Below are 72,089 nucleotides of genomic sequence, written 5' to 3'. Positions count from 1 at the left end.
TGTTCCCAGGGGGGGCGAAATAAAGTTATACAGAGGGATTGCAAAGTGGCCAGATTGCTTTTATTTGCATCCAAGCACACCAGCATCAGAGTTTGCCAGTGCAGTGCGTCTTTAGTTTTCTCGCCTAATTTTGAACAGTATTGTTGTTCCCAGGGGGGGCGAAATAAAGTTAGACAGAGGGATTGCAAAGTGGCCAGATTGATTTTATTTGCATCCAAGCACACCAGCATCAGAGTTTGCCAGTGCAGTGCGTCTTTAGTTTTCTCGCCTAACTTTGAACAGTATTGTTGTTCCCAGGGGGGGCAAAATAAAGTTAGACAGAGGGATTGCAAAGTGGCCAGATTGATTTTATTTGCATCCAAGCACACCAGCATCAGAGTTTGCCAGTGCAGTGCGTCTTTAGTTTTTTCGCCTAACTTTGAACAGTATTGTTGTTCCCAGGGGGGGCGAAATAAAGTTAGACAGAGGGATTGCAAAGTGGCCAGATTGATTTTATTTGCATCCAAGCACACCAGCATCAGAGTTTGCCAGTGCAGTGTGTCTTTAGTTTTCTCGCCTAACTTTGAACAGTATTGTTGTTCCCAGGGGGGTCGAAATAAAGTTAGACAGAGGGATTGCAAAGTGGCCAGATTGATTTTATTTGCATCCAAGCACACCAGCATCAGAGTTTGCCAGTGCAGTGCGTCTTCAGTTTTCTCGCCTAACTTTGAACAGTATTGTTGTTCCCAGGGGGGGCGAAATAAAGTTAGACAGAGGGATTGCAAAGTGGCCAGATTGATTTTATTTGCATCCAAGCACACCAGCATCAGAGTTTGCCAGTGCAGTGCGTCTTTAGTTTTCTCGCCTAACTTTGAACAGTATTGTTGTTCCCAGGGGGGGCGAAATAAAGTTAGACAGAGGGATTGCAAAGTGGCCAGATTGATTTTATTTGCATCCAAGCACACCAGCATCAGAGTTTGCCAGTGCAGTGCGTCTTTAGTTTTCTTGCCTAACTTTGAACAGTATTGTTGTTCCCAGGGGGGGCGAAATAAAGTTAGACTGAGGGATTGCAAAGTGGCCAGATTGATTGTATTTGCATCCAAGCACACCAGCATCAGAGTTTGCCAGTGCAGTGCGTCTTTAGTTTTCTCGCCTAACTTTGAACAGTATTGTTGTTCCCAGGGGGGGCGAAATAAAGTTAGACAGAGGGATTGCAAAGTGGCCAGATTGCTTTTATTTGCATCCAAGCACACCAGCATCAGAGTTTGCCAGTGCAGTGCGTCTTTAGTTTTCTCGCCTAACTTTGAACAGTATTGTTGTTCCCAGGGGGGGCGAAATAAAGTTAGACAGAGGGATTGCAAAGTGGCCAGATTGATTTTATTTGCATCCAAGCACACCAGCATCAGAGTTTGCCAGTGCAGTGCGTCTTTAGTTTTCTTGCCTAACTTTGAACAGTATTGTTGTTCCCAGGGGGGGGGCGAAATAAAGTTAGACAGAGGGATTGCAAAGTGGCCAGATTGATTTTATTTGCATCCAAGCACACCAGCATCAGAGTTTGCCAGTGCAGTGCGTCTTTAGTTTTCCCGCCTAACTTTGAACAGTATTGTTGTTACCAGGGGGGGCGAAATAAAGTTAGACAGAGGGATTGCAAAGTGGCCAGATTGATTTTATTTGCATCCAAGCACACCAGCATCAGAGTTTGCCAGTGCAGTGCGTCTTTAGTTTTCTCGCCCAGCTTTGAACAGTATTGTTGTTCCCAGGGGGGGCGAAATAAAGTTAGACAGAGGGATTGCAAAGTGGCCAGATTGCTTTTATTTGCATCCAAGCACACCAGCATCAGAGTTTGCCAGTGCAGTGCGTCTTTAGTTTTCTCGCCTAACTTTGAACAGTATTGTTGTTCCCGGGGGGGCGAAATAAAGTTAGACAGAGGGATTGCAAAGTGGCCAGATTGATTTTATTTGCATCCAAGCACACCAGCATCAGAGTTTGCCAGTGCAGTGCGTCTTTAGTTTTCTCGCCTAACTTTGAACAGTATTGTTGTTCCCAGGGGGGGCGAAATAAAGTTAGACAGAGGGATTGCAAAGTGGCCAGATTGATTTTATTTGCATCCAAGCACACCAGCATCAGAGTTTGCCAGTGCAGTGCGTCTTTAGTTTTTTCGCCTAACTTTCAACAGTATTGTTGTTCCCAGGGGGGGCGAAATAAAGTTAGACAGAGGGATTGCAAAGTGGCCAGATTGATTTTATTTGCATCCAAGCACACCAGCATCAGAGTTTGCCAGTGCAGTGCGTCTTTAGTTTTCTCGCCTAACTTTGAACAGTATTGTTGTTCCCAGGGGGGGCGAAATAAAGTTAGACAGAGGGATTGCAAAGTGGCCAGATTGATTTTATTTGCATCCAAGCACACCAGCATCAGAGTTTGCCAGTGCAGTGCGTCTTCAGTTTTCTCGCCTAACTTTGAACAGTATTGTTGTTCCCAGGGGGGGCGAAATAAAGTTAGACAGAGGGATTGCAAAGTGGCCAGATTGATTTTATTTGCATCCAAGCACACCAGCATCAGAGTTTGCCAGTGCAGTGCGTCTTTAGTTTTCTCGCCTAACTTTGAACTGTATTGTTGTTCCCAGGGGGGGCGAAATAAAGTTAGACAGAGGGATTGCAAAGTGGCCAGATTGATTTTATTTGCATCCAAGCACACCAACATCAGAGTTTGCGAGTGCAGTGCGTCTTTAGTTTTCTCGCCTAACTTTGAACAGTATTGTTGTTCCCAGGGGGGGCGAAATAAAGTTAGACAGAGGGATTGCAAAGTGGCCAGATTGATTTTATTTGCATCCAAGCACACCAGCATCAGAGTTTGCCAGTGCAGTGCGTCTTTAGTTTTCTCGCCTAACTTTGAACAGTATTGTTGTTCCCAGGGGGGGCGAAATAAAGTTAGACAGAGGGATTGCAAAGTGGCCAGATTGATTTTATTTGCATCCAAGCACACCAGCATCAGAGTTTGCCAGTGCAGTGCGTCTTTAGTTTTCTCGCCTAACTTTGAACAGCATTGTTGTTTCTAGGGTGGGAGAGGTTACCATTTCTGTAGGTACTGCAATACCTGGTTGATGGGTGAATTGGAAAACACAATGTGCACCATGGTTCTGTGTTTATGGATGTGGTCTACCATACTGCTTATGTTTTGTAAGGATGTAAGCAATGGACAGTGAAACGTTTCCCTTCAGGGCCCTCTAGTCATGTCCATAACTTTTCCGGTGAAACCACTCGCTGATTTCTGAATAGGTAGTGAGAGATCGTTTAGGTAACCATGTTGTTTCTGCTTACATTTCACATGCTTGGCATTCCCTAGGAGTTTTTTTTTTTTGTCTGCGTATTACTCTTATCAAGTGCATAATTTGAATTGAGCCACATCCAAGTGTTTGTAGCGGGCACAATTAGGTTATAGCTGAAGGCAGTGCGAGTTTCTCTCAGTGGGCAAGTATGGCGTTCAGTGGGGATGTGGCACTATGGCCGGAGCTGTTGAATTTGGAAATGGGGAACCGGGTTCAGCATTCATGACCAGTCCACCACACCACTGTACTGTGGGAGCGCATTCCCATGCTACACCGTAGAAGGCCCCACTGGACCTTAGAAGGCTTGATGTCTTAGCACAAGCAGGTGTAATGTAGTGGTTTCAACTTACAAAGAGTACAAAGTACAAGTAGAGGTATAAAAGTGCAATAAATGGCAGACACGCAAAACACAGGAACACACTGGGTAGGCACTTCTACGGGCATGGAGAACAGAATTTCCTATAATGTAAAGACTTACTTCACACAATAGAGAGGGTGTGAATTAAGTTTGGAAGTGTCTTTGCAGGAGGAGAAATTTGAGGTTAGTTTTGAAGGACTGGGAAGAGGGAGGGGGTGGTCCGGAGCTGAGGCTCAGTTCCAGAATCTCGCCGCGTTGCTTGTAAATGATTGGGCCATCAATCTTTCCTTTTTGAAAGTGGGAGGGTCAAGCAATACATTTTGCGCAGTACGTGATGGTCTAGAGCATTATATGCATATGTTACAATAAAGTTTTTTTTCCTCTTTTTTTTCTAGACTAAAGCTTTTCAACGGTGGCTGTTCTGCAGTTTTGTGTAGTTGCATTGTGTTGGTAAGAAATTTTTTGTTGTTGTATTTACACCAAATGAGTAATAATATAATGTCCGAATGAATTTTTTTGTAAGTGATGTCATAATGGCGGCATATTTAGTTAGTGGTTTGAGCATGAAAATCTTTGCGATGTGTTTTGCATAGTCTTATGTGTAATTGTTTTTCTCTTTCTTTTTTAGTGGGATATTGTTGATCCATACTGTGTCTGTACAGAGTTGGTGGTGGTGAGTCGTTTTGCTGCCTCTGGCAAGTGAGTGGTATTGTTTTGGAGTATATTTGAGTTTTTGATAAAGGTGCTTTTTGCTTATTACTTATTTTACAAAGAGTTTGTTGTTGTTGACAAGTTACATTTATTAGTAAGCAATATGGCTAGCCGTAGAATGACTGCTCAACAGGTGGTCGGTATGCTTCTTGAATCTTCCTCTGATCAAGATTATGAGACTGACAGTGCGTCTGAGGGAGAGGAGGGAGGGGAAGATTCTGGCAGTGAGTTTTCACTCAACATGGAATCATCGGATGATGAAGGTACTCTCAGTGCGGATGAAGTGCCTGTCTTAGAGGAGGAAACTGCTGTGCCGATGGTGCAAGAGGCATCTGGATTGCAGTCTGAGGCTGCTAGGCTTCCTACTGGAAGTGCTGGACTTTGGGTTGATCCAAACATGGTGCAGCCGGTGTTGCCTGCCTTTAGTGGTGTTGCAGGGTGTACAGTGAATTGTGAAAACTTTTTGCCTATTCAGTTTTTTCAGTTGTTTATGGATGATGTATTTTTGGGTGAGATTGTTGAGCAGACGAATTTGTATGCTGAACAGTTTTTGAGGATCAACAGCGACAAACTTAGGCCCCAGTCTAGAGCTACCCGGTGGACTCCCACATATCTGGAAGAGATTAAGAAGTTTTTGGGTTTGACTTTATTGATGGGTGTGGTAAGGAAGCCAACCTTGGCTTCATATTGGTCTACTAGCCCCTTGTTGGCAACTGCCATATTTCCTGCAGTTATGACTCGTAATCGGTATTTACTTTTGCTACGTATGCTGCATTTTGTTGATAATTCAATGGCGTTGCCACGAGATCACCCTGACTGTGACCGTCTTTTTAAGATTCGGCCCGTTCTTGATCACTTTGTGGATCGATTTTCTGAGATCTATACTCCAGGGAAAGAAATATCTATTGATGAGTCTTTGGTCTTGTTCAAGGGCCGTTTGGTTTTTAGGCAGTACATCCCTAGCAAGAGGGCACGCTAAGGAATTAAGCTGTATATGTTGTCTGAGAGTAGGACAGGATATGTATTTAATTTTCGTGTGTACACTGGTAGAGATTCTGCCATTGACCCCCCAGGATGTCCGTCCACTTTTGGAGTTGCAGAGAAAATTGTGTGGGATCTTGCTAGGAGACTGTTTAACAGAGGCCACCATTTGTACCTTGATAACTTCTATACTGCTGTGCAATTATTTAAGGAATTGTATAAAGTGGACACTTTTGCATGTGGCACAATCCGCTCTAACCGTAAAGCTTATCCGAAAGAGCTTGTTTGCAAAAAACTTCAGAGGGGGCAGTGCAGTTCCTTGCGTAGTGATGAACTACTAGCTGTGAAATTTGTGGACAGGAGGGATGTGTACATGCTGACTACCATCCATGATGAGAGTACTTCACCTGTGGCTGTTTGGGGTCAGGTTGCTGAAGTGCGCAAACCTGTGTGCATTCTAGACTACAATAAGCACATGGGTGGTGTTGACAGAGTAGATCAGAGGTTGGAACCTTACTCTGCTATTCGTAAGGCTTATGTTTGGTATAAGAAGTTGGCCATCCATTTCTTCGAATTAGCAATGTTCAATGCTTTTATTGTGTTCAAGGAGTGTTCTCCTGCGTCAAAGTTGACATTTATTCAGTTTCAGCACTCTGTGATAGCTAGCCTTGTTGTTGTGGAACAGGCAAGTGTTCCTAGATTTGGAGTGGTGGAGGATGTGGTTCGATTGAAAGATCGCCACTTTCCTGATTTCATCCCTCCCACACCGGCAAAAGATTTTCCCACTAGGAGATGTAGAGTCTGTTGGCGAAGAGATAAGCGGAAGGAGACTCGTATGTACTGCTCCGACTGTCCATCTAAACCTGGGCTGTGTGTCCCTGCTTGTTTTAGAGCGTACCATACCCAAAAGAAGTTTTGGGAGCAATCATGAGTGGTAAAGTTAACTGATTGGTTTGTTTTCTTTGGAAAATGTGATTCTGTTTCAAGGTTGGCTTTAGTGCAATGTGTTAAGTTTCTGATTTTGTGTTTGTAGATTTTTATCTATTTGTGATTTGTTTGTGTTTTTATTTTTGTCTAAAAAAATCCTAAATGTGTTGGCAGTGTGTGTGGACTGGCACTTCTTTGGCGGTGTACGTGGAATGGTGCTTGGCTGGCGGTGTGCGTGGACTGGTGCTTGGCTGTTGGCGTGCGTGGCCTGGTGCTTGGCTGGCGGTGTGTGTGGACTGGTGCTTGGCCGGCGGTGTGCGTGGACTGGTGCTTGGCTGGCGGTGTGCGTGGACTTGTGCTTGGCTGGCGGTGTGCGTGGACTGGTGCTTGGCTGGCGGTGTGCGTGGACTGGTGCTTGGCTGGCGGTGTGCGTGGACTGGTGCTTGGCTGGCGGTGTGCGTGGACTGGTGCTTGGCTGGCGGTGTGCGTGGACTGGTGCTTGGCTGGCGGTGTGCGTGGACTGGTGCTTGGCTGGCGGTGTGTGTGGACTGGTGTTTAGCTAGCGGTGTGCGTGAACTGGTGCTCGGCTAGCGGTGTGCGTGGACTGGCGCTCGGCTGGCTGTGTGAGTAGTGACTTGCTGCTGGTCACTACACACACTGCTAGCTGAGTGCCACTCCACGCAATCCATCTGCTTGTGTAGTTGCTGTGTCAGGAATGTGGGCGTGTGAAAGTGATGGGCCCTTGAATGGCGCTGTGTGCTGGTGGGAGTTTTGTTATGTGATGGGCCCGCGGCTGGCGGTATGAATGGTTTTGTATGTCTCACGCGTATGAAAGGTGTATGAATGGCCTGTAAAGAGGTTGGTGCCTTGTCGTGGCTTTACAGCTCACGAGCTGTGAGTCAATGGTTCAGTTTCTCGCCCTTTCAATTATTAACAGTGCATTTCATTTTTGTGAAATCACTTGCTAATACAATTGTATATTCTGAACCATCACTCACTCTCGTGCCAAATCCAACCAGTATGTGTGTGTGCTTGAGGATTAGATGGCTGTGCAGTAATATTTGCCTTTCTGAAGCAGGGTGTACCTTGTCCCTTTTGTGAATTTTGTAATGTGTTTTTTTTGTGCATGGTGGTGTGAATGGTCTTGTGTGTATCACGTATGAAAGATGTGTGAATGGCCTGTAAAGCGGTTGGTGCCTTGCCGTGGCTTTACAGCTCACGAGCTGCGAGTCATTGGTTCAGTTTTTTCTCCATTGAATTATTGACAGTGCATTTCATTTTTGTGAAATCTCTTGTTAATAAAATTTAATATACTGAACCATCACTCGCCCTCGTGCCAAATCCAACCAGTATGTGTGTGTGTTTGAGGAATAGGTGGCTGTGCAGGATTCTTTGTCTTTTTAGTTTCTCTGCCAAAGTGTATGTTCCATGTAAAAATAACCCACCGACTGTAGATATTGTGGTAAACCCATGGGAGTTCATGGTGATGTCTCTCTTGTGAATTTCAAAAAGGTTTTTTATCCTCAATGTCCTGCAAACCTCAAAATATCGATCACATTGTCCATGCAATATTGTTCCAAAATTCTCACGTTGTAGAAACAATGTCGAAACGTTCTGGTTTTGCAAGGGGGTCAACTGTCTTTTTGGCCCGTGCTCGGCGGCCATCTAGGGAAACCTACCAAACCCACCATTTCTGAAAACTAGACACCCGGCGGCTTCTAGGGAGGTATGGCTTGCGTGGATCCCCCAACGTTTCCTTACCCAGAATCCCCTGCAAACCTCAATTTTTGCTGAAAAAATCACTTTTTTCACACATTTTGGGGTGGGAAAGTAGTGGCATCACCGGGCTCACACAAATTTACCACCACCCAGCGTTCCCCCAGGTCTCCCGGTAAAAATGGTGCCTCACTTGTGTGGGAGGCCCAAGTACCCGCCTCAGGCAAGGGCCCAAAACGCAGTGAGGCGACATCAAAATGGCCTGTCGCAAAACCACCTGGTTTTGCAAGGGGGGTCACTTGGGTTTTTGGCCCGGTGCTCGGCCGCCATCTAGGGAAACCTACCAAACCCACGCATTTCTGAAAACTAGATACCCGGCGGCTTCCAGGGAGGTATGGCTTGCGTGGATCCCCCAACGTTTCCTTACCCAGAATCCCCTGCAAACCTCAATTTTTGCTGAAAAAATCACTTTTTTCACACATTTTGGGGTGGGAAAGTAGTGGCATCACCGGGCTCACACAAATTTACCACCACCCAGCGTTCCTCCAGGTCTCCCGGTAAAAATGGTGCCTCACTTGTGTGGGAGGCCCAAGTACCCGCCGCAGGCAAGGGCCCAAAACGCAGTGAGGCGACATCAAAATGGCCTGTCGCAAAACCGCCTGGTTTTGCAAGGGGGGTCACTTGGGTTTTTGGCCCGGTGCTCGGCGGCCATCTAGGGAAACCTACCAAACCCACGCATTTCTGAAAACTAGACACCCGGCGGCTTCCAGGGAGGTGTGGCTTGCGTGGATCCCCCAACGTTTCCTTACCCAGAATCCCTTGCAAACCTCAATTTTTGCTGAAAAAATCACTTTTTTCACACATTTTGGGGTGGGAAAGTAGTGGCATCACCGGGCTCACACAAATTTACCACCACCCAGCGTTCCCCCAGGTCTCCCGGTAAAAATGGTGCCTCACTTGAGTCGGAGGCCCAAGTACCGCCGCAGGCAAGGGCCCAAAACGCAGTGAGGCGACATCAAAATGGCCTGTCGCAAAACCACCTGGTTTTGCAAGGGGGGTCACTTGGGTTTTTGGCCCGGTGCTCGGCGGCCATCTAGGGAAACCTACCAAACCCACGCATTTCTAAAAACTAGACACCCGGCGGCTTCCAGGGAGGTATGGCTTGCGTGGATCCCCCAACGTTTCCTTACCCAGAATCCCCTGCAAACCTCAATTTTTGCTGAAAAAAATCACTTTTTTCACACATTTTGGGGTGGGAAAGTAGTGGCATCACCGGGCTCACACAAATTTACCACCACCCAGCTTTCCCCCAGGTCTCCCGGTAAAAATGGTGCCTCACTTGTGTGGGAGGCCCAAGTACCCGCCGCAGGCAAGGGCCCAAAACGCAGTGAGGCGACATCAAAATGGCCTGTCGCAAAACCACCTGGTTTTGCAAGGGGGGTCACTTGGGTTTTTGGCCCGGTGCTCGGCGGCCATCTAGGGAAACCTACCAAACCCATGCATTTCTGAAAACTAGACACCCGGCGGCTTCCAGGGAGGTATGGCTTGCATGGATCCCCCAACGTTTCCTTACCCAGAATCCCCTGCAAACCTCAATTTTTGCTGAAAAAATCACTTTTTTCACACATTTTGGGGTGGGAAAGTAGTGGCATCACCGGGCTCACACAAATTTACCACCACCCAGCGTTCCCCCAGGTCTCCCGGTAAAAATGGTGCCTCACTTGTGTGGGAGGCCCAAGTACCCGCGGCAGGCAAGGGCCCAAAACGCAGTGAGGCGACATCAAAATGGCCTGTCGCAAAACCACCTGGTTTTGCAAGGGGGGTCACTTGGGTTTTTGGCCCGGTGCACGGCGGCCATCTAAGGAAACCTACCAAACCCATGCATTTCTGAAAACTAGACACCCGGCGGCTTCCAGGGAGGTATGGCTTGCGTGGATCCCCCAACGTTTCCTTACCCAGAATCCCCTGCAAACCTCAATTTTTGCTGAAAAAATCACTTTTTTCACACATTTTGGGGTGGGAAAGTAGTGGCATCACCGGGCTCACACAAATTTACCACCACCCAGCGTTCCCCCAGGTCTCCCGGTAAAAATGGTGCCTCACTTGTGTGGGAGGCCCAAGTACCCGCCGCAGGCAAGGGCCCAAAACGCAGTGAGGCGACATCAAAATGGCCTGTCGCAAAACCGCCTGGTTTTGCAAGGGGGGTCACTTGGGTTTTTGGCCCGGTGCTCGGCGGCCATCTAGGGAAACCTACCAAACCCACGCATTTCTGAAAACTAGACACCCGGCGGCTTCCAGGGAGGTATGGCTTGCGTGGATCCCCCAACGTTTCCTTACCCAGAATCCCCTGCAAACCTCAATTTTTGCTGAAAAAATCACTTTTTTCACACATTTTGGGGTGGGAAAGTAGTGGCATCACCGGGCTCACACAAATTTACCACCACCCAGCGTTCCCCCAGGTCTCCCGGTAAAAATGGTGCCTCACTTGTGTGGGAGGCCCAAGTACCCGCCGCAGGCAAGGGCCCAAAACGCAGTGAGGCGACATCAAAATGGCCTGTCGCAAAACCACCTGGTTTTGCAAGGGGGGTCACTTGGGTTTTTGGCCCGGTGCTCGGCGGCCATCTAGGGAAACCTACCAAACCCACGCATTTCTGAAAACTAGACACCCGGCGGCTTCCAGGGAGGTATGGCTAGCGTGGATCCCCCAACGTTTCCTTACCCAGAATCCCCTGCAAACCTCAATTTTTGCTGAAAAAATCACTTTTTTCACACATTTTGGGGTGGGAAAGTAGTGGCATCACCGGGCTCACACAAATTTACCACCACCCAGCGTTCCCCCAGGTCTCCCGGTAAAAATGGTGCCTCACTTGTGTGGGAGGCCCAAGTACCCGCCGCAGGCAAGGGCACAAAACGTAGTGATGCGACATCAACATTGCCTATCCCAAATGTTGCATCACTACGTTTTGTGCCCTTGCCTGTCGCGGGTACTTGGGCCTCCCACACAAGTGAGGCACCATTTTTACCGGGAGACCTGGGGGAACGCTGGGTGGTGGTAAATTTGTGTGAGCCCGGTGATGCCACTACTTTCCCACCCCAAAATGTGTGAAAAAAGTGATTTTTTCAGCAAAAATTGAGGTTTGCAGGGGATTCTGGGTAAGGAAACGTTGGGGGATCCACGCAAGCCATACCTCCCTGTAAGCCGCCGGGTGTCTAGTTTTCAGAAATGCATGGGTTTGGTAGGTTTCCCTAGATGGCCGCCGAGCACCGGGCCAAAAACCCAAGTGACCCCCCTTGCAAAACCAGGTGGTTTTGCGACAGGCCATTTTGATGTCGCCTCACTGCGTTTTGGGCCCTTGCCTGCGGCGGGTACTTGGGCCTCCCACACAAGTGAGGCACCATTTTTACCGGGAGACCTGGGGGAAAGCTGGGTGGTGGTAAATTTGTGTGAGCCCGGTGATGCCACTACTCTCCCACCCCAAAATGTGTGAAAAAAGTGATTTTTTCAGCAAAAATTGAGGTTTGCAGGGGATTCTGGGTAAGGAAACGTTTGGGGATCCACGCAAGCCATACCTCCCTGGAAGCCGCCGGGTGTCTAGTTTTCAGAAATGCGTGGGTTTGGTAGGTTTCCCTAGATGGCCGCCGAGCACCGGGCCAAAAACCCAAGTGACCCCCCTTGCAAAACCAGGTGGTTTTGCGACAGGCCATTTTGATGTCGCCTCACTGCGTTTTGGGCCCTTGCCTGCGGCGGGTACTTGGGCCTCCCACACAAGTGAGGCACCATTTTTACCGGGAGACCTGGGGGAACGCTGGGTGGGGGTAAATTTGTGTGAGCCCGGTGATGCCACTACTTTCCCACCCCAAAATGTGTGAAAAAAGTGATTTTTCCAGGAAAAATTGAGGTTTGCAGGGGATTCTGGGTAAGGAAACGTTGGGGGATCCACGCAAGCCATACCTCCCTGGAAGCCGCTGGGTGTCTAGTTTTCAGAAATGCGTGGGTTTGGTAGGTTTCCCTAGATGGCCGCCGAGCACCGGGCCAAAAACCCAAGTGACCCCCCTTGCAAAACCAGGCGGTTTTGCGACAGGCCATTTTGATGTCGCCTCACTGCGTTTTGGGCCCTTGCCTGCGGCGGGTACTTGGGCCTCCCACACAAGTGAGGCACCATTTTTACCGGGAGACCTGGAGGAACGCTGGGTGGTGGTAAATTTGTGTGAGCCCGGTGATGCCACTACTTTCCCACCCCAAAATGTGTGAAAAAAGTGATTTTTTCAGCAAAAATTGAGGTTTGCAGGGGATTCTGGGTAAGGAAACGTTGGGGGATCCACGCAAGCCATACCTCCCTGGAAGCCGCCGGGTGTCTAGTTTTCAGAAAGGCGTGGGTTTGGTAGGTTTCCCTAGATGGCCGCCGAGCACCGGGCCAAAAACCCAAGTGACCCCCCTTGCAAAACCAGGTGGTTTTGCGACAGGCCATTTTGATGTCGCCTCACTGCGTTTTGGGCCCTTGCCTGCGGCGGGTACTTGGGCCTCCCACACAAGTGAGGCACCATTTTTACCGGGAGACCTGGGGGAACGCTGGGTGGTGGTAAATTTGTGTGAGCCCGGTGATGCCACTACTTTCCCACCCCAAAATGTGTGAAAAAAGTGATTTTTCCAGCAAAAATTGAGGTTTGCAGGGGATTCTGGGTAAGGAATCGTTGGGGGATCCACGCAAGCCATACCTCCCTGGAAGCCGCCGGGTGTCTAGTTTTCAGAAATGCGTGGGTTTGGTAGGTTTCCCTAGATGGCCGCCGAGCACCGGGCCAAAAACCCAAGTGACCCCCCTTGCAAAACCAGGTGGTTTTGCGACAGGCCATTTTGATGTCGCCTCACTGCGTTTTGGGCCCTTGCCTGCGGCGGGTACTTGGGCCTCCCACACAAGTGAGGCACCATTTTTACCGGGAGACCTGGGGGAACGCTGGGTGGTGGTAAATTTGTGTGAGCCCGGTGATGCCACTACTTTCCCACCCCAAAATGTGTGAAAAAAGTGATTTTTCCAGCAAAAATTGAGGTTTGCAGGGGATTCTGGGTAAGGAAACGTTGAGGGATCCACGCAAGCCATACCTCCCTGGAAGCCGCCGGGTGTCTAGTTTTCAGAAATGCATGGGTTTGGTAGGTTTCCGTAGATGGCCGCCGAGCACCAGGCCAAAAACCCAAGTGACCCCCCTTGCAAAACCAGGTGGTTTTGCGGCAGGCCATTTTGATGTCGCCTCAGTGCGTTTTGGGCCCTTGCCTGCGGCGGGTACTTGGGCCTCCCACACAAGTGAGGCACCATTTTTACCGGGAGACCTGGGGGAACGCTGGGTGGTGGTAAATTTGTGTGAGCCCGGTGATGCCACTACTTTCCCACCCCAAAATGTGTGAAAAAAGTGATTTTTTCAGCAAAAATTGAGGTTTGCAGGGGATTTTGGGTAAGGAAACGTTGGGGGATCCACGCAAGCCATACCTCCCTGGAAGCCCCCGGGTGTCTAGTTTTCAGAAATGTATGGATTTGGTAGGTTTCCCTAGATGGCCGCCGTGCCCCGGGCCAAAAAGCCAAGAGACCCCCCTTGCAAAACCAGGTGGTTTTGAGATAGGCAATTTTTATGTCACCTCACTATGTTTTGCGCCGTTTCCTGTCGCGGGCACTAGGCCGACCCACACAAGTGAGGTACCGTTTTTCTCGAAAGACTTTGGGAAACGTGGGGTGGGTGGAAATTTGTGGATCCACGCAGATTCCGGAACTTTCCACGACAGAAATGTGTGGAAAATGTGTTTTTTTTGCCAATTTTTTAGGTTTGCAAGGGATTCTGGGTAACAGACCCTGGTGGGAGGCAGTCAAGTCACCCCATCCTGGATTCCCCTGGGTGTCTAGTTTTCAAAAATGTATAGGTTTGCTAGGTTTCCCCAGGTGCCCGCAGAGCTAGGGTTCAAAAACTACAGCTAGTCATTTTTCCAAAAAAGGGTCATTTTTCACTGCGAAATTGAGGTGTGACCAGGTTGCGTTTTGCGCCGTTTCCTGTCGCGGGCAGTAGGCCGATCCACACAAGTGAGGTACCGTTTTTCTCGTAAGACTTTGGGGAACGCGGGGTGGGTGGAAATTGGTGGATCCACGCAGATTCCGGAACTTTCCACGACAGAAATGTGTGGAAAATGTGTTTTTTTTGCCAATTTTTTAGGTTTGCAAGGGATTCTGGGTAACAGACCCTGGTGGGAGGCAGTCAAGTCACCCCATCCTGGATTTCCCTGGGTGTCTAGTTTTCAAAAATGTATAGGCTTGCTAGGTTTCCCCAGGTGCCCGCAGAGCTAGGGTTCAAAAACTACAGCTAGTCATTTTTCCAAAAAAGGGTCATTTTTCACTGCGAAATTGAGGTGTGACCAGGTTGCGTTTTGCGCCGTTTCCTGTCGCGGGCAGTAGGCCGATCCACACAAGTGAGGTACCGTTTTTCTCGTAAGACTTTGGGGAACACGGGGTGGGTGGAAATTTGTGGATCCACGCAGATTCCGGAACTTTCCACGACAAAAATGTGGGGAAAATGTGTTTTTTTTGCCAATTTTTTAGGTTTGCAAGGGATTCTGGGTAACAGACCCTGGTGGGAGGCAGTCAAGTCACCCCATCCTGGATTCCCCTGGGTGTCTAGTTTTCAAAAATGTATAGGTTTGCTAGGTTTCCCCAGGTGCCCGCAGAGCTAGGGTTCAAAAACTACAGCTAGTCATTTTTCCAAAAAAGGGTCATTTTTCACTGCGAAATTGAGGCGTGACCAGGTTGCGTTTTGTGCCGTTTCCTGTCACGGGCAGTAGGCCGATCCACACAAGTGAGGTACCGTTTTTCTCGTAAGACTTTGGGGAACGCGGGGTGGGTGGAAATTGGTGGATCCACGCAGATTCCGGAACTTTCCACGACAGAAATGTGTGGAAAATGTGTTTTTTTTGGCAATTTTTTAGGTTTGCAAGGGATTCTGGGTAACGGACCCTGGTGGGAGGCAGTTAAGTCACCCCATCCTGGATTCCCCTGGGTGTCTAGTTTTCAAAAATGTATAGGTTTGCTAGGTTTCCCCAGGTGCCCGCAGAGCTAGGGTTCAAAAACTACAGCTAGTCATTTTTCCAAAAAAGGGTCATTTTTCACTGCGAAATTGAGGCGTGACCAGGTTGCGTTTTGCGCTGTTTCCTGTCGCAGGCAGTAGGCCGATCCACACAAGTGAGGTACCGTTTTTCTCGTAAGACTTTGGGGAACGCGGGGTGGGTGGAAATTTGTGGATCCACGCAGATTCCGGAACTTTCCACGACAGAAATGTGTGGAAAATGTGGTTTTTTTGCCAATTTTTTAGGTTTGCAAGGGATTCTGGGTAACAGACCCTGGTGGGAGGCAGTCAAGTCACCCCATCCTGGATTCCCCTGGGTGTCTAGTTTTCAAAAATGTATAGGTTTGCTAGGTTTCCCCAGGTGCCCGCAGAGCTAGGGTTCAAAAACTACAGCTAGTAATTTTTCCAAAAAAGGGTCATTTTTCACTGCGAAATTGAGGTGTGACCAGGTTGCGTTTTGCACCGTTTCCTGTCGCGGGCACTAGGCCGATCCACACAAGTGAGGTACTGTTTTTCTCGTAAGACTTTGGGGAACGCGGGGTGGGTGGAAATTTGTGGATCCACGCAGATTCCGGAACTTTCCACGACAAAAATGTGGGGAAAATGTGGTTTTTTTGCCAATTTTTTAGGTTTGCAAGGGATTCTGGGTAACAGACCCTGGTGGGAGGCAGTCAAGTCACCCCATCCTGGATTCCCCTGGGTGTCTAGTTTTCAAAAATGTATAGGTTTGCTAGGTTTCCCCAGGTGCCCGCAGAGCTAGGGTTCAAAAACTACAGCTAGTCATTTTTCCAAAAAAGGGTCATTTTTCACTGCGAAATTGAGGTGTGACCAGGTTGCGTTTTGCGCCGTTTCCTGTCGCGGGCACTAGGCCGATCCACACAAGTGAGGTACCGTTTTTCTCGTAAGACTTTGGGGAACGCGGGGTGGGTGGAAATTTGTGGATCCACGCAGATTCCGGAACTTTCCACGACAAAAATGTGGGGAAAATGTATTTTTTTTGCCAATCTTTTAGGTTTGCAAGGGATTCTGGGTAACAGACCCTGGTGGGAGGCAGTCAAGTCACCCCATCCTGGATTCCCCTGGGTGTCTAGTTTTCAAAAATGTATAGGTTTGCTAGGTTTCCCCAGGTGCCCGCAGAGCTAGGGTTCAAAAACTACAGCTAGTCATTTTTCCAAAAAAGGGTCATTTTTCACTGCGAAATTGAGGTGTGACCAGGTTGCGTTTTGCGCCGTTTCCTGTCGCGGGCACTAGGCCGATCCACACAAGTGAGGTACCGTTTTTCTCGGAAGACTTTGGGGAACGCGGGGTGTGTGGAAATTTGTGGATCCACGCAGATTCCGGAACTTTCCACGACAGAAATGTGGGGAAAATGTGTTTTTTTTGCCAATTTTTTGGGTTTGCAAGGGATTCTGGGTAACAGACCCTGGTGGGAGGCAGTCAAGTCACCCCATCCTGGATTCCCCTGGGTGTCTAGTTTTCAAAAATGTATAGGTTTGCTAGGTTTCCCTAGGTGCCCGCAGAGCTAGGGTTCAAAAACTACAGCTAGTCATTTTTCCAAAAAAGGGTCATTTTTCACTGCAAAATTGAGGTGTGACCAGGTTGCGTTTTGCGCCGTTTCCTGTCGCGGGCACTAGGCCGATCCACACAAGTGAGGTACCGTTTTTCTCGGAAGACTTTGGGGAACGCGGGGTGGGTGGAAATTTGTGGATCCACGCAGATTCCGGAACTTTCCACGACAGAAATGTGTGGAAAATGTGGGTTTTTTCACAATTTTTTAGGTTTGCAAGGGATTCTGGGTAACAGACCCTGGTGGGAGGCAGTCAAGTCACCCCATCCTGGATTCCCCTGGGTGTCTAGTTTTCAAAAATGTATAGGTTTGCTAGGTTTCCCCAGGTACCCGCAGAGCTAGGGTTCAAAAACTACAGCTAGTCATTTTTCCAAAAAAGGGTCATTTTTCACTGCGAAATTGAGGTGTGACCAGGTTGCGTTTTGCGCCGTTTCCTGTCGCGGGCACTATGCCGACCCACACAAGTGAGGTACCGTTTTTCTCGTAAGACTTTGGGGAACGCGGGGTGGGTGGAAATTTGTGGATCCACGCAGATTCCGGAACTTTCCACGACAGAAATGTGGGGAAAATGTGTTTTTTTTGCCAATTTTTTAGGTTTGCAAGGGATTCTGGGTAACAGACCCTGGTGGGAGGCAGTCAAGTCACCGCATCCTGGATTCCCCTGGGTGTCTAGTTTTCAAAAATGTATAGGTTTGCTAGGTTTCCCCAGGTGCCCGCAGAGCTAGGGTTCAAAAACTACAGCTAGTCATTTTTCCAAAAAAGGGTCATTTTTCACTGCGAAATTGAGGTGTGACTAGGCCTGGGCAAAAATTTCGTTCCGTTCGCGGAAATTGCGATAATTTGACATTTTTGCGTTCCGCGGAGAGCGCGAAAATGTCAAAAATTCCGGTTTCCGCAGCTTGGCGATAATTTGTTTCTTGCTCGCGCTGTAAAATGATACATTCTCGCGCGCGCGCGATCGCCTTACCTGAATCCCTGCGTTCGCCGACAAGTTTTCTTGATCCGGTCGCGTTCTCCATGAGATGTTGTATTGTTTTTAGCCATTTGCGCTGTCTCGCGACAGTTCGCGCCCGCAGTGACGTCATGCATCGCGCGATCACGTCTTTCTTCTCGCGATCATGCACCGCGAGAACAACTCAAAACAAGATGGCCGCGCCCGCAAGCAACCACATGGGTAAGTTGGCGACCCGCAACCATGCAGAAAATCTCGCGAACATGCCGGAAAAAAACTTCCGCATCTTTGCGATATTTCTGCTTGTTTGCGATAATTTTAAACATTCTCGCGATAATTTGCGAAGGTTAATTCCGCAAATTCCGCCCACCCCTAGGTGTGACCAGGTTGCGTTTTGCGCCGTTTCCTGTCACGGGCACTAGGCCGATCCACACAAGTGAGGTACCGTTTTTCTCGTAAGACTTTGGGGAACGCGGGGTGGGTGGAAATTTGTGGATCCACGCAGATTCCGGAACTTTCCACGACAGAAATGTGGGGAAAATGTGGTTTTTTTGCCAATTTTTTAGGTTTGCAAGGGATTCTGGGTAACAGACCCTGGTGGGAGGCAGTCAAGTCACCCCATCCTGGATTCCCCTGGGTGTCTAGTTTTCAAAAATGTATAGGTTTGCTAGGTTTCCCCAGGTGCCCGCAGAGCTAGGGTTCAAAAACTACAGCTAGTCATTTTTCCAAAAAAGGGTCATTTTTCACTGCAAAATTGAGGTGTGACCAGGTTGCGTTTTGCGCCGTTTCCTGTCGCGGGCACTAGGCCGATCCACACAAGTGAGGTACCGTTTTTCTCGTAAGACTTTGGGGAACGCGGGGTGGGTGGAAATTTGTGGATCCACGCAGATTCCGGAACTTTCCACAACAGAAATGTGTGGAAAATGTGGTTTTTTTCACAATTTTTTAGGTTTGCAAGGGATTCTGGGTAACAGACCCTGGTGGGAGGCAGTCAAGTCACCCCATCCTGGATTCCCCATGGTGTCTAGTTTTCAAAAATGTATAGGTTTGCTAGGTTTCCCCAGGTGCCCGCAGAGCTAGGGTTCAAAAACTACAGCTAGTCATTTTTCCAAAAAAGGGTCATTTTTCACTGCGAAATTGAGGTGTGACCAGGTTGCGTTTTGCGCCGTTTCCTGTCGCGGGCACTAGGCCGATCCACACAAGTGAGGTACCGTGTTTCTCGTAAGACTTTGGGGAACGCGGGGTGGGTGGAAATTTGTGGATCCACGCAGATTCCGGAACTTTCCACGACAAAAATGTGGAGAAAATGTGTTTTTTTTGCCAATTTTTTAGGTTTGCAAGGGATTCTGGGTAACAGACCCTGGTGGGAGGCAGTCAAGTCACCCCATCCTGGATTCCCCTGGGTGTCTAGTTTTCAAAAATGAATAGGTTTGCTAGGTTTCCCCGGGTGCCCGCAGAGCTAGGGTTCGAAAACTACAGCAAGTCATTTTTCCAAAAAAGGGTCATTTTTCACTGCGAAATTGAGGTGTGACCAGGTTGCGTTTTGCGCCGTTTCCTGTCGCGGGCACTAGGCCGACCCACACAAGTGAGGTACCGTTTTTCTCGAAAGACGTTGGGGAACGCGGGGTGGGTGGAAATTTGTGGATCCACGCAGATTCCGGAACTTTCCACGACAGAAATGTGGAGAAAATGTGTTTTTTTCCCAAATTTTTAGGTTTGCCTGGGTTTCTGGGTAACAGACCCTGGTGGGAGGCAGTCAAGTCACCCCATCCTGGATTCCCCTGGGTGTCTAGTTTTCAAAAATGTATAGGTTTGCTAGGTTTCCCCAGGTGCCCGCAGAGCTAGGGTTCAAAAACTACAGCTAGTCATTTTTCCAAAAAAGGGTCTTTTTTCACTGCGAAATTGAGGTGTGACCAGGTTGCGTTTTGCGCCGTTTCCTGTCGCGGGCACTAGGCCGACCCACACAAGTGAGGTACCGTTTTTCTCATAAGACTTTGGGGAACGCGGGGTGGGTGGAAATTTGTGGATCCACGCAGATTCCGGAACTTTCCACGACAGAAATGTGTGGAAAATGTGTTTTTTTTACAAATTTTTTAGGTTTGCAAGGGATTCTGGGTAACAGACCCTGGTGGGAGGCAGCCAAGTCACCCCATCCTGGATTCCCCTGGGTGTCTAGTTTTCAAAAATGTATAGGTTTGCTAGGTTTCCCCAGGTGCCCGCAGAGCTAGGGTTCAAAAACTACAGCTAGTCATTTTTCCAAAAAAGGGTCATTTTTCACTGCGAAATTGAGGTGTGACCAGGTTGCGTTTTGCGCCGTTTCCTGTTGCGGGCACTAGGCCGATCCACACAAGTGAGGTACCGTTTTTCTCGTAAGACTTTGGGGAACGGGGGGTGGGTGGAAATTTGTGGATCCACGCAGATTCCGGAACTTTCCACGACAGAAATGTGGGGAAAATGTTTTTTTTTCACAATTTTTTAGGTTTGCAAGGGATTCTGGGTAACAGACCCTGGTGGGAGGCAGTCAAGTCACCCCATCCTGGATTCCCCTGGGTGTCTAGTTTTCAAAAATGTATAGGTTTGCTAGGTTTCCCCAGGTGCCCGCAGAGCTAGGGTTCAAAAACTACAGCTAGTCATTTTTCCAAAAAAGGGTCATTTTTCACTGCGAAATTGAGGTGTGACCAGGTTGCGTTTTGCGCCGTTTCCTGTCGCGGGCACTAGGCCGACCCACACAAGTGAGGTACCGTTTTTCTCGAAAGACTTTGGGGAACGCGGGGTGGGTGGAAATTTGTGGATCCACGCAGATTCCGGAACTTTCCACGACAGAAATGTGGAGAAAATGTGTTTTTTTTGCCAATTTTTTAGGTTTGCAAGGGTTTCTGGGTAACAGACCCTGGTGGGAGGCAGTCAAGTCACCCCATCCTGGATTTCCCTGGGTGTCTAGTTTTCAAAAATGTATAGGTTGCCTAGGTTTCCCAAGGTGCCCGCACAGCTAGGGTTCAAAAACTACAGCTAGTCATTTTTCCAAAAAAGGGTCATTTTTCACTGCGAAATTGAGGTGTGACCAGGTTGCGTTTTGCGCCGTTTCCTGTCGCTGGCACTAGGCCGATCCACACAAATGAGGTACCGTTTTTCTCGTAAGACTTTGGGGAACGCGGGGTGGGTGGAAATTTGTGGTTCCATGCAGATTCCGGAACTTTCCACGACAGAAATGTGGGGAAAATGTGTTTTTTTTGCCAATCTTTTAGGTTTGCAAGGGATTCTGGGTAACAGACCCTGGTGGGAGGCAGTCAAGTCACCGCATCCTGGATTCCCCTGGGTGTCTAGTTTTCAAAAATGTATAGGTTTGCTAGGTTTCCCCAGGTGCCCGCAGAGCTAGGGTTCAAAAACTACAGCTAGTCATTTTTCCAAAAAAGGGTCATTTTTCACTGCGAAATTGAGGTGTGACCAGGTTGCGTTTTGCGCCGTTTCCTGTCACGGGCACTAGGCCGATCCACACAAGTGAGGTACCATTTTTCTCGTAAGACTTTGGGGAACGCGGGGTGGGTGGAAATTTGTGGATCCACGCAGATTCCGGAACTTTCCACGACAGAAATGTGGGGAAAATGTGTTTTTTTTGCCAATTTTTTAGGTTTGCAAGGGATTCTGGGTAACAGACCCTGGTGGGAGGCAGTCAAGTCACCCCATCCTGGATTCCCCTGGGTGTCTAGTTTTCAAAAATGTATAGGTTTGCTAGGTTTCCCCAGGTGCCCGCAGAGCTAGGGTTCAAAAACTACAGCTAGTCATTTTTCCAAAAAAGGGTCATTTTTCTCTGCAAAATTGAGGTGTGACCAGGTTGCGTTTTGCGCCGTTTCCTGTCGCGGGCACTAGGCCGATCCACACAAGTGAGGTACCGTTTTTCTCGTAACACTTTGGGGAACGCGGGGTGAGTGGAAATTTGTGGATCCACGCAGATTCCGGAACTTTCCACGACAGAAATGTGTGGAAAATGTGGTTTTTTTCACAATTTTTTAGGTTTGCAAGGGATTCTGGGTAACAGACCCTGGTGGGAGGCAGTCAAGTCACCCCATCCTGGATTCCCCATGGTGTCTAGTTTTCAAAAATGTATAGGTTTGCTAGGTTTCCCCAGGTGCCCGCAGAGCTAGGGTTCAAAAACTACAGCTAGTCATTTTTCCAAAAAAGGGTCATTTCTCACTGCGAAATTGAGGTGTGACCAGGTTGCGTTTTGCGCCGTTTCCTGTCGCGGGCACTAGGCCGATCCACACAAGTGAGGTACCGTTTTTCTCGTAAGACTTTGGGGAACGTGGGGTGGGTGGAAATTTGTGGATCCACGCAGATTCCGGAACTTTCCACGACAAAAATGTTGGGAAAATGTGGTTTTTTTGCCAATTTTTTAGGTTTGCAAGGGATTCTGGGTAACAGACCCTGGTGGGAGGCAGTCAAGTCACCCCATCCTGGATTCCCCTGGGTGTCTAGTTTTCAAAAATGTATAGGTTTGCTAGGTTTCCCCGGGTGCCCGCAGAGCTAGGGTTCGAAAACTACAGCAAGTCATTTTTCCAAAAAAGGGTCATTTTTCACTGCGAAATTGAGGTGTGACCAGGTTGCGTTTTGCGCCGTTTCCTGTCACGGGCACTAGGCCGATCCACACAAGTGAGGTACCGTTTTTCTCGTAAGACTTTGGGGAACGCGGGGTGGGTGGAAATTTGTGGATCCACGCAGATTCCGGAACTTTCCACGACAGAAATGTGGGGAAAATGTGGTTTTTTTGCCAATTTTTTAGGTTTGCAAGGGATTCTGGGTAACAGACCCTGGTGGGAGGCAGTCAAGTCACCCCATCCTGGATTCCCCTGGGTGTCTAGTTTTCAAAAATGTATAGGTTTGCTAGGTTTCCCCAGGTGCCCGCAGAGCTAGGGTTCAAAAACTACAGCTAGTCATTTTTCAAAAAAAGGGTCTTTTTTCACTGCGAAATTGAGGTGTGACCAGGTTGCGTTTTGCGCCGTTTCCTGTCGCGGGCACTAGGCCGACCCACACAAGTGAGGTACCGTTTTTCTCATAAGACTTTGGGGAACGCGGGGTGGGTGGAAATTTGTGGATCCACGCAGATTCCGGAACTTTCCACGACAGAAATGTGTGGAAAATGTGTTTTTTTTACCAATTTTTTAGGTTTGCAAGGGATTCTGGGTAACAGACCCTGGTGGGAGGCAGCCAAGTCACCCCATCCTGGATTCCCCTGGGTGTCTAGTTTTCAAAAATGTATAGGTTTGCTAGGTTTCCCCAGGTGCCCGCAGAGCTAGGGTTCAAAAACTACAGCTAGTCATTTTTCCAAAAAAGGGTCATTTTTCACTGCGAAATTGAGGTGTGACCAGGTTGCGTTTTGCGCCGTTTCCTGTCGCGGGCACTAGGCCGATCCACACAAGTGAGGTACCGTTTTTCTCGTAAGACTTTGGGGAACGGGGGGTGGGTGGAAATTTGTGGATCCACGCAGATTCCGGAGCTTTCCACGACAGAAATGTGGGGAAAATGTTTTTTTTTTCACAATTTTTTAGGTTTGCAAGGGATTCTGGGTAACAGACCCTGGTGGGAGGCAGTCAAGTCACCCCATCCTGGATTCCCCTGGGTGTCTAGTTTTCAAAAATGTATAGGTTTGCTAGGTTTCCCCAGGTGCCCGCAGAGCTAGGGTTCAAAAACTACAGCTAGTCATTTTTCCAAAAAAGGGTCATTTTTCACTGCGAAATTGAGGTGTGACCAGGTTGCGTTTTGCGCCGTTTCCTGTCGCGGGCACTAGGCCGACCCACACAAGTGAGGTACCGTTTTTCTCGAAAGACTTTGGGGAACGCGGGGTGGGTGGAAATTTGTGGATCCACGCAGATTCCGGAACTTTCCACGACAGAAATGTGGAGAAAATGTGTTTTTTTTGCCAATTTTTTAGGTTTGCAAGGGTTTCTGGGTAACAGACCCTGGTGGGAGGCAGTCAAGTCACCCCATCCTGGATTCCCCTGGGTGTCTAGTTTTCAAAAATGTATAGGTTGCCTAGGTTTCCCAAGGTGCCCGCACAGCTAGGGTTCAAAAACTACAGCTAGTCATTTTTCCAAAAAAGGGTCATTTTTCACTGCGAAATTGAGGTGTGACCAGGTTGCGTTTTGCGCCGTTTCCTGTCGCTGGCACTAGGCCGATCCACACAAATGAGGTACCGTTTTTCTCGTAAGACTTTGGGGAACGCGGGGTGGGTGGAAATTTGTGGTTCCATGCAGATTCCGGAACTTTCCACGACAGAAATGTGGGGAAAATGTGTTTTTTTTGCCAATCTTTTAGGTTTGCAAGGGATTCTGGGTAACAGACCCTGGTGGGAGGCAGTCAAGTCACCGCATCCTGGATTCCCCTGGGTGTCTAGTTTTCAAAAATGTATAGGTTTGCTAGGTTTCCCCAGGTGCCCGCAGAGCTAGGGTTCAAAAACTACAGCTAGTAATTTTTCCAAAAAAGGGTCATTTTTCACTGCGAAATTGAGGTGTGACCAGGTTGCGTTTTGCGCCGTTTCCTGTCACGGGCACTAGGCCGATCCACACAAGTGAGGTACCATTTTTCTCGTAAGACTTTGGGGAACGCGGGGTGGGTGGAAATTTTTGGATCCACGCAGATTCCGGAACTTTCCACGACAGAAATGTGGGGAAAATGTGTTTTTTTTGCCAATTTTTTAGGTTTGCAAGGGATTCTGGGTAACAGACCCTGGTGGGAGGCAGTCAAGTCACCCCATCCTGGATTCCCCTGGGTGTCTAGTTTTCAAAAATGTATAGGTTTGCTAGGTTTCCCCAGGTGCCCGCAGAGCTAGGGTTCAAAAACTACAGCTAGTCATTTTTCCAAAAAAGGGTCATTTTTCACTGCAAAATTGAGGTGTGACCAGGTTGCGTTTTGCGCCGTTTCCTGTCGCGGGCACTAGGCCGATCCACACAAGTGAGGTACCGTTTTTCTCGTAACACTTTGGGGAACGCGGGGTGGGTGGAAATTTGTGGATCCACGCAGATTCCGGAACTTTCCACGACAGAAATGTGTGGAAAATGTGGTTTTTTTCACAATTTTTTAGGTTTGCAAGGGATTCTGGGTAACAGACCCTGGTGGGAGGCAGTCAAGTCACCCCATCCTGGATTCCCCATGGTGTCTAGTTTTCAAAAATGTATAGGTTTGCTAGGTTTCCCCAGGTGCCCGCAGAGCTAGGGTTCAAAAACTACAGCTAGTCATTTTTCCAAAAAAGGGTCATTTCTAACTGCGAAATTGAGGTGTGACCAGGTTGCGTTTTGCGCCGTTTCCTGTCGCGGGCACTAGGCCGATCCACACAAGTGAGGTACCGTTTTTCTCGTAAGACTTTGGGGAACGTGGGGTGGGTGGAAATTTGTGGATCCACGCAGATTCCGGAACTTTCCACGACAAAAATGTGGGGAAAATGTGGTTTTTTTGCCAATTTTTTAGGTTTGCAAGGGATTCTGGGTAACAGACCCTGGTGGGAGGCAGTCAAGTCACCCCATCCTGGATTCCCCTGGGTGTCTAGTTTTCAAAAATGTATAGGTTTGCTAGGTTTCCCCGGGTGCCCGCAGAGCTAGGGTTCGAAAACTACAGCAAGTCATTTTTCCAAAAAAGGGTCATTTTTCACTGCGAAATTGAGGTGTGACCAGGTTGCGTTTTGCGCCGTTTCCTGTCACGGGCACTAGGCCGATCCACACAAGTGAGGTACCGTTTTTCTCGTAAGACTTTGGGGAACGCGGGGTGGGTGGAAATTTGTGGATCCACGCAGATTCCGGAACTTTCCACGACAGAAATGTGGGGAAAATGTGTTTTTTTTGCCAATTTTTTAGGTTTGCAAGGGATTCTGGGTAACAGACCCTGGTGGGAGGCAGTCAAGTCACCCCATCCTGGATTCCCCTGGGTGTCTAGTTTTCAAAAATGTATAGGTTTGCTAGGTTTCCCCAGGTGCCCGCAGAGCTAGGGTTCAAAAACTACAGCTAGTCATTTTTCCAAAAAAGGGTCATTTTTCACTGCAAAATTGAGGTGTGACCAGGTTGCGTTTTGCGCCGTTTCCTGTCGTGGGCACTAGGCCGATCCACACAAGTGAGGTACCGTTTTTCTCGTAAGACTTTGGGGAACGCGGGGTGGGTGGAAATTTGTGGATCCACGCAGATTCCGGAACTTTCCACAACAGAAATGTGTGGAAAATGTGGTTTTTTTCACAATTTTTTAGGTTTGCAAGGGATTCTGGGTAACAGACCCTGGTGGGAGGCAGTCAAGTCACCCCATCCTGGATTCCCCATGGTGTCTAGTTTTCAAAAATGTATAGGTTTGCTAGGTTTCCCCAGGTGCCCGCAGAGCTAGGGTTCAAAAACTACAGCTAGTCATTTTTCCAAAAAAGGGTCTTTTTTCACTGCGAAATTGAGGTGTGACCAGGTTGCGTTTTGCGCCGTTTCCTGTCGCGGGCACTAGGCCGATCCACACAAGTGAGGTACCGTGTTTCTCGTAAGACTTTGGGGAACGCGGGGTGGGTGGAAATTTGTGGATCCACGCAGATTCCGGAACTTTCCACGACAAAAATGTGGAGAAAATGTGGTTTTTTTGCCAATTTTTTAGGTTTGCAAGGGATTCTGGGTAACAGACCCTGGTGGGAGGCAGTCAAGTCACCCCATCCTGGATTCCCCTGGGTGTCTAGTTTTCAAAAATGTATAGGTTTGCTAGGTTTCCCCGGGTGCCCGCAGAGCTAGGGTTCGAAAACTACAGCAAGTCATTTTTCCAAAAAAGGGTCATTTTTCACTGCGAAATTGAGGTGTGACCAGGTTGCGTTTTGCGCCGTTTCCTGTCGCGGGCACTAGGCCGACCCACACAAGTGAGGTACCGTTTTTCTCGAAAGACTTTGGGGAACGCGGGGTGGGTGGAAATTTGTGGATCCACGCAGATTCCGGAACTTTCCACGACAGAAATGTGGAGAAAATGTGTTTTTTTTGCCAATTTTTTAGGTTTGCCTGGGTTTCTGGGTAACAGACCCTGGTGGGAGGCAGTCAAGTCACCCCATCCTGGATTCCCCTGGGTGTCTAGTTTTCAAAAATGTATAGGTTTGCTAGGTTTCCCCAGGTGCCCGCAGAGCTAGGGTTCAAAAACTACAGCTAGTCATTTTTCCAAAAAAGGGTCTTTTTTCACTGCGAAATTGAGGTGTGACCAGGTTGCGTTTTGCGCCGTTTCCTGTCGCGGGCACTAGGCCGACCCACACAAGTGAGGTACCGTTTTTCTCATAAGACTTTGGGGAACGCGGGGTGGGTGGAAATTTGTGGATCCACGCAGATTCCGGAACTTTCCACGAAAGAAATGTGTGGAAAATGTGTTTTTTTTACCAATTTTTTAGGTTTGCAAGGGATTCTGGGTAACAGACCCTGGTGGGAGGCAGCCAAGTCACCCCATCCTGGATTCCCCTGGGTGTCTAGTTTTCAAAAATGTATAGGTTTGCTAGGTTTCCCCAGGTGCCCGCAGAGCTAGGGTTCAAAAACTACAGCTAGTCATTTTTCCAAAAAAGGGTCATTTTTCACTGCGAAATTGAGGTGTGACCAGGTTGCGTTTTGCGCCGTTTCCTGTCGCGGGCACTAGGCCGATCCACACAAGTGAGGTACCGTTTTTCTCGTAAGACTTTGAGGAACGGGGGGTGGGTGGAAATTTGTGGATCCACGCAGATTCCGGAACTTTCCACGACAGAAATGTGGGGAAAATGTTTTTTTTTTCACAATTTTTTAGGTTTGCAAGGGATTCTGGGTAACAGACCCTGGTGGGAGGCAGTCAAGTCACCCCATCCTGGATTCCCCTGGGTGTCTAGTTTTCAAAAATGTATAGGTTTGCTAGGTTTCCCAAGGTGCCCGCAGAGCTAGGGTTCAAAAACTACAGCTAGTCATTTTTCCAAAAAAGGGTCATTTTTCACTGCGAAATTGAGGTGTGACCAGGTTGCGTTTTGCGCCGTTTCCTGTCGCGGGCACTAGGCCGACCCACACAAGTGAGGTACCGTTTTTCTCGAAAGACTTTGGGGAACGCGGGGTGGGTGGAAATTTGTGGATCCACGCAGATTCCGGAACTTTCCACGACAGAAATGTGGAGAAAATGTGTTTTTTTTGCCAATTTTTTAGGTTTGCAAGGGTTTCTGGGTAACAGACCCTGGTGGGAGGCAGTCAAGTCACCCCATCCTGGATTCCCCTGGGTGTCTAGTTTTCAAAAATGTATAGGTTGCCTAGGTTTCCCAAGGTGCCCGCACAGCTAGGGTTCAAAAACTACAGCTAGTCATTTTTCCAAAAAAGGGTCATTTTTCACTGCGAAATTGAGGTGTGACCAGGTTGCGTTTTGCGCCGTTTCCTGTCGCGGGCACTAGGCCGATCCACACAAATGAGGTACCGTTTTTCTCGTAAGACTTTGGGGAACGCGGGGTGGGTGGAAATTTGTGGTTCCATGCAGATTCCGGAACTTTCCACGACAGAAATGTGGAGAAAATGTGGTTTTTTTGCCAATTTTTTAGGTTTGCCTGGGTTTCTGGGTAACAGACCCTGGTGGGAGGCAGTCAAGTCACCCCATCCTGGATTCCCCTGGGTGTCTAGTTTTCAAAAATGTATAGGTTTGCTAGGTTTCCCCAGGTGCCCGCAGAGCTAGGGTTCAAAAACTACAGCTAGTCATTTTTCCAAAAAAGGGTCTTTTTTCACTGCGAAATTGAGGTGTGACCAGGTTGCGTTTTGCGCCGTTTCCTGTCGCGGGCACTAGGCTGACCCACACAAGTGAGGTACCGTTTTTCTCATAAGACTTTGGGGAACGCGGGGTGGGTGGAAATTTGTGGATCCACGCAGATTCCGGAACTTTCCACGAAAGAAATGTGTGGAAAATGTGTTTTTTTTACCAATTTTTTAGGTTTGCAAGGGATTCTGGGTAACAGACCCTGGTGGGAGGCAGCCAAGTCACCCCATCCTGGATTCCCCTGGGTGTCTAGTTTTCAAAAATGTATAGGTTTGCTAGGTTTCCCCAGGTGCCCGCAGAGCTAGGGTTCAAAAACTACAGCTAGTCATTTTTCCAAAAAAGGGTCATTTTTCACTGCGAAATTGAGGTGTGACCAGGTTGCGTTTTGCGCCGTTTCCTGTCGCGGGCACTAGGCCGATCCACACAAGTGAGGTACCGTTTTTCTCGTAAGACTTTGGGGAACGGGGGGTGGGTGGAAATTTGTGGATCCACGCAGATTCCGGAACTTTCCACGACAGAAATGTGGGGAAAATGTTTTTTTTTTCACAATTTTTTAGGTTTGCAAGGGATTCTGGGTAACAGACCCTGGTGGGAGGCAGTCAAGTCACCCCATCCTGGATTCCCCTGGGTGTCTAGTTTTCAAAAATGTATAGGTTTGCTAGGTTTCCCAAGGTGCCCGCAGAGCTAGGGTTCAAAAACTACAGCTAGTCATTTTTCCAAAAAAGGGTCATTTTTCACTGCGAAATTGAGGTGTGACCAGGTTGCGTTTTGCGCCGTTTCCTGTCGCGGGCACTAGGCCGACCCACACAAGTGAGGTACCGTTTTTCTCGAAAGACTTTGGGGAACGCGGGGTGGGTGGAAATTTGTGGATCCACGCAGATTCCGGAACTTTCCACGACAGAAATGTGGAGAAAATGTGTTTTTTTTGCCAATTTTTTAGGTTTGCAAGGGTTTCTGGGTAACAGACCCTGGTGGGAGGCAGTCAAGTCACCCCATCCTGGATTCCCCTGGGTGTCTAGTTTTCAAAAATGTATAGGTTGCCTAGGTTTCCCAAGGTGCCCGCACAGCTAGGGTTCAAAAACTACAGCTAGTCATTTTTCCAAAAAAGGGTCATTTTTCACTGCGAAATTGAGGTGTGACCAGGTTGCGTTTTGCGCCGTTTCCTGTCGCGGGCACTAGGCCGATCCACACAAATGAGGTACCGTTTTTCTCGTAAGACTTTGGGGAACGCGGGGTGGGTGGAAATTTGTGGTTCCATGCAGATTCCGGAACTTTCCACGACAGAAATGTGGGGAAAATGTGTTTTTTTTGCCAATCTTTTAGGTTTGCAAGGGATTCTGGGTAACAGACCCTGGTGGGAGGCAGTCAAGTCACCGCATCCTGGATTCCCCTGGGTGTCTAGTTTTCAAAAATGTATAGGTTTGCTAGGTTTCCCCAGGTGCCCGCAGAGCTAGGGTTCAAAAACTACAGCTAGTCATTTTTCCAAAAAAGGGTCATTTTTCACTGCGAAATTGAGGTGTGACCAGGTTGCGTTTTGCGCCGTTTCCTGTCACGGGCACTAGGCCGATCCACACAAGTGAGGTACCATTTTTCTCGTAAGACTTTGGGGAACGCGGGGTGGGTGGAAATTTGTGGATCCACGCAGATTCCGGAACTTTCCACGACAGAAATGTGGGGAAAATGTGTTTTTTTTGCCAATTTTTTAGGTTTGCAAGGGATTCTGGGTAACAGACCCTGGTGGGAGGCAGTCAAGTCAACCCATCCTGGATTCCCCTGGGTGTCTAGTTTTCAAAAATGTATAGGTTTGCTAGGTTTCCCCAGGTGCCCGCAGAGCTAGGGTTCAAAAACTACAGCTAGTCATTTTTCCAAAAAAGGGTCATTTTTCACTGCAAAATTGAGGTGTGACCAGGTTGCGTTTTGCGCCGTTTCCTGTCGCGGGCACTAGGCCGATCCACACAAGTGAGGTACCGTTTTTCTCGTAACACTTTGGGGAACGCGGGGTGGGTGGAAATTTGTGGATCCACGCAGATTCCGGAACTTTCCACGACAGAAATGTGTGGAAAATGTGGTTTTTTTCACAATTTTTTAGGTTTGCAAGGGATTCTGGGTAACAGACCCTGGTGGGAGGCAGTCAAGTCACCCCATCCTGGATTCCCCATGGTGTCTAGTTTTCAAAAATGTATAGGTTTGCTAGGTTTCCCCAGGTGCCCGCAGAGCTAGGGTTCAAAAACTACAGCTAGTCATTTTTCCAAAAAAGGGTCATTTCTCACTGCGAAATTGAGGTGTGACCAGGTTGCGTTTTGCGCCGTTTCCTGTCGCGGGCACTAGGCCGATCCACACAAGTGAGGTACCGTTTTTCTCGTAAGACTTTGGGGAACGTGGGGTGGGTGGAAATTTGTGGATCCACGCAGATTCCGGAACTTTCCACGACAAAAATGTGGGGAAAATGTGGTTTTTTTGCCAATTTTTTAGGTTTGCAAGGGATTCTGGGTAACAGACCCTGGTGGGAGGCAGTCAAGTCACCGCATCCTGGATTCCCCTGGGTGTCTAGTTTTCAAAAATGTATAGGTTGCCTAGGTTTCCCAAGGTGCCCGCACAGCTAGGGTTCAAAAACTACAGCTAGTCATTTTTCCAAAAAAGGGTCATTTTTCACTGCGAAATTGAGGTGTGACCAGGTTGCGTTTTGCGCCGTTTCCTGTCGCGGGCACTAGGCCGATCCACACAAATGAGGTACCGTTTTTCTCGTAAGACTTTGGGGAACGCGGGGTGGGTGGAAATTTGTGGTTCCATGCAGATTCCGGAACTTTCCACGACAGAAATGTGGGGAAAATGTGTTTTTTTTGCCAATCTTTTAGGTTTGCAAGGGATTCTGGGTAACAGACCCTGGTGGGAGGCAGTCAAGTCACCGCATCCTGGATTCCCCTGGGTGTCTAGTTTTCAAAAATGTATAGGTTTGCTAGGTTTCCCCAGGTGCCCGCAGAGCTAGGGTTCAAAAACTACAGCTAGTCATTTTTCCAAAAAAGGGTCATTTTTCACTGCGAAATTGAGGTGTGACCAGGTTGCGTTTTGCGCCGTTTCCTGTCACGGGCACTAGGCCGATCCACACAAGTGAGGTACCATTTTTCTCGTAAGACTTTGGGGAACGCGGGGTGGGTGGAAATTTGTGGATCCACGCAGATTCCGGAACTTTCCACGACAGAAATGTGGGGAAAATGTGTTTTTTTTGCCAATTTTTTAGGTTTGCAAGGGATTCTGGGTAACAGACCCTGGTGGGAGGCAGTCAAGTCACCCCATCCTGGATTCCCCTGGGTGTCTAGTTTTCAAAAATGTATAGGTTTGCTACGTTTCCCCAGGTGCCCGCAGAGCTAGGGTTCAAAAACTACAGCTAGTCATTTTTCCAAAAAAGGGTCATTTTTCACTGCAAAATTGAGGTGTGACCAGGTTGCGTTTTGCGCCGTTTCCTGTCGCGGGCACTAGGCCGATCCACACAAGTGAGGTACCGTTTTTCTCGTAAGACTTTGGGGAACGCGGGGTGGGTGGAAATTTGTGGATCCACGCAGATTCCGGAACTTTCCACAACAGAAATGTGTGGAAAATGTGGTTTTTTTCACAATTTTTTAGGTTTGCAAGGGATTCTGGGTAACAGACCCTGGTGGGAGGCAGTCAAGTCACCCCATCCTGGATTCCCCATGGTGTCTAGTTTTCAAAAATGTATAGGTTTGCTAGGTTTCCCCAGGTGCCCGCAGAGCTAGGGTTCAAAAACTACAGCTAGTCATTTTTCCAAAAAAGGGTCATTTTTCACTGCGAAATTGAGGTGTGACCAGGTTGCGTTTTGCGCCGTTTCCTGTCGCGGGCACTAGGCCGATCCACACAAGTGAGGTACCTTGTTTCTCGTAAGACTTTGGGGAACGCGGGGTGGGTGGAAATTTGTGGATCCACGCAGATTCCGGAACTTTCCACGACAAAAATGTGGAGAAAATGTGGTTTTTTTGCCAATTTTTTAGGTTTGCAAGGGATTCTGGGTAACAGACCCTGGTGGGAGGCAGTCAAGTCACCCCATCCTGGATTCCCCTGGGGGTCTAGTTTTCAAAAATGTATAGGTTTGCTAGGTTTCCCCGGGTGCCCGCAGAGCTAGGGTTCGAAAACTACAGCAAGTCATTTTTCCAAAAAAGGGTCATTTTTCACTGCGAAATTGAGGTGTGACCAGATTGCGTTTTGCGCCGTTTCCTGTCGCGGGCACTAGGCCGACCCACACAAGTGAGGTACCGTTTTTCTCGAAAGACTTTGGGGAACGCGGGGTGGGTGGAAATTTGTGGATCCACGCAGATTCCGGAACTTTCCACGACAGAAATGTGGAGAAAATGTGTTTTTTTTGCCAAATTTTTAGGTTTGCCTGGGTTTCTGGGTAACAGACCCTGGTGGGAGGCAGTCAAGTCACCCCATCCTGGATTCCCCTGGGTGTCTAGTTTTCAAAAATGTATAGGTTTGCTAGGTTTCCCCAGGTGCCCGCAGAGCTAGGGTTCAAAAACTACAGCTAGTCATTTTTCCAAAAAAGGGTCTTTTTTCACTGCGAAATTGAGGTGTGACCAGGTTGCGTTTTGCGCCGTTTCCTGTCGCGGGCACTAGGCCGACCCACACAAGTGAGGTACCGTTTTTCTCATAAGACTTTGGGGAACGCGGGGTGGGTGGAAATTTGTGGATCCACGCAGATTCCGGAACTTTCCACGACAGAAATGTGTGGAAAATTTGTTTTTTTTACCAATTTTTTAGGTTTGCAAGGGATTCTGGGTAACAGACCCTGGTGGGAGGCAGCCAAGTCACCCCATCCTGGATTCCCCTGGGTGTCTAGTTTTCAAAAATGTATAGGTTTGCTAGGTTTCCCCAGGTGCCCGCAGAGCTAGGGTTCAAAAACTACAGCTAGTCATTTTTCCAAAAAAGGGTCATTTTTCACTGCGAAATTGAGGTGTGACCAGGTTGCGTTTTGCGCCGTTTCCTGTCGCGGGCACTAGGCCGATCCACACAAGTGAGGTACCGTTTTTCTCGTAAGACTTTGGGGAACGGGGGGTGGGTGGAAATTTGTGGATCCACGCAGATTCCGGAACTTTCCACGACAGAAATGTGGGGAAAATGTTTTTTTTTTCACAATTTTTTAGGTTTGCAAGGGATTCTGGGTAACAGACCCTGGTGGGAGGCAGTCAAGTCACCCCATCCTGGATTCCCCTGGGTGTCTAGTTTTCAAAAATGTATAGGTTTGCTAGGTTTCCCCAGGTGCCCGCAGAGCTAGGGTTCAAAAACTACAGCTAGTCATTTTTCCAAAAAAGGGTCATTTTTCACTGCGAAATTGAGGTGTGACCAGGTTGCGTTTTGCGCCGTTTCCTGTCGCGGGCACTAGGCCGACCCACACAAGTGAGGTACCGTTTTTCTCGAAAGACTTTGGGGAACGCGGGGTGGGTGGAAATTTGTGGATCCACGCAGATTCCGGAACTTTCCACGACAGAAATGTGGAGAAAATGTGTTTTTTTTGCCAATTTTTTAGGTTTGCAAGGGTTTCTGGGTAACAGACCCTGGTGGGAGGCAGTCAAGTCACCCCATCCTGGATTCCCCTGGGTGTCTAGTTTTCAAAAATGTATAGGTTGCCTAGGTTTCCCAAGGTGCCCGCACAGCTAGGGTTCAAAAACTACAGCTAGTCATTTTTCCAAAAAAGGGTCATTTTTCACTGCGAAATTGAGGTGTGACCAGGTTGCGTTTTGCGCCGTTTCCTGTCGCTGGCACTAGGCCGATCCACACAAATGAGGTACCGTTTTTCTCGTAAGACTTTGGGGAACGCGGGGTGGGTGGAAATTTGTGGTTCCATGCAGATTCCGGAACTTTCCACGACAGAAATGTGGGGAAAATGTGTTTTTTTTGCCAATCTTTTAGGTTTGCAAGGGATTCTGGGTAACAGACCCTGGTGGGAGGCAGTCAAGTCACCGCATCCTGGATTCCCCTGGGTATCTAGTTTTCAAAAATGTATAGGTTTGCTAGGTTTCCCCAGGTGCCCGCAGAGCTAGGGTTCAAAAACTACAGCTAGTCATTTTTCCAAAAAAGGGTCATTTTTCACTGCGAAATTGAGGTGTGACCAGGTTGCGTTTTGCGCCGTTTCCTGTCACGGGCACTAGGCCGATCCACACAAGTGAGGTACCATTTTTCTCGTAAGACTTTGGGGAACGCGGGGTGGGTGGAAATTTGTGGATCCACGCAGATTCCGGAACTTTCCACGACAGAAATGTGGGGAAAATGTGTTTTTTTTGCCAATTTTTTAGGTTTGCAAGGGATTCTGGGTAACAGACCCTGGTGGGAGGCAGTCAAGTCACCCCATCCTGGATTCCCCTGGGTGTCTAGTTTTCAAAAATGTATAGGTTTGCTAGGTTTCCCCAGGTGCCCGCAGAGCTAGGGTTCAAAAACTACAGCTAGTCATTTTTCCAAAAAAGGGTCATTTTTCACTGCAAAATTGAGGTGTGACCAGGTTGCGTTTTGCGCCGTTTCCTGTCGCGGGCACTAGGCCGATCCACACAAGTGAGGTACCGTTTTTCTCGTAAGACTTTGGGGAACGCGGGGTGGGTGGAAATTTGTGGATCCACGCAGATTCCGGAACTTTCCACGACAAAAATGTGGGGAAAATGTGTTTTTTTTGCCAATTTTTTAGGTTTGCAAGGGATTCTGGGTAACAGACCCTGGTGGGAGGCAGTCAAGTCACCCCATCCTGGATTCCCCTGGGTGTCTAGTTTTCAAAAATGTATAGGTTTGCTAGGTTTCCCCGGGTGCCCGCAGAGCTAGGGTTCAAAAACTACAGCTAGTCATTTTTCCAAAAAAGGGTCTTTTTTCACTGCGAAATTGAGGTGTGACCAGGTTGCGTTTTGCGCCGTTTCCTGTCGCGGGCACTAGGCCGACCCACACAAGTGAGGTACCGTTTTTCTCATAAGACTTTGGGGAACGCGGGGTGGGTGGAAATTTGTGGATCCACGCAGATTCCGGAACTTTCCACGACAGAAATGTGTGGAAAATGTGTTTTTTTTACCAATTTTTTAGGTTTGCAAGGGATTCTGGGTAACAGACCCTGGTGGGAGGCAGCCAAGTCACCCCATCCTGGATTCCCCTGGGTGTCTAGTTTTCAAAAATGTATAGGTTTGCTAGGTTTCCCCAGGTGCCCGCAGAGCTAGGGTTCAAAAACTACAGCTAGTCATTTTTCCAAAAAAGGGTCATTTTTCACTGCGAAATTGAGGTGTGACCAGGTTGCGTTTTGCGCCGTTTCCTGTCGCGGGCACTAGGCCGATCCACACAAGTGAGGTACCGTTTTTCTCGTAAGACTTTGGGGAACGGGGGGTGGGTGGAAATTTGTGGATCCACGCAGATTCCGGAACTTTCCACGACAGAAATGTGGGGAAAATGTTTTTTTTTTCACAATTTTTTAGGTTTGCAAGGGATTCTGGGTAACAGACCCTGGTGGGAGGCAGTCAAGTCACCCCATCCTGGATTCCCCTGGGTGTCTAGTGTTCAAAAATGTATAGGTTTGCTAGGTTTCCCCAGGTGCCCGCAGAGCTAGGGTTCAAAAACTACAGCTAGTCATTTTTCCAAAAAAGGGTCATTTTTCACTGCGAAATTGAGGTGTGACCAGGTTGCGTTTTGCGCCGTTTCCTGTCGCGGGCACTAGGCCGACCCACACAAGTGAGGTACCGTTTTTCTCGAAAGACTTTGGGGAACGCGGGGTGGGTGGAAATTTGTGGATCCACGCAGATTCCGGAACTTTCCACGACAGAAATGTGGAGAAAATGTGTTTTTTTTGCCAATTTTTTAGGTTTGCAAGGGTTTCAGGGTAACAGACCCTGGTGGGAGGCAGTCAAGTCACCCCATCCTGGATTCCCCTGGGTGTCTAGTTTTCAAAAATGTATAGGTTGCCTAGGTTTCCCAAGGTGCCCGCACAGCTAGGGTTCAAAAACTACAGCTAGTCATTTTTCCAAAAAAGGGTCATTTTTCACTGCGAAATTGAGGTGTGACCAGGTTGCGTTTTGCGCCGTTTCCTGTCGCTGGCACTAGGCCGATCCACACAAATGAGGTACCGTTTTTCTCGTAAGACTTTGGGGAACGCGGGGTGGGTGGAAATTTGTGGTTCCATGCAGATTCCGGAACTTTCCACGACAGAAATGTGGGGAAAATGTGTTTTTTTTGCCAATCTTTTAGGTTTGCAAGGGATTCTGGGTAACAGACCCTGGTGGGAGGCAGTCAAGTCACCGCATCCTGGATTCCCCATGGTGTCTAGTTTTCAAAAATGTATAGGTTTGCTAGGTTTCCCCAGGTGCCCGCAGAGCTAGGGTTCAAAAACTACAGCTAGTCATTTTTCCAAAAAAGGGTCATTTCTCACTGCGAAATTGAGGTGTGACCAGGTTGCGTTTTGCGCCGTTTCCTGTCGCGGGCACTAGGCCGATCCACACAAGTGAGGTACCGTTTTTCTCGTAAGACTTTGGGGAACGTGGGGTGGGTGGAAATTTGTGGATCCACGCAGATTCCGGAACTTTCCACGACAAAAATGTGGGGAAAATGTGTTTTTTTTGCCAATTTTTTAGGTTTGCAAGGGATTCTGGGTAACAGACCCTGGTGGGAGGCAGTCAAGTCACCCCATCCTGGATTCCCCTGGGTGTCTAGTTTCCAAAAATGTATAGGTTTGCTAGGTTTCCCCGGGTGCCCGCAGAGCTAGGGTTCGAAAACTACAGCAAGTCATTTTTCCAAAAAAGGGTCATTTTTCACTGCGAAATTGAGGTGTGACCAGGTTGCGTTTTGCGCCGTTTCCTGTCGCAGGCACTAGGCCGACCCACACAAGTGAGGTACCGTTTTTCTCGAAAGACTTTGGGGAACGCGGGGTGGGTGGAAATTTGTGGATCTACGCAGATTCCGGAACTTTCCACGACAGAAATGTGGAGAAAATGTGTTTTTTTTGCCAATTTTTTAGGTTTGCATGGGTTTCTGGGTAACAGACCCTGGTGGGAGGCAGTCAAGTCACCCCATCCTGGATTCCCCTGGGTGTCTAGTTTTCAAAAATGTATAGGTTTGCTAGGTTTCCCCAGGTGCCCGCAGAGCTAGGGTTCAAAAACTACAGCTAGTCATTTTTCCAAAAAAGGGTCTTTTTTCACTGCGTAATTGAGGTGTGACCAGGTTGCGTTTTGCGCCGTTTCCTGTCGCGGGCACTAGGCCGACCCACACAAGTGAGGTACCGTTTTTCTCATAAGACTTTGGGGAACGCGGGGTGGGTGGAAATTTGTGGATCCACGCAGATTCCGGAACTTTCCACGACAGAAATGTGTGGAAAATGTGTTTTTTTTACCAATTTTTTAGGTTTGCAAGGGATTCTGGGTAACAGACCCTGGTGGGAGGCAGTCAAGTCACCCCATCCTGGATTCCCCTGGGTGTCTAGTTTTCAAAAATGTATAGGTTTGCTAGGTTTCCCCAGGTGCCCGCAGAGCTAGGGTTCAAAAACTACAGCTAGTCATTTTTCCAAAAAAGGGTCATTTTTCACTGCGAAATTGAGGTGTGACCAGGTTGCGTTTTGCGCCGTTTCCTGTCGCGGGCACTAGGCCGATCCACACAAGTGAGGTACCGTTTTTCTTGTAAGACTTTGGGGAACGCGGGGTGGGTGGAAATTTGTGGATCCACGCAGATTCCGGAACTTTCCACGACAGAAATGTGGAGAAAATGTGTTTTTTTTGCCAATTTTTTAGGTTTGCAAGGGTTTCTGGGTAACAGACCCTGGTGGGAGGCAGTCAAGTCACCCCATCCTGGATTCCCCTGGGTGTCTAGTTTTCAAAAATGTATAGGTTGCCTAGGTTTCCCAAGGTGCCCGCACAGCTAGGGTTCAAAAACTACAGCTAGTCATTTTTCCAAAAAAGGGTCATTTTTCACTGCGAAATTGAGGTGTGACCAGGTTGCGTTTTGCGCCGTTTCCTGTCGTGGGCACTAGGCCGATCCACACAAGTGAGGTACCGTTTTTCTTGTAAGACTTTGGGGAACGCGGGGTGGGTGGAAATTTGTGGTTCCACGCACATTCCGGAACTTTCCACGACAGAAATGTGTGGAAAATGTGGGTTTTTTGCCAATTTTTTAGGTTTGCAAGGGATTCTGGGTAACAGACCCTGGTGGGAGGCAGTCAAGTCACCCCATCCTGGATTCCCCTGGTTGTCTACTTTTCAAAAATGTATAGGTTTGCTAGGTTTCCCAAGGTGCCCGCAGAGCTAGGGTTCAAAAACTAGAGCTAGGCACTTTGCAAAAAAAGGGTAATTTTGCATTGTGAAAATGTGGTGTGACCACGTTGAGTTTTGCGCCGTTTCCTGTCGTGGGCACTATGCCTACCCACACAAGTTGGGTACCATTTTTATCGGGAGACTTAGGGTAATTCAGATTTGTAAAGGAACTGTTATTATCTATTGACTTTCCATGCATTTCTGCTTTCCAAATGAAAGATATTGTGTAAAAAAGAAGTCATTCTAAAAAATGACTGATAATTCTCATGCTAGTATGAGTATTCCCAATTTCAGAAATGTGCAAATATCTACTGTTTCTAAACTCTATATTTTGTTCCCAAATCAGAAATACATAGGTGTCTTTCATACCGATTTTTCCATGTACACTTTTTTACAGAATAATTACTATATACCCGGTACATAATAAAAAACCATTGCAAGTTACTACTCAGTTTTTGGCTCTGGGTTCGTCGGGTTCTTGGTGAACCTACAAGTCCTATATATCCCCACAACCAGTAATGTCCAGCGGATGCAACGGTAAATTGCTTTCAAAGAGCTGTCATAATTAGAAGAAGTTACAGGTGAAAACGTTGACACAAAAGGCTGTTTTTTTCAACTGAATTTCAATTTATCCTACATTTAACTGTTTGTTTCTATAAAAAAACCTTGATGGATCTACACAAATGACCCATTGCTGAATTCAGAATGTTGTCTTCTTTTCGAAAATGTATAGCTTTCCAGGATCCACTATTGCTTTTGTACCCATTTCAGCCACTAACTGGAAGGAGGTCAAAAGCACAAAAAATTGCAAAAATAGGCTATGTCCCAGAAAAATGCCAAAACTGTGTAAAAAATGTTGGATTTCTATCAAAAGTCAAGTATCCCCGAAAAGCTGGGAAAATGGTGATTTCAACCCCACAAACCCTTTTTTGATAACATTTGCAGGGAAAAACCCAGATGCTTTCATTTGCAGCCCGTTTTTCCAATTTTTCCAAAAAAAACCAAAATTTTGCTGTATTTTGGCTCTTTTCTGTGACCCCTCCAGGGGAATCCACAAACCCTGGGTACCTTTAGAATTCCCATGATGTTGGAAGAAAAGGACGCAAATTTGGCGTGGCTACCTAATGCGGTCAAAAAGTTACAGGGGCCTAAGCGCGCACTACCCCAAATAGCCAAAAAAAGGCCTGGCACAGGAGGGGGAAAAGGCCTGGCAGCGAAGGGGTTAAAAAATCTGAAAAGTGGATTCATAATGTGTCAGTCTGTAAAAGTGATTATCACTTGCCAAAAAAAAGAGTAGTAAGTGTGCTTTCAAATTGGCAAAGAAATTTCGTTTTGTGACTAATGTGAAAACATGACTCTGTGTGCAAAGAGAAATTACAGGCAGAGATTTATTGCGTATTGCTCTGGTGATTTCACAGTTGCATTAGAAGGAAAGGGGGAGCCATTTTTTGGTGCAGAAGCAGACTCTTAGCACACACCCAGCTGCTTACCATGTGGAATCATGCACAGTATTCACAAGCGAGTGGGGTTTGAGGTTTCAGTCAGTAATGCAAATACATTCAGCATCACTAAGGCTGGTTGCCCTTGCTGGAGTGTAGGCAGTCACCCAGGTTACAAATGGTGCTGGTCTGAAAAAGCAGTTTGGACATGTGCTTTTTAAAAAATCTGAAAAGTGGATTCATAATGTGTCAGTCTGTAAAAGTGTTTATCACTTGCCAAAAAAAAGAGCAGTAAGTGTGCTTTCAAATTGGCAAAGAAATTTCGTTTTGTGACTAATGTGAAAACATGACTCTGTGTGCAAATAGGAATTAGAGGCAGAGATTTATTGCGTATTGCTCTGGTGATTTCACAGTTGCATTAGATGGAAAGGGGGAGCCATTTTTTGGTGCAGAAGCAGACTCTTAGCACACACCCAGCTGCTTACCATGTGGAATCATGCACAGTATTCACAAGCGAGTGGGGTTTGAGGTTTCAGTCAGTAATGCAAATACATTCAGCATCACTAAGGCTGGTTGCCCTTGCTGGAGTGTAGGCAGTCACCCAGGTTACAAATGGTGCTGGTCTGAAAAAGCAGTTTGGACATGTGCTTTTTAAAAAATCTGAAAAGTGGATTCATAATGTGTCAGTCTGTAAAAGTGATTATCACTTGCCAAAAAAAAGAGTAGTAAGTGTGCTTTCAAATTGGCAAAGAAATTTCGTTTTGTGACTAATGTGAAAACATGACTCTGTGTGCAAAGAGAAATTACAGGCAGAGATTTATTGCGTATTGCTCTGGTGATTTCACAGTTGCATTAGAAGGAAAGGGGGAGCCATTTTTTGGTGCAGAAGCAGACTCTTAGCACACACCCAGCTGCTTACCATGTGGAATCATGCACAGTATTCACAAGCGAGTGGGGTTTGAGGTTTCAGTCAGTAATGCAAATACATTCAGCATCACTAAGGCTGGTTGCCCTTGCTGGAGTGTAGGCAGTCACCCAGGTTACAAATGGTGCTGGTCTGAAAAAGCAGTTTGGACATGTGCTTTTTAAAAAATCTGAAAAGTGGATTCATAATGTGTCTGTCTGTAAAAGTGATTATCACTTGCCAAAAAAAAGAGTAGTAAGTGTGCTTTCAAATTGGCAAAGAAATTTCGTTTTGTGACTAATGTGAAAACAAATGTAGTAATATATTTAAATAAAATAAAGGAATTTGTTTTTTAGTTTTTTTCAGGTATTGCTGAAGAGCAGTGAACAAAATTTAAGATGCCTACAAAATCCAGAGTAAAAAAAGACCACAAAAAAAACCTATATTTGAAGACAACTGGAGGACCTAAGTTAGTTGAAGATGCTCATGTTGGGAAAAAGAAAAAATCTTCTGGTAAGCAGACAAAAAAATTTCTAAAGAACATATTCAAAAAAAGGAAAAATGTACAAAATGTCTGTACTGGAAAGAATGATTTCAATCGAAAAGGACAGGAAAAAATTGAGAATTTAGTTAATGCAAATATACCTTCTGCAACTAAAAAGATTAACTTAAACAGAAAAACAGCGTTTAAAGAGATACGTAGAAAAATGTTTCAGAGAAGAGTTATGTCCAATTTGATAAAGGATGTGAAGAAATATAAGCAAAAGGCTAAGTTTTATAAGAGAAAAAAAGAAATTGAAGCCATTGCAGCAAAGGCATTAGAATTAAAAAGGAAACTATTCATTTTAATTTTGAATAGGATGCGTACATTAGACAAAATGGTTAATGTACTGAAATCACATAGCAAAAGGAAAAGAGTAGTGAACAGAACAAACTTTTCTAAAGTGTTTTTAGGAAAATGGATGCATAGTTCAAGTAGTGAACCTTTTTTTTAATGAAGAGAGTTATTTTCAAAGTAATAGTTTGCTGCATGCAGTTGACACCAGAGGTCGTGCTTATGAAGTGAAAAATGGTTGCATAATGGAGAAGGAGATAATGGTTCCAAGAGATGAGGTACAAGTGATGGCGGATGAGGCTATGGGGAGACGTCCTAAAGCCCCAGTGTACACTTGGAATTGTAGTAGTATTTGCACTGTGCGTCAGGAATCTATTGATAAATTTCGCGAGTTTCTAAGAGAATATAGTAAAAAAAGTGTAAAACAGAAGATTAAGGTGCTTCAAAGTCTGGATCCATGCAGAGTGAGAGAGAATACTGGTTTGCAGGGTCATTCTCTGGCTTGTCTATCTAGAAAAGTGTGTAATAGTGTTTTCCATCATTTTAGGATGCTGGCTGTTCATCATACCATAGTGAAATGAGAAAGTTTGTGAGACGGTTGTATTTTGCTAAAAGTCCAGCAATAAAGTTAGATGAATTGAATAGGGCTCTGTTCCGTGGAACGGTATCAGATGTAGAGAAGGTTGTTGATGAAATTCAGTTTTGTTACTTTGGTCCTGAACAAAACAGTGCAGAGAAGGACACAGTAAATGAGGAAGAAGTGGAAGAGAATGTAGAACCCTCTGTAAGTAAGACATTTAATGATCTTATAACAAAATTTGCAATAATCTCTAATGAAAGACCAAATATTACTTGTATTTGTTGCCGCAGAACTCATTATAGAAAACAAACTAGGAATGTTGATCTCTACAGAAAGAGTGAAAATGAAGATAATTATAAGTGGAAGGATTTTGCCACATATATATTTCTTGAAAATTGTTTTGAATTGGGTGAAGATCAGCGTATTTGTAAATACTGTCACAACAAGTTAGAGGAAAATAGAATGCCGACCAGAGCTGTACATAATAATTTAGAATTGGATGCTATTCCTGCTGAACTTTCTGAATTAAATACATATGAGTCTATACTCATTCAATGTGTTCATCCATTCCAGACCATAGTACGTATGGAGCCCAAAACTGGTAAATTACCTCCTTCAGATTTACTGAGAGGTTTAAAAGGTAGAGTGGTGTATTTGCCCTTGGATTTGAAAAAAAATATGGAAACTATTGATGCGGATACTTTGGAAACTGAACCATTAATTATTCTGGTTAATGGTGTACCTACAAAGAATAAGAAGATTTGGCAGGAGCTGGTAGATGTACGGAAAGTACAAAGAGCAAATTTGTATTTGAAAAGGAATAACAAATGGTATGAATCAATTTATATAGAAGAAGAAGAAGAAGAAGATTTACAAGAAGACACAGAAACACCAACTGGACAAATTGAAAAAGTGGACAAGTCAAAGGAAGAAGAAATTTATGAACATTTTAGCATACATCCTCTTCATTCAAAAGAAGTTATGGGAGACAATATTGATCTATTTCAGATGAAGAAAGCAAAAGGAACTCCCGTGAGTGTATGGGAGGAGAGCTTGGAAGCTCGATGTTTTCCCCAGCTGTTTCCTAAAGGAAAAGGAGGACGATACGATGAACGTCCGGAACAGATTCCAGCTTCTGAGTATCGGACTACAAGACTATATGCTGAAGATCCCAGATTTCGACAAAGTATTCCTTATTTGTTCCATCTTTTATTTGAAAGCGACTTGTCTGCATTGTCTTATGCAGTAAATCACATTTTAAAAAGTGGAGTACATTTGCAAAATGTGTCTGCTAAGGATTTTATGGAGAAAGTGCAGCACCGAGATGATCATTTGGAAACACAACTGATCAATCTGATGGCATGTCAGCGTGGGACAAATGAATATTGGTACCGACGCCATGGTGAATTAAAATGCATGTTACGGAATTTAGGAACACCAACATGGTTCGTTACCCTAAGCTGTGCCGAGTACGCTTGGGATGATTTACTGGATTTTCTACGAGAGGCAAATTCAAACATTAAAAACATCGAATACAAGACAGCAGGAGAACTGTGCTCATTGGATCCGGTTAATGTTTGCAGATATTTCAATCATAGATTTGAGGCTATGATGTCCTTCATCTGCAATAAAAAAAATCCACCTCTAGGAGAAGTAGTGGATTTCTTTTGGAGAAAAGAGTACCAGGCAAGAGGTGCTTCATATGCTGTTGTGGATCAAGAATGCCCCAAAGTTTGGAACAGATACTGATGAAGCAGTGTTATCTTACATTGAAGAATATGCAACATGTGCTATACCAAAAAGCACAGAAGAGAAAAAGTTAAAGGAGCAAGTTTTACGTTTCCAAAGTCATCGGTGTGGAAAATACTGTCGACGGAAATACAAGAGCAAAGATAAATACTACACTAAATGTCGATTTGGATTTCCTAGACCTGTTCTTTCAAATGAAAGAGTTAACAGTTTTATGTCATCTGTGAGACATACTATCACAAGAAAATCACCTAGGAATACCTACAACCTTAAAAGAAAAGAAGAATCAAAAAATATAAATGACTACAACCCAGTCATTTTATCCATGTGGAATGCTAACATGGATATACAGTATGTAGCTGACAATTGCATTGCTGTTGCTCGATATGTAACGTCTTACATTACGAAATCAGAAAAAACAGAATTGAAGGAAATGTGGGAAGAGATTTCTCACGAGAAAACTGTCAGTAAGAAGCTGTACAGTTTCAGTTTGAAGATGTTATCGCATCGAGAAATTGGATCCTACGAATGTTCAGATAGGTTATCTTCTGCAAGTCTCTACTCGAAATCAAGAAGAATAATTTGGGCAAGTTTAGGCCTTGCAGCAATGAGAAATCGGGTACTGAAATCTGTTGGAGAAATTGAATATTTGGCCGAGAATGACACAGAAAGTACAGATATTTTTAAATCAAACATGTTGGACACATATTATCCCAAGAGAAGTCTTCATCTAGAGAACATGTGTCTCTATGAAGTGCTGCAGAACTACATTTATTCACGGAAAGCCGCAGAAGACATCAACAATGGAAAATATAAAGTCATTGGTGAGGAAGGATGTTTGGTGAAGCAAACAAAAGGAAGTTTGATAAATCACCGGAAGCTGAGTTGCGACACTACTGACAAAAAGGAATTTTACTACATGGCTCTTTTACAGCTGTTTAAACCATGGCGTACAGAGGATGAACTACTGGGAGAATTTCAAAGCTATGAAGATTCTTTTAATGCTTGCAAAGACACCATACAATACAATACATTCACAACTTATCTGCAAATGTTAAATGAAGAAATTGAACAGGAAACTACAATTGCAGCAGAAATAGCTAGAGACAGTTCTCAGGACAGCCAAAGTTCAGGAACACTCAGTCAAGATCCCCTAGGACAACCAATCGTTGAAAATGAAGCATCAATAGCCATGAATGAAGTGGAAACGGCTATGAATCAAGCTCAAGAAGAATTTATAGACTTACAAAATTTGGAAAGACAACTGAACGAAGAGCAGCAACAAATTTATGAAGAGATCAGAAACAAAATTGATCACGGATTTCTACATGAAAAAAAAGAGTGCTCATGCACATCATTTCATCCAATCAGGATGTATGTAAGCGGACAAGCTGGAACTGGAAAAAGTTTCCTAATAAAAGTCATCAGAAGCTACCTACAGCAAAAAACGGATTCTACTTTGTCTTGTGTGGTTACTGCTCCAACTGGGTTAGCAGCATATAACATAAAAGGAATCACTTTACATCGTTTGCTAATGTTACCAGTGGAGCATGAGAACAAAATACAATACAACAAGCTAACTGGAGAAGCATGCTTGGAAGTTTCAAGAGTATTGAAGAAGATGCAAGTTCTCATTATTGATGAGGTGAGCATGGTATCAAACTTAATGCTTGCCTTTGTGCATTTAAGAATGCAGCAAATTCTGAAGACAGACTATGACGTGTTATTTGGAGGAAAACACGTCATAGTTTTTGGAGATCTTTTGCAACTTACTCCAGTTAAAGGACAACCAGTGTTTAATACTGTGACACATGAAGACACGAAGAAGTCATTGGGAAGCATCGGTAATACAAATATTTGGTCCTTCTTTGAGTACAAGGAACTTACTACTAATATGAGGCAAGCAAACGATGAAGAATATGGAAGTATTCTGAAAGATATCAGAATTGGACTACTCACTGAAGCTGGCAAAAAAGCATTACAGAGTCGGCTGCTACATAATTTATTTCCAAAGGAAGAAATAGTTGCAGAGAAGATATACAAGAACATTGCAGAAAACAAAAGTGTCATCTGCTTAATGCCAACTCTACGTGAATGCTCAATATTCAATGAGGAGCTTTTGAAATTGGAAAAGGAAGATATCAGGAAATTGGAAGCAGTGGACAAAATTGAGGATGGAAGAATTACTGTCACATTAACAGGCACACTGAAAAATAAATTGGATTCACTAGAGAAGAACATTTCCAAAACAGCTGGATTAGAAAAAAATCTATATGTTTGCATGAACTGTAGAGTATTTTTAAGGAGAAATTTGGATGTTGAAAAAGGTTTAGTTAATGGAGCTATGGGAAGAGTTGTGGGTTTTATTATTTATCAGAAAAAAGATGGAATTGAATGTTTAAAAATAAAATTTGATCAGATAGAAGAAGTTAAAGACATTTGTCGTTGTTCAGTTCGTTTCATGCTTGTGAAAGACTTATATGTACATAGGAAGCAGTTTCCGTTTTCGCTAGCATATGCTGTAACTATTCACAAGTCTCAAGGATTGACTGTAGATTGTGCATTTGTGAACATTGGTTCAACTGTGTTCAAAGAAGGTATGGCATATGTTGCTTTGTCACGAGTGAAAACATTATCAGGTTTATTCATGATAGACTTTGATGATTCAAAAGTTAGTGCTGATACAAATTGTGTAAAGGAGTATAATAGATTAAGAAGAAGCTATGCTCCTCATTTAGGTCAGTATCCTGTGTTGGAGAAACGTGTAGTTTCTCGTAAAAGGAGAAATGAGAATATCTGTAATGAAGATGTAGAGAGGAGGAAAAAAAAGAGGAGTGATGTAATTGCAAGCAAAAAGAATAAGGAAAATGAAGAACAGGTTGTAGGATGTCATTTTGAAAATAGCTCTGGTGTCAACTGCTACGCTAATGTAGTGCTGAATGTTGCATTTTATCTGGAAAGTTTGCAAGAGCAGATAATAGTAAATCAGGGAAAAAGATTCTGTTCTGTGCTGAGTCTCCTTTTTGAAAAGCTGAGTAATGATAAAACTCAAATAGAAAGTGCTACTGAAATTAGAAAACTTTTAGATGTATGTTCAGGACGAACACAGTTTTCTCAAAATGTACAGCAAGACGCACAGGAATTCTTGATGTATTTTCTTCAGGTACTGGAAGAAGAAGGGGTTCCCATTGAAAATGTATTTGGTCTCTCTTATAAATGGGAACATAGTTGTGAAAACTGTTATAATATATGTGGCTCTAATGTTGATAATGAAAGGTTTATTTATTTAACATTGCCAGAGAGAAAAACAGTCACTTTTGCTAAATTAGTTAAAGATGCTAATCATAGCATGCAATGCGGTGAGTGTAAATCTGACATGTTTTCAACGTTAATTTTAAAGGAATACGGACAGTATGTAATTTTAATGATGCAACGATGTAGAGCTGATGGTTCAAAATTGGATACTTTAATAAAGAAGTTTACAGGACAGCAATTATCAATTTCAGGAAAAACTTTTGTAACAGTTGCAATAATTTTCCATGATGGACCTACTGTAACTTCTGGTCATTACACAGTTTATCTTAAATGTGAAAAAGGCTGGACACTGTGTAATGATTCCCAATTGATTTTTAAGCAACGTTTGCCTTTTGATTTAGCAAATTCCTATCTAATCTTCCTGAAACCTAAATTTTAGAGAGATTTGGCAACATCTGGACAAAACAATTTTACCATTTTATTGGATTACCATTTGGAATTTACAAATAAAAAGATTTAACAAATTATTATTTGGCCTAATGGAAAGGTAACCAATTGTAATGTGGAATTTTTCCATTTTTTAAGGAAACTTTGGATAACCAAAAATTTAGAAAAAATCGGTAACATCTGCACAATTTAAATTTTGGAATGTTATTGGATTGCCATTGGAAATTTTTTCAAAAAAGATTTTTAAAATTACTATTTGGCCATGCGGAAAGGTAAACAATTCTATTGTGGACTTATTTAATTATTAATAAATCTTTCGGAAACCAAAATGTTACAGAGAATCGGTGAGATCTGTACAATTTAAACTTTAGATTTGTATTGGATTACCATTGGAAATTTAACCAAAAAAGAATTTTAAAATTACTATTTGGCCTAAAGGAAATGGAACCCGATGTATTGTGGAGTTATTTGAGATATATTATTGTGATTATACTTCTGAAACAAAAATATCAGACGGTATTTTAAAGAAATAAGTATTGATATTAGATTATATTTTTTAAGAATATTATGCATTTCTATAAAGTTATGTTTATGCAAAAAGAGATTGTGGGCTTTTTTAAAACAATCTTTGAGATTGTTAATTTTTTTTTTGCCTGCTGTTAAATGATGAATGCAATTGCTTTCACAATTTATAGTGAAATGCAATATATTCTGAAAACAGCAAAAAAAAGGCAAAAATATTTTTTGAAAAATATGTAAATATGTGTACTGTATTATAACATGTTTTATTAAATATTAATACTTTTTTCTTTTTTTTCAGATTGAGATAGAAAATTTTCGAAAACTAGAACCATTTTTAAAGCAATTAAAAAAAAATTTAAATGAATAAATATTTTTTTGAGTGGGTATGGTAAGTCAATAATATCATGGTCCCTTTTTTCCACTTCTCTACAATCACATTTTCAGTTTTTAATTGTAGTCTCTCAAGGACCTTGTAATGTGATAATTGATTTTTAGTGTTTTTAAAAAAAAAAAAAAAAATTACGCGTACCGTACGCGTACGGTAAAAAAAAAACAAAAAAAAAGTTTTTAAAAACATATATAAAAAATAGATGAAAGGTAAGGTTGGCTCTTAAAAGAGCCGTTGTGTTCATGCAGGGACAGAGGAAAGAAAGATTGGGAATATTAGATGGTACGACAAGTGTGCTGATCTATTTTACTGTTCACTAGGGAAATACTGGTCTCCCTATAACTAATTAGATCATGACAAGTGGCGCACCGTACTTCAACCCTCGCAAACCGAGGGTTAATTTCCAGAGGACCAGAAAAAGGAGATGCTCCCCCCACAGATGAAGGGCTCACCTGACCTGCAGAAGAAGGACTCGGCACTGCAGATGATGGTCCAGGCTGAGCTGCTGTGGATGTGCTTGGTTGATTTACTGAAGGGTTACCTTCAGTAAGTCGAGCATGTGTCCTTCTGTGTACATCCTTAAGGTGTCTCATCATGGTGTGATTCCCAAAGGAATACTTCCTGTCAGGATTCCCTCTTGAAAGTACACGCTTACACAGCTTACAAGTCACTAAGGGTGCATTTACCTTTTGCTGGCCTTCTGGAAAAGAAAAATACTCCCATACGTAAGAGGTCTTTTGTTTCCTCGCTCTCTGCCTCAAGGTAGTGCTGCTAGCCTCACTCTCAGAAGAGCTCTGCTGTTCTGCCATCGTATCACAAAGACAACCCAGCTCCTTCTCCTAAGGGATCACAAGCAGAAATGAGGGGAATGGGTGTGGTGTAGGAGAGTTCTAGAACTGAAAGTAGTTTCAACCAATCAAAAGTTGTGTTTCATGATCACATGACCCACCGTACGCTTACGGTGCGCTTACGGCAAAAGTACGCATGCACGTAAAAAAGACACGCGCTCGCGCGCATGCGCATAACAGTCACTCCCCAACACTTCCGCGTAACGTGCGCGTGTAGCGTACATGCGTACGCGCCCCACGCGCAGTACGCGCGGCAACGCAAATTGCGTAACTATACGCAAACAGCGTAGATAAATTACGGACATTGCGTAAACCGTACGCTTACCGTAAGCTTACCGTACGCGCACTAAAAAAAAATAAAAAAAAAAGGAAAAAATGTATTGCTAATAAATTTTACCTGTTTATTTTTAAAAAAATGTAAAATAAAAACATATTGTAGAATTTTTAAAATTTAACCATAGTCTTTAAAAAAGGATAGAAAATTAAAATAAAAATATGTAAAAAAAAAAAAGAAAAAAAAAAATTAGCATTTAAAAAACCTTGCAAATTCACTGAAAAAACCATGGGTTTCACACACGTTATAGTTAGGAATTAGCATTTAAAAAACCTTTGAAATTCACTGAAAAAACCATGGGTTTCACACACGTTATAGTTAGGAATTAGCATTTAAAAAACCTTAGAAATTCAATGAAAAAACCAAAGGTTTCACACATGTTATAGTTAGCTGGACATTTCACTCGTAAAAAACCATTGAAATTCCCCCGTTATAGTTAGTTCAGCTAACTATAACTCGCGCGCCCGCAATGCACTACTGATGACGTCACATATTACATCACTCATGACATGGTCAGTGACATCACTCATGACATCATTGATGACATCTCAAATGACATCACTGATGACATCATCCTTGTGATAGAGTGGTAGACCTCCTCTCACCCTAATATAACCTTTGATACACACATTTAAAAATAGAGACTTAAATTTTCAAAAAAATGGACATACCAATAACAGTTACAACAACCTATTCAGTAATTCTAAGATCCACATACACATCCACTCATCCACCAACAATCCTATACAGTCACTCATACGTGCACTCACACATCATATGTACTCATACACCTAAACATCCTGTAACACAATGCCACTCATTCATAGAGTTACTCACACATAGTCACTCATGCTAATAAAGAATCAAACATCCATTTACCTGCATATACAGTTATACACACACCACCACACTTACTTTTACAGAAACTTACACATACTTAGTCTTTTAAATAATCACTTATAGAAACACATACTTATTCATACAGGCACTCTTCCAATCTCTCACTCGCACATATACTTACTTATATACACCAATAGTCATATATACTAGTTTAAAACATATGTAGTTACTCATAAAGACACTATTGAGACAGTCATTCACTCACTAACACACCCATACACACACTCATCCACCCATACGGTCCTACACACATGCTGTCTTCAACACATACAAACAGTGAGTCACTCATTCATGCACCTATGCACTACATAATAACCCCCACCGAACCATGAAGACACTCAGACACTCATACTGATACTCAAAAAACCAACTAATAACCTATATAGACACTCATGTAGCTACTCACCAACCCATGAAGCCACTTATATACAAAGTGAGAGACTGATACAGGTATTTACACATTTAAACATTACTCACTTAGCCATGTATTCATAAAGATACACTTAATCAGTCAGTTACACAATCAATTTTTCAAAAACAAATCATCAATTTAGACACTTATATACTCATTTATTCTTCCATCGACCTTGAGATATACATATATTAAACATATTTAATTTTCAGAAAAACACACATTCACTGGATGATGTCATCAGTGATGTCATTTGAGATGTCATCAGTGATGTCATGAGTAGGCCTGGGCAAAAATTTCGTTCCGTTCGCGGAAATTGCGATAATTTGACATTTTTGCGTTCCGCGGAGAGCGCGAAAATGTCAAAAATTCCGGTTTCCGCAGCTTGGCGATAATTTGTTTCTTGCTCGCGCTGTAAAATGATACATTCTCGCGCGCGCGCGATCGCCTTACCTGAATCCCTGCGTTCGCCGACAAGTTTTCTTGATCCGGTCGCGTTCTCCATGAGATGTTGTATTGTTTTTAGCCATTTGCGCTGTCTCGCGACAGTTCGCGCCCGCAGTGACGTCATGCGTCGCGCGATCACGTCTTTCTTCTCGCGATCATGCACCGCGAGAACAACTCAAAACAAGATGGCCGCGCCCGCAAGCAGCCACATGGGTAAGTTGGCGACCCGCAACCATGCAGAAAATCGCGCGAACATGCCGGAAAAAAACTTCCGCATCTTCGCGATATTTCTGCTTGTTTGCGATAATTTTAAACATTCTCGCGATAATTTGCGAAGGTTAATTCCGCAAATTCCGCCCACCCCTAGTCATGAGTGATGTCACGGACCATGTCATGAGTGATGTAATATGTGACGTCATCAGTAGTGCATTGCGGGCGCGCGAGTTATAGTTAGCTGAACTAACTATAACGGGGGAATTTCAATGGTTTTTTACGAGTGAAATGTCCAGCTAACTATAACATGTGTGAAACCTTTGGTTTTTTCATTGAATTTCTAAGGTTTTTTAAATGCTAATTCCTAACTATAACGTGTGTGAAACCCATGGTTTTTTCAGTGAATTTATATATATATATATATATACATATCCAACATCAAAGTTACCCCATTTAGAAGAGCCAACTTGCAGGTAGGTGAAATCTCCATTTATTGTGCAGTTAATCAGCTCAGTGACGGGAAACAAAGTCCAAAAACATTGGTGAGCCTGATGCGTTTCATGCTTCTCGAGCATTTCTTCAGAGGCTTTTGTGAACATTTCGTGGAGCATTGGTTGATTAAATCTCGAACACCTGCCCCAGTGGGCGTTGGCTCTCCCAGAGCCTGTTGGTGTTTGTAGTTTTGTTCGTTTTGCTTCAGTGAGCTGCTCCTTCAGAAATGTGAGTGTTCCAAAAAAAATAAAACCACTGTGGGTCTGGAAATCGTTCCTTTAACTCTGGGCTGCATATTTGAAACCTGCACCACGACCTTCCTGCCCTTAACACTGCTTAACAGATGACTGTAGCTCGGTCCACTTCTTTGTGGCAGGGCTCTTCCCCGACCGAGATCGGCCGTAAAATAAATCCAACATCAAAGTTACCCCATTTAGAAGAGCCAACTTGCAGGTAGGTGAAATTTCCGTTTATTGTGCAGTTAATCAGCTCAGTGACGGGAAACAAAGTCCAAAAACATTGGTGAGCCTAACGCGTTTCATGCTTCTCGAGCATTTCTTCAGAGGCTTTTGTGAACATTTCGTGGAGCATTGGTTGATTAAAAATCGAACACCTGCCCCAGTGGGCGTTGGCTCTCCCAGAGCCTGTTGGTGTTTGTAGTTTTGTTCGTTTTGCTTCAGTGAGCTGCTCCTTCAGAAATGTGAGTGTTCCAAAAAAAATAAAACCACTGTGGGTCTGGAAATCGTTCCTTTAACTCTGGGCTGCATATTTGAAACCTGCACCACGACCTTCCTGCCCTTAACACTGCTGAACAGATGACTACAGCTCGGTCCACTTCTTTGTGGCAGGGCTCTTCCCCGACCGGGATCGGTCGTAAAATAAATCCAACATCAAAGTTACCCCATTAAGAAGAGCCAACTATATATAGTCACTGAAAAAACATAGGTTTCAGACATGTTATAGTTAGGAATTAGCATGGGCGTTAGACGTAGCTGGACATTTTGCTTGTACAAAACCATTGAAATTCCCCCGTTATAGTTAGTTCAGCTAACTATAACTCTCTCGCCACAATGCACTGCTGATGACGTCACATGTTACATCACTCATGACATGGTCAGTGACATCACTCATGACATCACTGATGACATCTCAAATGACATTACTGATGACATCACTGATGACATCATCCAGTGAATGTGTGTCTTTCTGAAAATTAAATATTTTTTATATATGTAGATCTCAAGGTCGATGGAAGAATAAATGGGTATTTAAGTGGCTAAATGGATGAATTTTTTTTTGTAAAATTGATTGTATAACGGACTGATTAAGTGTATCTTAGTGAATACATGGGTTACTGAGTAACGTTTAAATATGTAAATATCTGTATCAGTCTCTCACTTTGTGTATAAGTGACTGCATGGGTTGGTGAAGAGCTACATGAGTGTCTATATGAATTATTACTTGGTTTTTCGAGTATCAGTATGACTGTCTGAGTGTCTGTATGGTTCAGTGGAGGGTATTACTTAGTGCATAGATGCAGGAATGAGTACGTCACTGTTTGTATGTGTTGAAGACAATATTTGTGCAGGACTGTATGTGTGTATGAGTGTGTGTATGGGTGTGTTAGTGAGTGAAATACTGTCTCAATATTGTCTTTATAGGTAACTACATATGTTTTAAATGAGTATATGTGAGTATTGCTGTATATAAGTGAGTATATGTGAGAGATTGGAAGAGTTCCTGTATGAATAAGTATGTGTTTCTTTTGGTGATTTTTTAAAAGAGTAAGTATGTGTAACTTTCTTTAGAAGTAAGTGTGCTGGTGTGTGTATAACTGTATATGCAAGTAAATGGATGTTTGATTCTTTATTAGCATGAGTCACTATGTGTGTGAGTAACTCTATGGATGAGTGGCGGTGTGTAACAGGGTGTATAGGTATGTGAGCACATATGATGAGTGAGTACATGTATGAGTGACTATATAGGACTGTTGGTGTATGAGTGGATGTGTATGTAGATCTTAGAATTACTGAATAGGTTGTTTTAACTGGTATTGGTATGACCATTGTTTAGAAAATGTTAGTTTCTATTTTTGAGTGTGTGTATCAAAGGTTATATTAGGGGGAGAGGAGGTCTGCCACTCTATCACAATGATGATGTCATCAGTGATGTCATCAGTGATGTCATTTGAGATGTCATCAGTGATTTCATGAGTGATGTCACTGACCATGTCATGAGTGATGTAATATGTGACGTCATCAACAGTGCATTGCGGGCGCGCAAGTTATAGTTATTTGAACTAACTATAACGGGGGAATTTCAATGGTTTGTACAACTGAAATGTCCAGCTAACTCTAATGCCCCTGAAACCTCTGTTTTTTTCAGTGAATTTCTAAGGTTTTTTAAATGCTAATTCCTAACTATAACATGTCTGAAACCTATGTTTTTTTCAGTGAATTTCAATGGTTTCTTAAAAGCTAATTCCTAACTATTACATGTTTGAAAGCTATGGTTTTTTCAGTGTATTTCAAAGGTTTTGTAAATGACAATTTTTAAATGTATTAATTGTTATATTTATTTTTTTGATACTGATTTACTACATTTTTTTAAACTATTTATTTTTAGATATTTTATTTTTTAAATTACATTATACATTACAGTACAAAAATATACTTTCTCAGAATGAATTACGTTAGTTTAAACACTTTGCAAATAGGCAATAGACTTTTAAGTACAGTAGTTACAGTTGTTACAATGGGCAACACAATTTGAAACCCAATGCAACATTGAGCTCAATGGGAATTTCTATTTAAATGCAATTAGTTACTTTATGGATTACTTTTCTAACCACAGGACTAGATCCTAGAAACAGTCCTGTGACATCTCCTGTAAATAGTTGAGTAAAAGCGTTTTGGTTACACTAGTGATTTTTAAGGAATATTATTGTATTTTAAATGTTGACACTTAAAAACTTTACTGGTGAAAACTAGGCCTGGGCTAAAATTTCGTTCCGTTCGCGGAAATTGCAATAATTTGACATTTTCGCGTTCCGCGGAGAGCACGAAAATGTCAAAATTTCCGCTTTCCGCAGCTTGGCGATAATTTGTTTCTTGCTCGCGCTGTAAAATAATACATTCTCGCGCGCGCGCGATCGCCTTACCTGAATCCCTGCGTTCGCCGACAAGTTTTCTTGATCCGGTCGCGTTCTCCATGAGATGTTGTATTGTTTTTAGCCATTTGCGCTGTCTCGCGACAGTTCGCGCCCGCAGTGACGTCATGCGTCGCGCGATCACGTCTTTTTTCTCGCGATCATGCACCGCAAGACAACTCAAAACAAGATGGCCGCGCCTGCGAGCCACCAGATGGGTAAGTTGGCGACCCGCAACTATGCAGAAAATCTCGCGAACATGCGGGAAAAAAACATTCGCATCTTCACGATATTTTCGCTTGTTTGCGATAATTTTAAACAGTTTCGCGATAATTTGCGAAAGTGGATTTCGCAAATTCCGCCCACCCCTAGTGAAAACCAGACAATGGATTCCTATGGAAAGAAATACAAGTTACTGGTAAGTACGGTTAGAATTACTTTTCAGGGTCAGTGCTGGGCTAAAAGATGCAGCACTGGGTTCTCTCCTGATAACAGGTGAGTACATTGGAATTTTTTGTTCGGATGATTTTAGTTGAATTTTTTAAAGTTCCAAAACTCCACACTTAGACGAATTTCCAAGTGAAACCAGTCAATGTTAGCCCACGGAAGGAAAATCAAGTTACTGGTAAGTACGGTTCGAATTACTTTTCAGGATCAGTACTGGGCTCAAAGATGCAGCACTGAGGTCTCTCCTGATAACAGGTGAGTAAATTGGAATTCGTAGTTTGGCTGATTTTACTTCGGTCCAGTATATATAGAGCCACTATCGTACACCATCCCCTCCCTTCACCACTGTGCAAACACACCCTGTGGCGCGTTTTAAGTTGGGGAAATTATTCCCCTTCAACCCTGAGGGTCTCTAGAGTCCAACTAGCCCACTAGGTACATCCAGTAAGCGCCACAGAGCTGCGTTGCAGAGAGGTGTCAAAAGGGGCGTGGCATCTGAACACCTGTCTGCAACGCAGCTCCCTGGCGCATACTGGAGATACCTGTTGGGCTATTTGGCCCTCAGGGACCCTCAGTATTGAAAGAGAATTAATTCCCCAGCTTAAAACGCACCACAGGGCGTGTTTGCACAGTGGTGAAGGAAGGGGGCATGGCCTGAGGTGTCATGTCTGTAAACACGCCCTGTCGCACATTTTAAGTTAGAGAATTAATTCCTCTTCAATCCTGTGGGTCCCTGGGGGCCAACTAGCCCACCAGGTACCTCCAGTATGCGCCAGCGGTCTTGTTGCAGAGAGGTGTTCAGAGGCCACGCCCCTTTTTACAACACTCTGCAACGCAGCTCCGTGGCGCTTACTGGAGGTATCTGGTGGGCTAGTTGGCCCCCAGGGACCCTCAGGATTGACAAGGAATTAATTCCCCAACTTAAACCATGCCACAGGATGTGTTTTTGCACACATGTGAACTCAGGCCCTGCCCACTCCCTTCACCACTGTGCAAACGCGCCCTGTGGCGCGTTTTAAGTTGGGGGATGAACTCCCCTTGAATACTGAGGGTCCCTGGGGTGCAACTAGCCCACCAGCTACCTCCAGTAAGCACCATGGAGCTGCATTGCAGAGAGGTGCAAAAAGGAGCCCACCCACATTAAACTATTAAGCCCCGGGGGTGGCGGTCCCTGGGGTTGCGTGGGGGCAGTGTGCCCCCGCAATTATTCATACTTTGCCCATGGGGTGGCGGTCCCTGGGGCAGTGTGGGGGGATTGGGCCACCCCACACTTTATTTTCATCATGCCCAGGGGATTTGGCCCCCTGGGGGCTAATTAGCATTGAAGCCAGTGCTTCGTTTTTTTTGGGATTGGCAGAATCCGCCGACACAGCGCGGATTTTGCTGATTTTTAAAAAAAAAATATATTTTTGGAGCCTTGGGGGTCCTTGTGGGACCCCCTGAGCAGGCCTAGGGGGTCAGGGTGTTTCTACCCTGCCCCTTTTCACATTTTGTGTGTTTTTTTATTAGGTTTATTGTGCCACAGGTCTACAGAGGCACAATATGGCTGCCAACACTTCCTGATTTGGACTATTGGCTGCCAATTAGAATACAGCTTGTGCACGGCATATAGATATATATGTGATTTTGATTTTGATTTTCTCAGGAACTACTGAACGGATTTATACCATTTAAGCAAAATGCATGACTCTGAACCAAGGTCTAACTTTCTGCCAAATATGGTGTAATTCCGTTCAGCAGTTCGGCTGTAACTGCGACTAACTGTCCATATGGAAATTGCATGGAGAAAGCAGGTTTTGGGACCCCCTTTTTTCTCGGCCCCCGCTAGACGAATCACCCCGAGACTTTCAGGATAGGAGAGGACCGGATTGGGCCACGAGTTTTGAAAATTTCGCAAAGATTAGTCAACCGGCGCCAAAGTTATTCCAAATAGCATGTTGCGGATTTCCTATTGATAATAGGTCCTAACTATAACTACCTACTGGCGACCGTCAGTAGGTAATATATATATCTATATATAGTTTTTTTTATCACATGCTATGTTCTTGGTGACGACATGACCTCCATCGTGGATCCCCCATGTACTGTCCCGGGGACATCACGAATATTATGGCAACATCGTAAATATTGGTGTAAATATAATAATAGATACCTATATTTGTTAGGCCTGGGCGGTAAATTTTGTTGCGCTCGCGAGCGCAAAAATGTCAAAACTTTCGCCATCTGCCATGAAACGGAAGTATTTTTCTTGTTTGCGCTTTAAAAATGCATTCTCGCGCGCGCGGTCGCGACTTACCTGGTCCCTGCGTTCGCCGACGAGTTTTCCTATCTGTTTGCTTGCACCACGAGATGTTGGATTGTTAGTAGCCGGTCGCACTATCCCATGAGAGGTTGCGATCGCGAACACGTCATTGCGATCGCGAACACGTAATTCGACCTGTTAATTTGTTATGTTATGTTCAAGTCAAGAAAGCTTTATTCGATTTTCAGATCAAAATCATAAAAGCATACATTAAAAAATACAGTAAAAGTTATGTGCAGATAAAAACAGTTAAAAAACAATTAAAAACAATCAAAGACAATCAAAACAGTCACCCCAGTTGAAGATATTATAAATATAATTATCATGAATGATCATAAAGTGCATTTTAGGGTGATTGCATTGAATTCCGAAACTTGATGGCCAGTTTTAGGAAGCTAGTTACTGCAGAGATGATAATTTCGTTTTCTAGCTGTAATAACCTAATCATAGCTGGTCTACAAGTGCGTGTACCCCAAGCCTTTAAAATTGGTTTCAGGAAAACCCCCCTAGGCAACTGGTAAAATTTGCAGAATAGAACACAGTGGATGTTTGATTGAGCAGAGATATCATCACAGGGACATGGTGAAATTTCATTTGACCAAATATTACAGACAGGGAAAGTAATCATACGAAAAAAATTACCAAATCTGAGACGGGTCAGTAACATTCGAGCATAACAATTTGGCTGGATCGACAGGTACCCTTGAAGCCCTTCATATACAGTTATTTGTTGGAAATCAGTGACTGTTTTTTTAATTTTTTCCAGATTCCATCTGTTATTTGTTAGATGGTTGAGAGCCAGCTCTCTTAACGACTTTCTGGACACCATTTCCATACTTGATGGCCTCGCAAAAAACTCGGGGTGTCCAAGGTCCGTTAACATGTTTTTTACGTAGGTGAGCCATTTGATATTGCTTATTCCATAAAGTTTAAGACAATCTGTAATTAAATCTCTGTTTAGTGAGGTCTCAGGGGTAACACAAATTTTATGCCACAATAATATAGGCGCAATTTTAATAACGTCTGAAATGTACAATAGACCCAGCTCAATATGTATGAAATAAGTTGCTGTTGATTTGGGAACTCCTAATAAATAGCGTAGAAACTGATTTTCATTTTTTTGTATCAGTTGTGGGTTTTCAATGCCCCAGAGGCCAGCTCCATAAGTGGCAGTGGAGATACATTTTGCTTTATAAATTGCAATCAACTCTTTCACAGGTCTTCCGCCTAATTTGGCCGCAAAATTTTTCAGGGCGCCTATTGCTCGAATGATGGCTAAATGTCTGGCATTAATAGCTGCATGCCAATTTCCCTTCCTATCGAAATTTATTCCAAGGTAGGAGAATTGATCTGTGGTCTCGATCCTCTTGTCATCTAAAAAGATTGGACAAGGCGCTTTCTTTGTTCCGGGACCGCAGGCCATCGTGTATGTTTTTGTGATATTAATTTTTAGCCCTCTTTCTCTCATGTAATTTGCAAATTTCTTGACAGCCCTCTGGAGGCCAATCCTGGTTCGGGACATGATAGCAGCATCATCAGCATAAAGGAATAGTGGTGCCGAGGTTCCCAAGATCGTTGAGTAGTCATACTGTGACTCCTTTAGATGTTGACCGATGGAATTTATGTATAGGGTGAAGAGAAGGGGCGCTAAGATGCACCCCTGTCGCACCCCTCTCTTGATAGGGAATTTATCAGAGCACTCGCCCTTGTTACCAAAACGTACCCTGGCACCTGCATCCCTATACAATGCTTTTATAAATTGGAGAATGTTAAAATCTATGCCCATTTCAGATAATGTGGACCATAGTATCTCATGGTTCACACAATCAAAAGCGGAGCTCAGGTCCACGAAAGTAACAAAAAGATTTCCCTTTTTTGCCTGAGTGTATTTTGATAAAACTAAGGCCAAATTTAGGCTCTGTTCTATGGTGCCTTTGCCTGAACTAAATCCATACTGTAAATTTGATACTACATTATTTTCTTCTGCCCAAAGTTGTATCCTGCTTAAAATTGCCAGGGCAGCTACCTTCATTAATGCGTCTAAAAGTGATATTGGCCGGTAGCAGATGGGGTCATTTCTGTCTCCTTTTTTAAAAATTGGGACGACTATAGCTTCGGACCAGGACGGTAAAAACCCATGTCGGTTAGAGTGGTTTAAAACATTTGTTAGCAGGGGAGCCCAAAGATCAATCTCAGCTTTGTAGACGTCTATCGGGACTCCGTCCGGGCCCGGTGCTTTGCCTGAAGGGCTGTCTTTGATTGCGTTGGTGACCTCCTGGCAAGTAAAAATTATACCTAGCGGAAATATGTTCAATAAAGTTGTAGATTGTTGAGTACCTATCCCATCAATCGTGGGATTACCATGATCAAGATTTTTGACTTTATCATATAAATGTTTAAAATGGTTTACCCAGGTTTCCCCGTTAATAGCTGTGTCTACGATGTCTGTCTGTTTGTTCTGTAAGTAAGGGGCGTTTGCCGCTTTCCAAAAAGCTATATTGTCCTTGGATTTGGAAGCTGCGAGAAGGGCCGACCAGGCCTCTTTCCTTAATGCTTGGTTCCTCGTTTTTACAGCCGAGTAGTACAATTTTCTGGCTTTACGAATCTCGACAGGGGATTTTGTTGTTGCGTGCAATGCCCTTTTGAGAGCTTTGAGTGCTTTAGTGCAACTTTTATCAAACCAACCATAGCTATTATTAGTATTAGGTCGGTACTCTCTAGTTAACAGTTTTTTAAGTTCAAATTGTATTTTTAGGAAGGAGGTCATAATTTCTGATGACTCCTCTGTTTCTGTCAGACAGGCAAGTGTGTCCGCTTGAGAAATTCCCATTAAGTTGTGTAGGAAATCTACAGGGTTTACCCTGTCCCATTTTATAGTATAACCATTTTTTGTAGCTAGGTTAATAGTAGGTTGATACGTAAACTTGTCTACAGAGGTCTGATGAGTCCCTTTAATTTTTAAATTAAAAGAAATTGGGTAGTGATCGCTGAAAATGACATCATGTGTTTCCCATGCGAGTACTAACCCTGCGTTTGTTGAGGATATAAGGGTAAAATCAATTATTGAGCTGCATCCCCGCCCATGAAAAGTTGGCTGGAAAGGAATATTTGGAATGCATAACTCGTTAATATAAGACAAGTTAAAATGAAAAAGAATGTTGTTAAGAATATTTCCCAATTTCAAATGGATGAAGTGGGTTGGATTATCGTCCTTGTATTCGCCAAGGCCGCAAATGCCCTTGGAACCGTGTGGGCAAACAGTACAATTAAAATCACCCAACCAGATCAGAGCCATCTCGTCTTCTTTCTGAGTCTTAATAATGTTAACACTATGCATAAGTTTATCGATCTCGCTTTCTAAACTATTTGTTGGAATGTTGTTTTAAAAGTTTATAAGGGTCAGAGATTTTACATGACCCCAACTAATTGTTAAAATCTGATAATGCTCAGTAAATAAATGTCTTATGACTTTTATGCCCTGCGTGATGGAAACATATATGGACAAACCTCCTTTGTTTCTCCCCTGTGGGCTTATTAATGCGGGTGCATGAAAGGTCTGGTATCCAGGTATATGCAATTCGTCTGCAGCCCACGTTTCCTTGAGACAGATGATGCTATAGCTGGTGGCTATATCTAGCCAGGGTTGATGCGACACTTTGTTTAAAAGGCCTGCAACGTTCCATGATATAATACTTTGGGCAGCCAATGTCCTCCTAGGCGGGGGGTCATTTATAGTTCTGTCTCTAAGTGTAAGAATTGGGGGGGAAGGAGAGATGGAGTTGAATAGACAGTCAGATTGGGAGGTAGAGTCCGTGTATGATTTATCGGGATCGATGTGATCGTGGTCGTTGGCTATCACTTGGATTAAAATTCCCTCATCACAGTATTTGTGGGCATCCCTACCTGAACATACAGTTCTAGAATGAGCGTTGGGTACCACGGTAGTAGTTCTGTGGGAGTAAACTTCCGGATTGTTTTTCATCTGTCAATCCAGGTCATCTAGGTCTGTTAATACCTCAAAGTGATTGGTTAGAGGAACAGACCATAATGGGTACTGAAGAGTATTGTGTGTGTGCTGCTGTTGGTAGGGATGAGGCCTGTCTAAATGGGGTGGAAAAGAAAGGGAATCCATCCAACGACTGATTGTTCTAGAATGTTGAATCGGTGGGACATGTCTAATATTTCTAGGTATCTCGCAGGTGGATCTGTTGTTACAAGGCGTAAAGAGAGATTGGGGTAGAAGTAACTCAAGTCGCGGGTTGATATTCCTGCCCCTCCTCTCTCAAGGTACCAATCTGCTATGTGAGTAACTACCCTTCGATCTTTAAAATTTATAATTAGAATGTCACCCTCTATGTCTTTGGGTCTGCACCCTAGCCAGGCCAGTCTTCTCACAAATAGAATCTCACCATTAATATTAGGGGGCAAAGGTCTATTCTTGCTTAGCCAGTAGATTGCTTTATTTTTGAGTTCTATGAACCCCTCCTTCTTTCCCGGTGTCAGTTCTGGTACTCCTGTAAGTATAATAACATATGGTGCCGCCTCAGGTGGCAGGTCGATATGATGATCCATTCCTTTCATAGGCCTATTCGAGGAAGGTGCCCTGATGGTATTAGTATTTTTGCGTCCTAATGTGTTGGAGGGGGCTGATTTACTCCCCGCGCCTGTTGAAATAGGTGCGCTTACGGCATTAACCGGGAGCTGTAAGTTAACTTTAGATGGCGATAAAACATCCCCTATAGTAGTAGTATTAGAGGATTTCTGGCCTCCAGTAGTTTGAGAAGTGGCCAAATCCTTCAGTAGCTTACTGTTCGATGAGGATACGACTGCTAGGAAATCTAATTGTTCACTTAATCTCTTAATTCTCTCAGAGAGAGGCAATAATAGAGATTTAACAAGATGTTCTAGTCTCTCTATTAGTCCGTGAGTCGAATGAGGCGCAAGTGGAATTGGGTATTTTTGTCTTGTAGAGGACTTAAGTGTAGTCTAGGTGTTTTAGTGCGACTGCCTTTAATGCCCTCTCCACCCCGCTTTCTCTTTAATGTAGCCCCTGGTCTTGAAGTTTTATGTAGATTACTATTTTTCTTTCCTTAGTTTGGGTTTAGATGACATGATTGGTGGGACCCCTTCCAAGATAGAGTCTAGAGAAGGGTCCAAGTTGGGAATGGTGATGTCAGATCCCCTTGAGAGATCCTCTGTCAGCGACTGATCTTGTAGGAGTAGGGGAAAGCCCGGGTCACTGATAGAAGTATTTTCCGTGGGTTGTAATGTAGGAGAAAGCACTGTTTGAATAGAGCCCAAGGATGATCGTTTATTAGAATGTAGGCCCGAAGACAGGCGGTGTTCAGTGTCAGCTATCTCATGGTCTAACTTCGAAACAGCTTTGGCCAGAAAGTGATCTAACGTCCCTTTACGGTGACCTCCCGCCAATGGATTCTTGCCTTTAGTTGGGCGTGTGGACGACGTTTCAGACATTTTGGCCACACAGCTAGTGGGGAGACAGTAGTATGGTGTTACTATGGGGTATTCAGAATCGTTAATATGTCTGGATCACGTAAATGAGAGTCTTACTTTTAGTCTTGATGATGTAGACCAAGTGATGTGGCCCGGCCTCGTCTGGCCCCGGACGGCCACAGACGGCCCGCCCTTTGCCCGGGCTTAGCCCGCGCGCGGTCCCGCGATGCGGGGGACGGAGTCAGTTTTGTAGCGCCTTCGGGCGCGAAAATGCGGCGCTTCCGGGGTGCAAAGGATCCTGGGTAGTGTAGTCCCAACGCTCTCCCCCCACACAGCAGTCGCGTTGTCCGGCGACGGCGGGAGGGAGAATCAGAGGCCAACAGGAGAGGCTGCCCCAAGAACCACAGGGGCACAGCAGGTAAGCACAAAGACGCTGGCGATTGTGTCCAAATCGTGCCAACGATGTTATGTTAATAGGGCTTATAAACCGACTGTTACCGTTAGGTGTCCTGGCGCTGAGAAACATTGCCTACTGGTCAAAAAAGGTTGAATTTTGTAAATTAACTAAGTTCTGTTAGGAAAAAAAACAGGTTTTTAGGCCCCTCCTAAATTCTAGGAGCCCAGTTGCTGCTCTAAGCTGCAGAGGGAGGCCGTTCCAGAGCTTTGCAGCACAGTAGAAAAAGCTCCTGCCCCCCAACTGGCTGTTTTAGCGCGTGGGACTTTTACCAACATTGCCTTGGTTGAGCGAAGGACCCTAGGAGGGGTATACCATTGAAGGTATTTACTCATAAAGGCCGGCCCACATCCCTCCAGGGTTTTGAAGACCAGGCAGAGAGCCTTGAATTCTATCCGCTGTCTCATTGGTAACCAATGAAGGTCCTGAAGTCCCTTTCTTACGGAGAAAAACTTGGTGAATACCCAGAAGGACTCTAGCAGCAGCATTTTGTACTATCTGCAGTCGATTAAGCTGCCTTTTATGAATGTTGAGGTATAAGGCATTACAATAATCTAAACAAGACATAACAAGTGCTGTTACTACTGTCCTAAGGCTGTCATCCGAGAGGAAGCGCTTAATTTTCCTCATGATCCTGAGTATATAAAAACAGGATGATACCACCTTACTTATCTGATCAGCAAAGGACAGTCTGGAGTCTATCATTACTCCCAGATTTTTTGCCTTCCCAGTAGAAACTGGGGGTGCGCTCAAAGATTGTGGCCACCAATTGGATGACCAAAGATTTGAGGGATTACCAAAAATAATCACCTCAGTCTTTCCTGCGTTCAGCTTGAGACAATTTGCTGACATCCAGCCGGCCATGGACTGCATACAGTTGTAGCAGTCCCGACCGGCCTCAGCCTCTTTGCCTTTTTGAATGGATAACACTATTTGAGTGTCATCGGCATAAGAGGTCAGTTGGAAGCCAAAAGATCGAATGAGGGCTGCCAAAGGAGAGACATATATATTGAATAGCGTGGGGCTGAGCGCTGAGCCCTGAGGGACCCCACAGGGCAGAGAAAAAGGCTTTGAGCAATCAGCACCAATGTCTACTGTTTGAGTTTGATTTAAAAGAAAGGATCTTAAAAGGGCAAGGGCCTTGTCTGTGACCCCCTTTCCGCTTAAACGGTCCAACAACACCTCATGGTGGACCATGTCGAAGGCCGCCGAAAGGTCCAGCATGATCAAAATTGCCGCACCGCCCTGATCCAGTACTTCTCTTATTTCCTCCGTTGACTTGATCAGCGCAAGCGTACTATGTTCTGTACGGAAGCCAAACTGAGTAGAGTCAAGGAGTCCATTGTTATTAATAAAAGCACTCAACTGGCTATTAATTTCTCTTTCAATCAACTTGGCTGGTAAAGGAAGTCGAGAGATGGGCCTATAATTATTCGGCTCTTTAGGATCAGGGTTGGCTTTCTTAAGAAGGGGGAGGATTGATGCTTTTTTCCAGATTTTGGGAAACAAGGCACACTTAAAAATACTGTTAAAAACAGGGGCAAGAGCAGCTCCGATAGTATTAGATGCTAGTTTAGCTATTTGTGCAGGACAGGGATCTAGAGGAGAACCTGATTTAATTACTTGCAAATGCTTAACAGTATCTTGGGCACTCATAGTCTCAAAACAGTTCAACGAAGGCACTATCTTAGTGTCCGTTGGACAGTTCCAAACATCCATCTTTATACCATCTCCCAGTGAATTGTTAAAGGAAGAAAAGATTGTGCCCACTTTATCTTGAGAGACAGAGGCAAGAATTTCACAAAATTCCGAATTGCCGTGAGGTTTTACCAAAGTAGGTGTTGTGAGTTTTAAGACTGTATTAAATAATTCTTTTATGGAGGATTTTGCTTTACTAATCTGTTCCCCGTAGAATATCTCTTTAGTTTCGATAAGCAGTTTTTTGTAACTGTGGAGGCTATCTCTGTACGCCCTTTTGGTGGATATGGTATAGTCCTTCCTCCATATACTTTCTAATCGTTTGCATTCTATTTTTTTGTGTTTTAAGCTCTCATCGTACCAAGGGGCCAAGGGTGTCATTCTCCTAGGGGTGCAGACTTTAACTGGAGCTGCACTTTTACAGGCCGAATCTAGCCATTCGGTATATGCCATCGCGGCCTTGTCAACCGAGAGGGGCCAGACATTCACGGTGGACCTCCGGTAGTCTTCGAATTTCTCACTATTAATATTTTTCCAGGCCCTGATATCAATCCTGGGTGAAGGTTCAATTGTTGGCTTGGAGAGCCTAGTATGAGAAATCTCGAAAAAAACAGCCGCATGGTCCGACCAAGGAATTGGTAGTACATTACTGAACTTAATATTAGGGTTGTTAGAAAAGAGTCCGTCCAGGGTATGACCAGCCTTGTGGGTGGGGTCTGAGACTAGTTGAGTAAGTTCCCCCCACCAAATATTTCCTGAAGCTTAACATTGTCAGCATCCATGTCATCCTCCAGATAAAAATTAAAATCTCCTAAAATAGTAAAAGAGTTTGCGCTTAGTCCTTCTTCGAGGAACATTCCTGCTAAATCTAAAAACACGCCTCTTGCTCCGGGGGGGGGGGGCGATATAAAAGAATAGCATAAAAAGTGTCATAAGGAGAGATACAGACATTCACTGCCAGAGCTTCACACGTCGAATTTGGTATTGAGCAAAAAGAGGGCTCTAGAGAGTTGTGATAAATTATCGCCAGCCCTCCCCCTTTCCTACCCAGTCTATCTTGAGTATGGCATAGATATCCTGGCGGCAGGGCTTTAACTAGGTCAGGGCCAGAAGCTTCATCTGACCAGGTTTCAGTGATAAAGGCCATCTTAATATTGTAGTCCTCGATTAACAGTGTACATTCATCACTATGTTTAATGAGAGACCTGGCATTAAGAAGCATTGCTTTAATAGGTGCAGAGGCATTCTTGTCTTTATTCCTAGGTTTAGATCTATTCAAGCATTCAGTAGAAGACGGGAGCTTTCCAAAGCAGCTCGAGCATGATGCTGGAACTCCCTTTAGAAGTATATCCGGATGTATTCTTGGACAACACATATTACTTCTGTTAGGATCTAAATGTAGGAGAGCATCTCTCGAATAACTGATTAAATCTGGTGATGTAGAGCCAGGAGGACAGGCCCTGAGCCCGGACCGAGCGCGGACGGGCGCAGATGGGCTTGCCTTAGGTGCGCCTTTGGCGCGCCAGCTGCGCGCGTCCGCTGCGCGCGTCCGCTGCGCGCGTCCGCTGCGCGGTCGCGTCAGCGCAAATGATATGGGCGACAGTGCAGGCAGCTGGAGCGCTAACCTTCACCGGCTCGTGCGTCCCACTTCCGCTTTTACCGCGGAGCAAGCAGAACACAAGCGTCACGGAGTGCAAACAGTATAAGGTAAATACGTTGACACAACTGAGGGCAAATGATTAACATCAACTAAAATTCCGTTTTTAAACAATGTGTGCAAATGAGCAATTCAGTACAGATAGCAAAATCAACTAAAATTCAGTTTTAAAGCAATGTGTGCAAATAAGCAATTCAGTGCAGATAGCGAAGTTATGGGGAGGCTGCCCTACCTGCTAGGCATTCAACACAGCTCTGACCAGGAGGCAAACGTTGCACGGTCGCGTCAGCGCGAAAGATATGGGCGGCAGTGCAGGCAGCTGGAGCGCTAACCTTCACCGGCTCGAGTGTCCCACTTCCGCTTTTACCGCGGAGCAAGCAGAACACAAGTGCCACGGAGTGCAAACAGTATAAGGTAAATACGTAGACACAACTGAGGGTAAATGATTAACATCATCTAAAATTCAGTTTTAAAACAATGTGTGCAAATGAGCAATTCAGTACAGATAGCGAAATCAACTAAAATTCAGTTTTAAAGCAATGTGTGCAAATAAGCAATTCAGTGCAGATAGCGAACTTATGGGGAGGCTGCCCTACCTGTCAGGCATTCAACACAGCTCTGACCAGGAGGCAAACGCTGCGCAGTCGCGTCAGCGCGAAAGATATGGGCGGCAGTGCAGGCAGCTGGAGCGCTAACCTTCACCGTCTCGAGTATCCCACTTCCGCTTTTACCGCGGAGCAAGCAGAACACAAGCGCCACGGAGTGCAAACAGTATAAGGTAAATACGTGGACACAACTGAGGGCAAATGATTAGCATCAACTAGAATTTAGTTTTAAAACAATGCGTGCAAATGACCAATTCAGTACAGATAGCGAAATCAACTAAAATTCAGCTTTAAAGCAATGTGTGCAAATAAGCAATTCAGTGCAGATAGCGAAGTTATGGGGAGGCTGCCCTACCTGTCAGGCATTCAACACAGTTCTGACCAGGAGGCAAACGCTGCGCGGTCGCGTCAGCGCGAAAGATATGGGCGGCAGTGCAGGCAGCTGGAGCACTAACCTTCACCGGCTCAAGTGTCCCACTTTCGCTTTTACTGCGGAGCAAGCAGAACACAAGCGCCACGGAGTGCAAACAGTATAAGGTAAATACGTGGACACAACTGAGGGCAAATGATTAGCATCAACTAAAATTCAGTTTTAAAACAATGTGTGCAAATGAGCAATTCAGTACAGATAGCGAAATCAACTAAAATTCATTTTTAAAACAATGTGTGCAAATAAGCAATTCAGTGCAGATAGCGAAGTTATGGGGAGGCTGCCCTACCTGTCAGGCATTCAACACAGCTCTGACCTGGAACAGGAAATGAGCATTGCAAGCAAGATGGCCGCGCCCATTAGCGACCGCATGGGCAAGTTGGAGATATATTTCTGCACGAGCACGCAAAAACACATCGCGAATGGGTGGGAAAAGCAATCTCCGCATCTTCTTGAAAGTTCCGCGTGCTCGCGGAGATTTTGCGCAATTTCGCGATAATTTGCAAAAGTTAATTTCGCAAATTCTGCCCACCCCTAATATTTGTACACACTCACCGGTCATTGTCACAGACTCATGTATGCACTCACAAACTCACTCAGACACTTATACACCCACTCACATACCCATTCACACACTTAAACATTCAGTCTCATACCCAGTTAGATACTTGTGCACCCACTCACATACCCATTTAGAGGCTCTTACACCTACTCACAAACCCACCTGGGCCCTCATGCACCTATTCACAGATCCACTCAGATACTCATACACCCACTTACAGACTGACTCGGATATTGTGAATTCATGTCTAGCACTGAAATCAATTCAGAACGATTCCTCTACTTGGCATTACTAGATTGTAAAGTTGTGCCCTTTGAAAATGTAGCGGAATATGCTTGTCAAGTTATGATTTGTCCAAACTACAGATCAGAACTTTGGTCTACATTGTTACTACATAGGTGTGGAAAATATGTCATAGCCATGCTACAATGTTGCAGAGTGGATGGTTCTAAATTAGAAACTGAAATTACAAACTTTTTAGCTGAACAACTTTCCATTTCAAAAAGAACTTTCACAACTATAGCAATCATATTTCATGAAGGAGTTAATATAACCTCTGGACACTGCACAATATATTTACTTTGCCAAACAGGATGGACTGAGTGCAATGACAATCAAATGACATTCAAATCATGACTACCTAAAAAATTACCAAACTCATATCTGCTATTTATAGAACCGAAGTTCTAAGGACAATTTAGGATAACAACATGTGATATTATGTTTACTTGTGTATGGATTCTGTGTTCCTGAGACATTATTTGGCCTATTAGTGATATTGTGTACAGCAAGCTGTTAGAAATGAAAGACTCTTTTTAACAGTGGGAAAGGAATTTATAAAACATTACAGGACTACATTCTGTTACTACAGATAGAAACTAAATGGAGGTACTATAATACCAGCAGCCTTAAGTTGCATCGAAGAAGTCTCTTCACCACTAAAAAATTGACCCCTTTTATTTCTGCTACAGCAACATCTACGTACTACTGAGTGTTATGTTTTTGTACATGGACCAAGACCATTTTAGACATCCTGTGGCCTAACAGTGATGATGTTTACAAAAGAATATCTAAAAATGAAGACTGCTTCATGATTGTTGGACATTCTGTACCAGATATAAAAAATATCAAAAACAGTTCCAACATATTGTTGATTTCATTAAGGTAGTAACCAATCAGGAAGTCACTAGTAACACAATTGTAGTGAGTGGAATGCACAGTATCACACATTTGCAAATGTGTTTTTTTTTCACAATCCATTGATTGTTTTTTTATGACTGTTTGATGATGATAGTTTATACAGACTGTTGTTGAAAGTGAAGAAGTATGGAAGCTGAACACAGTAAAAACAGTACAGCATTTTACTATGTTTTAATAAAGATTTGGAGAAGAAATATTGTATCTTGTTTTGGTTGTCTAATTTTGAAAATGAAATCATAATAAATTTTACTGTGTTTATATTTTTTCACAGTGGTTGCAGAACCGTATTTTACTTGCCTCATATAACTAATCTAGTGATGGATTCATCGAGTCACTACTCATATACTCATTCCATTATCCAGAAAGAACACTTGCACAGGTAGTACCCATATACTGAACACACACACACTACCTATGCACTCATCCAATCACCCAGGCACTACTCATAAAGTGATCCAATCACCCAAGCACTACTTATGCACTTATCCAGTCACCCAAGCAGTAAGCAGTATGAATGTGCTCATCCAATAACCCAGGCACTGCCTATGCAGTTATCCAATCCCCAAAGTGCTACTTGTGTACTCATCCATTACCCTGGCACTACCATTACATTCATCCAATCAACCAGTCAATGCAGTCATCCAATCACCCAGGTACTATCCATATACACATACAATCACCCAGGCAGTACCCATGCAAGCATACAATTACCCAGCCACTACCCATGCACTCACACAATTACCCAGACACTACCCATACAGTCATCCAATCACCCTGGTACACATGCACTGATCCATTCATTTACCCTTGCACTGCCCATGCACGTGTTTCAATCAACCAGGCACTCTCCCGGCAGTCACACAATTCCCCAGGCTCTACCCACGCACACATCCAGTCACCCAGCCACTACCCACGCACTCATACATTTACCAAGACACTACACATACACTCATCTAATCACCCAGGTACTACTCAGACACTCATTCAATCAACCAGGTGTTACCCATACAGTCATACAACTACCCAGGCTCTACCAATGCATACATACAGTCACCCAGGCACTACTCATGCACTCATCCAATCACCCAGGCACTGTCAATGCAGTCATCCAATCACCCAAGTGCTACTTATGCACTCATCCAATAGCCGTAGTACTACCCATATGCTCGACCAATCACCCAGGCACTACTCTTGCACTCATCCGATCACACAGGCAGTACCCATGCATTCATACAATTACTCAGCCACTACCCATGTGCTCATACAATCACCCAAACACTACCTATGCAGTCATCCAATCATCCAGGCAGTACCCATACACTTCTCTAATCAACCATGCACTACCCATGCTGTTATACAATTACCCACACACTACCCATGCACATTTCCTATCACCCAGGCATATATATATATGTATATTTAAAGCTGCAACTCAAATAAAGACCTGATTTTGCCACGAAGAAAACTGGTGTCCGTGACTCTCTCTTCGCTGTTTGCCGGACGGGAAGCGGGAAGAGCTGGGAAAGTATTTCTGATATATATATATATATATAAATAGGATTGGCAGACGTGAATAAAGCTGCATTTTTTACTCAGAAACCTGGCTCGGCAAATCTCTTTTGCATGTTTTGGACGGGACCCTCCATTCCCGTTGTCGCCAGAGCCGCCCTGCAGGGTCGGGGGCCCCCAATTTGGAGACGTGAACTTTGGTGCTGCTAACACTGCTGGGGGCATGACCCGCTCGCTCCACACCAGAC

This window comes from Triturus cristatus, chromosome 3_2, assembly GCF_964204655.1.
Source record: "Triturus cristatus chromosome 3_2, aTriCri1.1, whole genome shotgun sequence".
NCBI lineage: Eukaryota > Metazoa > Chordata > Amphibia > Caudata > Salamandridae > Triturus > Triturus cristatus.
This window is presented reverse-complemented; position numbering follows the sequence as displayed.